Source organism: Marmota flaviventris, chromosome 9 (assembly GCF_047511675.1).
Source record: "Marmota flaviventris isolate mMarFla1 chromosome 9, mMarFla1.hap1, whole genome shotgun sequence".
NCBI lineage: Eukaryota > Metazoa > Chordata > Mammalia > Rodentia > Sciuridae > Marmota > Marmota flaviventris.
This window is the reverse complement of record NC_092506.1, coordinates 98,637,578-98,709,210: the sequence shown is the minus strand read 5'-3', so window position 1 is coordinate 98,709,210 and position 71,633 is coordinate 98,637,578. Positions and strand designations below refer to the sequence as shown.

Below are 71,633 nucleotides of genomic sequence, written 5' to 3'. Positions count from 1 at the left end.
TATACATATAGATAGAAAATAAAACCTGGCTCACATAGATGTCACACACAATATTCATGATTATTGTAGTTGCTAACATTTACTGAGTGCACACAACAGGATGATGTTTTCGACTTATATATATTGTCTAATTTAATAATCAGCTCTTCTCTTAGGAGGATTCTCTTATTTTCCCCACTTATAAATGAAACTCACTTATAAATGGGAAAAATGAGGTAGAAAGGTGTTGGTGGTAGACTGAAGAAAGTGAGCTCTGGGAATCAGATTGTAAGTCCTGTGTTATGGTCTAGATATTAGGTGTTCCCCAGAAGCTCATGTGTGAGACAATGCAGGAATATTCAGAAGTGCAATGTTTGGGTTATGAGAGCCTTAACCCAGTTGAATTAATCCCTTGATGGGATTAACTGGGTGGTGACTGAAGACAGGTAGAGTATGACTGAAGAGGTGGGCATTGGAGGTGTCCCTTTGGAGTATAGATTTTGTACCTGGTGAGTGGAATCTTTCAGTCTGCTCTCTGATCATCATGTGAGCTGCTTCCCTTCATCACACTCTTCAGCCATGATGTTCTGCTTCATCTCAAACCCCAGGAATGGAACTGGCTATCTCTGGACTAAGGCCTCTGAAACTGTGAACCCCAAAATAAACTTTTCCTCTTCTAAAATTGTTCTTGCCCGGTACTTTATCACAGCAGCAAAAAAACAAACAAACAAAAACAAAAAAGCTGACTAATAAAGCAGAAAAGCTGAAAGAATAAAGATGTATCACTGGACTGTACACACGCTGTATTTGCTTGTCTCTGCGCATGTTGGAAACGCACACACACCTTTGTGCACCTTTGCATACTGTACCTGCATAGCTCCAGGCCCTGCACCCTTCTTCTTCCTCAAAGAAAACACCACTTGGGAAAATCAAGGGGAAATGGATTCATCAACTGAAACTAGTGGGAGAAAACCAACAGGAAAGGAAGCAGGTACTCTTGGACAGAGTTTGGAAAGAGTCCTGAGGAGCTAGCTGGGTCGAATGGTGGGGAAGCCCGTCCCCACACCTTGAACTTTGAAGCAGGCTCATGAGAACAGGAACAGACTTTCCTATGGTACCATCCTTGCCAGTTTCTTTCTAGGGACTCTGGGCCCAGCAGAGGCCTGGGAATAGCTCTCCAGTGTTCCTGTGCTGCTCATCACCAGCTGGGGCTGGTGGTGAGGCAGAATGACACAGTGGGACCGTGATGGATGCAGCTGCTCACTCACGGTGGCCCGGAAGCAAAAAAGAGAAGAATGGGACAGGGTCCCCAAAACCCCTTCAAGGGCACGCCCTTGATGACCTAACTTCCTCCCACCCAGCCCCACCTTCTAAAGGATCTACCCCTCCCAATAGCACTGTGGGCTGAGGACAAAGCTCTTAACACATGAGTCTTCACAGGACTTTCCAGAGCCAAACCAGAGCAGGGATAAAAAGAAACATCAGAGCAAAGAAAAGAGGTGATCCAACAGCACCTTTCCTACACCAGCTCCTGCTGTGTGGCACTTGATTGTGCCAGCTATTGTCCTGGGCCCCAGAGAGACCAAACTGTCTAGTCTTCCAGTGACCTTTTTAATCCCCATTTTACAAATGAAGACCCTAAGTCAGAGAAAGTTATCCAGAAGAGTGAATTCTAACACTAAGGTTCAAAAGTAGGGAGTCTTGCTCTAGTGTTCATAATTTTAACTATTGCTTATGTTGCTTTCTGAAGAGGGTTTCCCTCAGGCTCAAGGGATCCTTTGAGAAAAAGTAAATCACAAAGCATCTTCTGGAACATGTGTTGGAATTCCACCCAGGCACACCCTCCGTTTCAGAGGCAGGCCATAGCCGGGAAATGAAGGGAGCCCCTCACAGCTCCAGAACCTGCTTAGTAAAAAACTAGGGCAGGGAGCCCCTCCTATTTGTTGAGTGGCCCCAATGCAAATGCCTGGCACGTCCTCAACCAGAGATAAGGAACAAGGAAATGCTTTGTCCTCTGGGGATGGCTTTCTCAGATTGGCCCTTTGAGGTGCACCTCTCATACCCTTCTGATGGTCATCTTTTCCTGCTCTGACCTTTCCCATGTCCGCCCTCCACAGTGGGTGCCCAGGCCCCGATAGAAAGTTCAACACAGGCAACATGGACACGGGTATCACTTACCAATTTCTGCTTAAAACACTAACTGAAGATGAAGCCCTGAGGTGGGATGAGCAAAGCAGGCAGCTGGGGCGAGGTGACTACTATAATGTAGATCTCAAAGCATCCCTCCAAGGTCCAAGTGTTAAAGGTTTTGTACCCAGGGTGGCACCACGGGAGGTACTAGAACCTTTGAGAGGTGGGGCCTAGTGGAAAGTCCTTAGGTCATTGGGAGGCATGTTTTCAAATAGGACTGTGAGACCTCTGTCTCTTCCTCTTTCTCTTCCTCTTTCTCTCTTTTGCTTACCGACTGGAGTGAGTGATTTTGTTCTGCTATATGCTCCCACTGTGTTGTGCTGCCTTGACATGAGCCCCAAAACAGTGAGGTCAATTGCTCCAAAACTGTAAGCCAAAATAACCCCTTTCTCTTTATAAATTGATTATCCCAGGCATTTTGTTACAGTGATAGAAAGCTGACTAACACAGTGGATAAGCTGCAATAGACTCCAAAAGCCACCCTCACCCCATCAACAGCTCATCCCAAGGCCTTCCTGGTTAGTTGGCCTCATGCCACAGAAGTAGAGAAGAGGAAAGGTGGAAGAGAAAACAACCCCAAAAAAGAGTGGGGAGGAAGATGAGTGAAAGTCCCAGCTGATGCAAATATTGACATAACCATTATGAGGGTAAATAAAACTCCCATTTATGTTATGCAAGCACGATATTCTCTGAATACTTCTGTCTTGAGGAAGTTTTTATTTCGCCATAGAAGAAAAATGTTTTCATATTCTCTCCCGCCGCTCAGACCCAGAACCCAGCAAGGCCTTGTGCCCCCGAGAGCCATAATATTATTTGTTAACATTTTTATGATGCCAAATGGTCTGTAGGAGAACGGGCGCCATTCTTTAGCTGGGAAACCATATGGCACGACGAGTAATAAATAAGGTATTGTGATAGTTAATGAACCTAATTGCCAGCAAAGGCTTTAATACAGAGACTCTGCTGCTGAGAATTTAGCACCGCATTAGGGATGCTGTGGAGCTCCCCTGACTTCTGAGGCTTAATTTAAGTTCTATATTGCAAACTCCAGAAAATAATTCCAAACCCTCCTGCTGGAAAAGCAACCTGCTGGTAGACTGTGATTATACCGAATTACTAAAATCGCAATCAATTTTATACACACAGTTAACCCTTGCCAGGAAGTGCTCCTGAAGAGGAGTGGGATCAAGATAGTAACCCATTCTACTTGTGGCTCAGAACTAAGGACGAGAGAGTCTGGAAGGGTGAGGTGCATAAACAGGAGCCAGATGGGGTCTTGTTAAGCCAAGAGGGCAAGTAGGGGGAGATGCCCACAGAAGATATGATCATGGTCACAGCCTGTGGACTTCTCTAATATCTGGCAGAGTCCCCTTTGTGGCGGGACAAGAAGACAGAGGGACTTGGAAAGAAGATCTATGCTCACTCACCACTCCTAAACATCAGGAATTCCTGGCAGGAAAAGAATGGAACCATTCCTGCTATTATTCCATAAGTCAAGGTTATTAACTAGAGAAGATCAAATCACGGCAGTCAAATAACCTTGCACTGTGTAAAATGTAAATGCCGAACAGCTGCCGCTGAACTTTCAGTGGTGTCTGGAAGGGTCCCTGGGTAAAAGGAGCTCACCGCAGCAAGGAGGAGAAGAGCCAGGGGAAAGTCGTTTCTACCCACCTCCTTTTGGGAGCTTGCAACAGGCCTTGCTCACCTTCCAGCCCTGGCCAAAATGGAGGCGGATGGTGGGCAATATAAAGGGGGGTCTCCTGGGAGCCGTCCAAGCAGATGTGGGGGGACAGTGTGTGTGGCTGCTGACCCCAGTGCAACTCTCATCCACCAACCCATGCCCGTGACAATGCCCCAGATATGTGATTGGGGAGCTCAGAAAGGTCCTCTGCAGAAAAGCATCCTGAAAGAGATGGGGGACATTCGGCAGCCCCTGAGCTAACCCTTCCTACATCCAGAGACAGGTGAGTGGGGCAGGGGTAATTTAGGAAGACAATGGAAGAAGCTAAGGCTGGGAAATCAGCAAAGCCAGAAATGTGCAGAAGAGAAGTGAGGAACATCACTGAGGCCAGGGATCAGGCAGAGGCAGGAACAGAAGAGAGGTCTGCCCATGACATAAAATCCATAAAGGGGTGACCATGTAGTCACATGGCTCTTCCCAAGACCTGGAACAAAGCCCATGCCCTGCTGTGGACTAGGGCATATTTGGCTTCATCTAGGGGTCGAGGGACAGGGATGGACAAGAGATCTTGGATAGATTCTGAGGGCCCAGCAACAGGGTTTATGGAGGAGATGCCTCAGGAGCTTTGGCATTGAGAAGCTCAGGTACACAGCAGAGTATGAGGCTTGGGAGTGAGATGGAGGGTGAAGAGCTGCTGTTGATGATGAACTTCTTGGAGGCAGGAACCCATCCCATCTCAGCAGCCAGTCTGTATACACTCAGGTACTTGAATAGATGGAAATCAGAGGAATACCTGCCACAGGTGACCAGGAGAGGAAGCACTGCCCGTCCAACTTGCCACTTGAGTAACAGCTCATCCAGGAAGCAGTGCTGCTCAGCTGCTGCTGTGGTCCTGAAGTGGGTGCTATTAGCTGCCTCGTCTTAAGTCCTCCCACCAGAGCCCAGTGACAAGAGAAACTGAAGCCCCAGAGGTCTTCAACCCCTGCCTAGGGGGTAGGAAGAGAGGAGGAAGGGCCATGGGATCCCCGAAGGCCCTCTCTAACCCTGGTGGAGCTTCAGAACCAATAGGGAGCTCTAGAAAACACATGCAAGCTGAGGCAGGAGAATCATGAGTTCAAGGCCAGCCTCAGCAACTTAGCAAGGCCCTAACCAACTTAGTGAGACCCTGTCTCTAAATAAAATATTTTTAAAAGCAGGGGTGCTGGGGATGTGGCACAGTGACTAAACACCCCCAGGTTCAATCCCTGGTACAAACGAACAAACAAAAATCAATAACAACAAAAATCAAACCAAAAAAACCCATGCCAGGACCCAATTCCCAGAGACTCCAACCCAATAGAACCAGGATGTTCCCCTGGCCTGTGCAGGGGTTTAAAGCCCACAGGTGTTCCAGATGCAGAGCAGGATGGAAAAAGGTTTCCCGGGGGAGCTCTACATCTTGCCCTCACTCCAGCCTCCCCACTCAGCTCCAGGATATGGAAGGAGAAATGCCTAAACTCTCCCCGGTAAGCAACCGAAAGAGCAGATTCTCCTTAAACCAAGAAAGATGCAGAAAAGGCTTTGAACTCCAGGTGGTTATACCTGGTCAAGGGCACAGGCAAAGTTGCTGAATTCCCACCTCTGGTGACCTTTCCAGGTAAGATGGATGCACATCTGGAGGTAGAGGGTTGAACCAAATGATCTTTAGATCATCAACTTTTCTAACTTTGTATTTTATAGGTGAGACACGAGAAGGACAGTAAGATCCTATGACTCTCAGAAGGGCAACGTGAGAACTGACCGGAGCCCGGGTATCTTGGTTCTAAGTGTGCTCTCTTTTTGCCACATTTTGCATCCTATTCCTTCAAGTTGTATCAGCTGGGTTTTTACAGAATAAAACAGGAGGGAGAAAGGTTCCAGGATTCATGTTCAGACATTGAGTGAGGGAGGCAGGGGGACTCCTGAGAAGGCTTCCCGTTCTGAATGTAAAGATGCTCCAGGAGCTTGTCATCTGATTGAAGATACTTTTACAAAGATAATGAACCCATATATTAAATATGCAACTAAATAGGAACATGCTGGACCTGGGATGAAGGACCTACTCAGACCTTACTTCCTGGAAAGGGACTCAAAGCAATCACTGTTCATTGTGAGCTGATTATCCAGCTCTGTGCCAAAGGCTTTGTGAAAAGCAAGGTAGAAGATATAGCTAGTGCCTGCCCACGGGGAGCTGTCAGTCTGGTTAGAAGCAATACAACATGAGAGGGCCTGACCATACTTGAGCAAACAGGTCATTGAGTCTAAGCCAGACATGGGTACTGTGGTCTCATAATGGATCCTCACTTTCTCTAGATTTTGGAAATGAAAGAAGTTGGGCTATATTGGAGTAACTCTCCCTGTGGCAAAGGGGACCTGGGGAAGAGCCCAGAGGTCCTGGAATAAAAGCTACTTTCTCAAGGTCAGAGTAGGTTGAATTGAAGCTGGTTAGGAGCTCCTGAGCTGGAAAATCTGTATCACTGGGTCCTAGGGTCAACCCAAGGGTCTCAAAGACCCCAGCTCTTCCTCTCCCAATGGGAGGAACTGGGAACTCCTCACAGGTCCCAAACCCTGTCAAATTGGGCAAGTGCTGAGATGAAGAGCCACCAAGTGTGATTTAACACTGTATATAAATACACTTTACAATCACAAAGAAGGCTTTCTACTCTGAGACCATTGGAATATTTTATAGTGATGCAGATCAAGTGAAAAGAAGGAGAATAAATAAAAGGGAAGATAATTATTTGATGGAGTTCTGTTAGGATACGCCACAGCAGGGAATACTTACAAAGAATACATATTACTAGAGAGATACGGCTATTCACGCATCAAACCCAACTATAAATTGTCAGAAGCGAGAATGAAAGGAAAGGAAATGGGAGAGATTTGGGTGCCCACCATGCCATTAGCACTGGGTTCCGCTCTCCACCTTGCTCGCAGCGGCTCTGTGCGCCAGCCACAGCACAGTCCCACAGAAGGGAGACGCCGCCTAATAAATGTCTCTGGAAAATTACGACTGTACCGCTACAGTAAAAAGATGGCGCCGTTTATCTCAGCGCCATCTGCACAGGCTCATTTGTTGCTCCGCTCCTGAGGCAGCCCATACACACCCAGCAAGTTTGCAAGTCTCCAACACTTGGAGTGTTTTCTTCACAAGGATGCAGTGGGACTTGAGATGCCAATTTCTCTTTTGGCTCCCTGGGATCAAGCTGGGGGAAACCTGCCATTGGTCATCCTGGTTGGAATGTGCCACCCACTGTAGCTTCAGACCTGGATTCAGGGTGAGGATCAGAAACCTGGACTCCTTCCCCTGCAGGTGAAAAGGAATAGGGGACATAATTCAGGGTTCATCCATTCATTCCTTCACTTGACAAAGATAGGGAGTAGTTGCTAAGTGTCAATCATTCTGATGGAAATGAGGGATACCTGCATAACTTCACAGCTTTCTGCAGGCTCTCAAAGTGTTATCTTCTCAAAGAGGTCTTCCCTGGGGTCCCTTTATCTAAAATTGCCACACTGCCTTTTTGTGAGGGATGCTATCCTGCTCTGCCAGTAGCCCCTTAGACCATAGGCCATGTTCATGTGTCTGGACTTTCAGCATCTGTGACTCTGTGTGGGGGAGCTGGTGGGCCCTACTTTGCTGGAAGTCCTTGGGAATGCATAAGTCAACTCCCACCCTCTCTGGGCAGAGCCCTTAGTCAGTGATTGATGCTTGCCAACCCAATGACTCATTGTGATGAGTTTGGTCTTATTGAAATATAAAGGATTGAGGAGGAGCAGCAGTTATCAGACTAGAAAAGTGTAACTGCTGTATTGCACAGGGTCTGTGGGCTTTTACGGAGTATGCATTGGACTCATTCCAATGGCGAGGACAGAGGTGGTATTGCTAAAGGTCAGTAGCAGGGAGATCCAATGTGCAGGTGTGGGGGATAAGACCACAGTCCCTGCTCTGACCTCCCCCTGGAAGACACAGCCTTTAGCATTTCATGTAGGTCCTGCACAGCAGCAAACAGGACCATAGTGGCCAGTCTTCCAGCCTAGCTTGAGACCCCTCCATTCTCTCTTCAGAAGTTTCCCCCGTAGATTCCCCCTGTAGAGATAAAACCCTCTCTGCCCTCCTTCTTGCCCTCCCTCCTCCCTCCTCTATACCCAGCCCTAGAACCTCAACTCAGCTAGCTTTGTTGCCTTCAGGAGGAGGGAACACTGTTCTCGCTGTTGTGTATAGAAGCCCGGGTTAGACATTGCTGTAGGACTAATGGGGAGGGTCGATGCTGGGGGAAACAGGGACCAGGTTGTGATGCTGCTTGCTGGGCTTTACTTGGTAAGTGATCCAGAGCCAGTGACAGTGTTCCTAGGGTCAGAGACCTCAATGGAGCTGCAGGAAGGTAGAGAATGAACCAGCTGGGCCCATGCCCGAGATGCAAGTCACAAGAGGGCAGCCCTCAGGACAATCTGGGTGATTGTAAAGTATGGGCGATGATAGAACCCAGGAGCTGTGGAAATGGCACCAGAGAGGAGGGAAGAGTTGGCGACTGTTTGTGAAGTTTAATTAACAGAACTTGGTGACTGAATTGACAAAATAATGGAGAATTCCCCCACACCACTCACCCAAATCCGGGGGGAGAGCAGAGTTTTGAAGAAAGGAGAAATGAAGGACAGAAACTTAAAAAGGGGCAAAAAAGAGGGACAAGAGATACTAAAAGGATGACAGACACAGAGAATGACAGACACCAAGAGAGATGGAGAAGAAACAGTCAGAGAGTCAATGAAACTCCCTCCCGGAGAACCTTCCTTCCTTCCTTCTTTTTTTTTTTTTGGTGGGGGGAGGGTACCAAGGATTGAACTCAGGGGCACTCACCACTGAGCCACATCCCCAGCCCCATTTTGTATTTTATTTAGAGACAGGGTCTCACTGAGTTGCTCAGTGCCTCGCTTTTGCTGAGGCTGGGTTTGAACTCGAGATCCTCCTGTCTCAGCCTCCAGACCAACTAGGATTACAGGTGTGTGCCACCGCACCCAGCCCTTCCTTCCTTCTTTCCTTTTTCTTAAAAATTCTTATTCAGAACTAATTTTAGACTTCCAGAAACATTGGCAAAATCATAGAGAATTCTCACACAACACTCACCCAGCTTCTCCTGAGGTTAACGCCTTCCATGATCACAGCACAGTTAACCCAAACAGGACGTTCATGTTGGTTATTAAACTACAGACTTTAGTAGAATGATATGAGACAAAAGTCCTCAAGTTCCTCTTCCTAGGAGAAAGTTTAGACTGTTGACATGAGGGTCTGAGGGCTCAGGAGGGCTCTCTTAGCACGGGCCATATGCCAAGTGTTAGGACAATCAAGGGAAGCAAACCTCGGATCAGCAGGATTTTCTTTATTCAGTATTTAGCAGCAGAGTCAGTTGGTAGAAGCCTGGAGTGGCTCATTTGGGGGCAGAAAACGGTGGCAGACTGAATCAAGGATCTGGGTTATATAGGGTCCGTTCAGGGTGGGACAGTAGGGCAATTCCTGGGGCCCATTGTATTGGAGTCCTGCTGACCTATTAGGGTGGGACAGGAATATGAATAGGAAATTTCCTGGGGCTTATTGTATTGACAGCAGGTGACCCATTGGGGCTGGAGGTCAGGTGCCAGACAGGTGGAGTTCCTTTGATCTGGCTGAGGTCTGGGATTTTAAATGCTAAAGCTTAGGGAAGGGCTGGGGTCCTAGCTCAGTGATAGAGCACTTGCCTAGCATGTGCACTAGGTTTTTTTGTTTGTTTGTTTGTTTTTTGTTTTGTTTTGTTTTTTTGAGACAGAGTTTGGCTAAATTGCTGAGGCTGCCTCAAACTTATGATTCTCCTGCCTTAACCTCCCGAGTCACTGGGATTACAGGTGTGCACCACCCTGTTTAGCCTTTTGCCTTTTTGAAGCTTCTGTAGCATTCAGGATCTACAGAAGATCTTGCTGAGAGAGCTTCATCCTCCCAAAGCAGGTTCCTCTGGTAAAGCCCCTTCCCTTCCATGCCTTCTTCCCGGCCCAATCAGGGCAACCAGATCTCAATTCTGTTTCCTTTGAGTTTACAATTCAGGGGCCCAGGGGGATGTTTATCACTGTTGTGCAAAAAGGAAAAGAGGCTTTTTACCCAACATCGGAGGCCTGAGCAGCCTTGTCTCTTTGATTTGGGAACCAGGCAGCCTAGAGAGGATGGACTGTCAACCACCAAAAGGTTCATTAACTTCTCTGGTCATGGGCCCATCCAGCATGGCGGGAAGCCAGCCAACAGAGAGCAGGTGTGGAAAATGGCCATCAACTGAGGCTCCCCATGTCCCCTTCTCAGCTGGACTCAAAGGCCTATAAAAGTGTCCCATGTCCCAGCCGGCCTGCTTCCGTAACAGTGACATGTGTGAAGGCTCCTTTAACAAGCTCCTTTTTATAGTTGTTTCATTAAGGGAGAAATATTTGACATTTTGTCCCCTCTTGATTTTACTTCTAGTGACTGGGCAGACCCTGGAGTCTCTTGAAGGCCAAAGGCAACCCTTAGGGGGTGGTACCAGAGGAAAGAAAATACAGAAACTTTGATTAGCAGCAGATGGCAGGGAACAGCTATGGCATGTCCCTAACATCAAAGGACCCATGATTCCAGGCCAATAGAGATGGCCTTGTTGGAACTCCTAGGCCATCTCCAAATAAGGCATGTGCATGAATGTGTGCATGCCCGTGTGTGCACTTGTGCAGAATGGGGGAAGGCTGGGGACTGGGAACACCCATTAGTTGAGGGATATTTATATTGATTTGGATAAAATTATTTCTCACACACCTCCAGGCACCAGGAATGTACACAACAGGATACCCCTCATCTGGGCTCTTGAAGACCTTCCCACGGTCCCCTGGCTATTTAGAGGTAATTGATCTTTATCTTAACTAGTGGAAAGCCAAAGAACTGCTGCAAAGAAGTAGCAACCACAGAGAGGAAACAACTTTTCTCAGGATTCTTGTGTTGTCCTATTTGATTCAATTCCCCGCCGCCATAATAGAAGAAATTGGTCAACTTTCATCTTTTCCCTAATATCAAGGATAATAAACATCTGACTTCTGCTGGAGCAGAAGAATTCAATTTAGCTGTAGTATCCAGGATTGGGCCTAGCACATAGTAGGTGCTCATATACATATGAACTTAACAATGAACAAGTAATTGATACAGAAGAAACCTTGGTAGTTGGATGATATTGTGGAAAGAGCTTTGAAATTGGACAGAACAAACTGCAAATTCTGGTCCCACTCCTTCCTGTGTGTCCTTGGGCAAGATGAATGTCCTCCCTCATTCTCTGTCTCACTTACAATAACAAAGATGACTAGATACCTTCTTCAGTGCTATCATGAGAATTAAATAGATTGTCGATGTGCTAAACTGAATAGCACAATGCCTAGCATGAGGATCGTAAAATAGTAACTATTTTCTGATCATTTTAAATAGTTGGAACCACTCATATTGGGATGGTTCTAGAGAACAATGGCAAGGAGGACAGACTTGGGGTTACTTGAGGACAGTCCTGACCAAAGGCAGAAGGATGAAGACCCCTGGCTTGGGGTCCTAGGGTTCTTGCTTCCCATTGTGGGTGGGGTGGGGTTGTTCCCTATAGCCTGGGCCAAGCCAGGTGCTGACACATAAAATAAGCAGACGTGTCACACAAGCTTCCAGGAGGTGTGGGCCTCTGCAGCCCATCAGTGTGCATGTGGCCACCCACTCCTCTTTCCCGTTTGTTCTCTTTCTCATTCTCACATATGTCTAAGATGATCCAGTCAGGCAGGAATGATAAGAATGGTCTTAGGCACTGGGACACACTTTTCTCCCCAGTTTACCAGATGGCAATACCTTAGAGGGCAGAGAATGTGTTTTACTACTGTGGGCATTGTGCATACCATAGGTGCCTAATAAACATTTGTAGGGGTGCAGATAAGCAACCATGGTGCTTCAACACAAGGGCAGGCAAGGTGGGCCGGGCCGGGTGGGGGTGGGGGGAGGTATGGCAGGTTGGGTTGGGTCCCATCATAGTTGGAAGCATTGACCTGGGTGAGGAACCTTTCTTTCTACCTGGTTCTAACTCCGTGGCCCTGAGGGTTTTTACAAGTGGGTTAACTACCTCCGTGTCTCTCTCTTGCTCTCTCACCTTCTCCCTTCTTCTTCTTCTTCTCTTCATACTGGGGATTGAACCCAGGGGTGTTTTACCACTGAGCCACATCCCAAGCCCTTTTTAATTTTTTATTTTGAGACAGGGTCTCACTAGGTTGCTAAGGTTCTTGCTAAGTTGCTGAGGCTGGTCTTGAACTTTCAATCCTCCTGCCTCAGCCTCCCAAGTCTCTGGGATTACAAGTAAGTACCATCATGCCCAATTTGGGGTCATGGTTTCTAAGGCCATAGACTGAAATGGAGGTTTCTGATCCCAAATCCGGTGATTCTTCCCCTGCACCTCAGCTGTCTCCCCTATGCAGAGTACCTGCAGAGATCCCCATCGATGCCCTGAAAACTGTCTCCTTGGAAGTCTTACAGAGGAGTTTGGGCTTTCTGTAAAGACAAGACCCTTGGGAAACAGGACACTTTGGGCTCCACCACCAGATGGGAAGGTCCAGGGATGAAGGCTGCCATCTCCAGCCCAGTTCACGGCCCGCTAGAGCTCCTTTTACAGGGTGTTTTATGATAGACTTTTCAGTGCCAGCATCAGGGTGGGGTGAGGGGCCGGCCCTGGCCCCGTCGGAGGAAGGAGGAAACGGCAGCCTGCTCAGGGGGGCCCCCACCGCAGGGTAGTTTTAAATTGCTACTGTATTTAATAGTTAACCAAGCTACCTCATTGGTTGTGGAGATGGGGAAGAGGGAGTCAGGCAAGCTCCATCCAGGAACAGAGCTGAGAGGTGTTGTATTTCTCTCCGTTTGGGGCTCCCTGGGGATTCTGTACAGAGCATCCCCTTGGGGACTCAGCAATGGAGTTTGTGTCAGCCTCTGTGCTTGATGGGTTCAAGGTTCGTGCCTCTCCGTTAGTGGGACCCAGGAGGCTGGGGAAATGAGCTGCTTCTGCATGCATCTTGCTATTCCTGCAGGCAGGGACTGACTTTGACCTTTGTGAGTCCTGAAATAGAAGAGCTAGCAGACAGCATCCTAGAGCTCAGCAGCACATGCTGTCACAGGGCTCTTCAGGGCCTCATTCTAGCAAAGTACCTTCACAAGGACTGTTGGCGGCAGGGGGTGGCCACAGAGGCCCTGCCAGCCTGAAGTCACAAGGAGCTTGTGTCTCCTTGAACCTGGATGCCTGGAGGTGAAGGCAGGTACCCTGAAGTCTGGGCATATTCCAGACCATGGGCACTTACCCACTTTTCGCCTTTTCCCTATAGGAACCCAAGACTACTCCTGTCTTAGAGCAATTTAACCCACTCCTGGGTGAGGACATGGGACTGAGGAAATTCTCTGTAGAGAGAATGATAGCAATGACAGCTGTCACTTTTCAGGGCATATAAGTGTTGGGCACTGTCCACATACTGCTTTGCTGAAGCATCTCAATGACCAATGACCTGGATAGTACTGTTCTCAGGTCCATTTTGTAGATGGGAAAACTGAGGGATTGACTAACATGGCCAACACCATGTAGCTAGATAGTGAATGACATGGGATTGGAACTCAGGGGCTTCAGCCTCCAGAGTGTGAACCTCGACCTCTCTCCCTTTCTACTGCAGCCTATCTGCTCCCCTTCTCAATTACTGCCTGGGATGGCTAAGGAGCCCCCAATCCCATGTCCTCCAATTGTGCCGCCACAATCAGCAGTGTTCATATGGCATGCAGGGGTATGTTACTTTGTAGGGAGTGAAGTGGCAGGAAGATGGCAGTGGGGACAGAGGCTTTTAAAAGAGACCAGGGGTAACCCTAGAGACTGGGACATAGCAGAAAGCTATGGAATCAGAAGACTGACTTCCTCAGCCTCCTACTAAGTGACCAGAGGCACTTACCCCGTGAGGCTTCAGTTTGCTCATGTGTAAAATGGGCACAATATCACTGGTGTAGGCTGAATTGTGACCCCCAAATTCATACGTTGAAGCTCTAACCTCCAGTATCTTTAATAGAAATAATTAAGGTAAAATGGGTTCAGATGGGCATCAGGCCCTATTCACTATGACCAGTGTCCTTATAAGAAGAGATTAGGACACAGACACAGAAGGAAGCAGGTGAGGACAGAGGGAGAAGACACCATCTGCAAGCCACAGAAAGAGGCCTCCAAAGAAACCAACCCTGCTAACACCTTGGTCTTGGACTTAAGACTCTAGAACTGTAAGAAAATAAATCTCTGTTATTTAAGCCACCCAGGCTTTGTTATGGTGGCCTTCAAAGATGACTGCAAATGTCCCTATAGTGCTGCAAGGACTTAATGACAGTTAAGTGAAGGTTCTTACCATGAGGGGTCTTGAGGGGGGTCTTTCTAGAGACAAAGGAGACATCTATTTGGACCTTTCAGACTCTTGACATATCACAGAAAAGAATTTAAAGAGACATCAGATTTTAGCAAAGAGGAAGAGCTTTATTAGAAAGCAGAATGTGGGCTATGTTGAGTGAGAAGGAAATAAAGATTAGAAATTGGAAGGGATCAGTCCAACCAGAGGAGCCACTTTTGTCCAAAGGCATCAGGAGGGGGAGATACAGGATCCTATAAGAGGAACAACCCAGAATTAGAGGTAAGAGAATTGTTTCAGATAAAACTCAGGATTCACCGGAAGCAGTGAAAAGAACTTGTTTTTCCTGGATTAGTGGGGACTGATTTGATGGTTTGGCTTCATTCATTCGTTCATTATTCATTCATTTCAGCCTATAGTGGTGGAGCATCCACTATGTGCAGGCACCCAGCCTGCACTGAGGGCATTAGGCCGACTTCCAGGAGTCAGGGACTCCTGAGCTGAAGCCTCAAGGAGTGAAAGGAGTAGGTGACAACTGTGTAGTTGCTCCCTCAAATATGTCCTTTAGCCCTCCTTAATCCTTTGACCCAAGAGAAGCCCCACCTAGATGTTATCTGCTAAACCTTTCTTCAGATTCCTAGGACCCAGGTGGCCTTTGTAACATGCTTCCTTAGTAACTAACTTCAGAAGGTCCAAGCCACTGTGATATTCTGGAGAAGAGGCTGCCCATAGGAACTATTTCCTCTCTCTTCTTCTAAGCTGTCCGATAAATTTGATTCTGCCAGTTATGGTGGCAAAGCCTGTGATCCCCAGATTCTAGGGTGGCTGAAACAGGAAGATCTCAAGTTCAAGGCCAGCTTCAGCAATTTAGGAAACCCTGTCTCAAAAATAAATATATAAAAATAAAAAGCACTGAGGGTGTTGCTCAGTGGTAAAGTCTACCTGGGTTCAATCCCCAGGACTGGGTAGTGTAGGGACCTGATTCCATTTTACTGAGATAGGCTAGAAAAGAAAGAAAGGTAGGTGGAAAGGAGGTAAAAGGGAAAAAAAGGAGACTGGCTTTAGTCTGAAAGCCAAAAGTGCCTCAGACCTTCTCTCCCTAAGCTTGTCACTCCCAAATTTCTGAGAAATCTACAAATCTTAAAATTACTGTAAATTCACTCAGAATCTTAAAGTTACTGGAAATTCACTTATGACCCCCTGTGCAATGTACTAACGTGTATTTTTAAAACAGATTAAGCAAAGGGAGATACAATATTTTAAGAAACCTGTAATATAGGGTAATTCCAAATGTTATCTATTGATCAGATAATGGAAACAACATCAAAGACTCTGTGAACAGCCAGATCACCATATGTCATCTTGCTATCACAAGACTGGTGTCACCCCCACATACCTTTCAATGCCCACCCTCACAAAATTTCCTTTAAAAGAGGAGCCCGAGACCTGAAAGGGTTGCTTCTTAATAAAGATAGCCCATATTTTGCTTTCTAATAAAGTTTTTTCTCTTTGCTAACATCTGATGTCTCCTTAAATTCTTTTCTATGACATGTCAAGTGCCTGGAAGTTCCAAATAGATGTCTCCTTTGTCTCTAGAGAGACCTCCTCAAGACCCTTCATGGTGACATTACCAACACCAGTCTTTCAAATATTGATACTTGACTCACAGTGGCCCAGACATTTGAATCTGGTAACAAGGTCAGATTAAGTTTGGATTGAGAGAAAGACCAGATGCAAACCCTCTCCAGTAAACCAAATAGTATTTCTTTATTTACAGACTAGGAAAGAAGCCAGCCATGCCAAGTTGTTAGCAGAGACACTAACAACATTCCCTGGACCGGGGGCCTGTCGTCGTGGATGAAGATCTCTGAGTGAATTCCGTATCAGATTTTATGGAAGTCTGTCTTTCTTGAGCAAGGATATATGTAGAATCCTCTTTAAGAAAAATAACATTATCAATTCACAATGAGGTGCAAAGTAAATATTTATGTAAAATGAAAAAACAAATCAGAGCAAATTACACATCTTTTTTTAAAAAGCTGGAAATTTCAGCAAATATTCATTTTTCCAAGTCCTTCAAAGGGACTTGAGCAAATGAGGGGTCATGGAATTTGGATTCCCATAACTCTGCTGCTGCTTACACAAGTAAACACATATCCACACCTAGACACAAGGCTAGAGCATGCAGTATATGAACTGCAAGCATTCTTGCCAGGGACCCCTTACCTGGGGACATCAAGTGCCTGGTCATCTTGTTGGCCATGGTGGTGCACAATATATTAAGGCATAATCAACCCCTCATCCAGAATTTCAGCACATCCTGGTTGTGCACATTCCTGAACTCTGTGCATAGAACTGGAACAAGATTTGTTCCCAGGAGGCTCTAAATCAGGCTATCAAGACCAAGTATGGGAGCTTTCCTATCCAGGCATTCCAGGCAGGAGGAATCACTTGTGCAGACTCCTGGAGGGAAGAGGTGTCCAGGCCTTCTGGAAGAACTGCTAGTAGTTCAATGAAGCCGGGGTTTATGCCCCTGTGAAGATGTAGGAAAAGGGAAGACACAGAGAAGAAGGGGAAGGGTTAGTGAAGGATTTCATGTAGATGCTGAAGAATTTTAATTTTATCCTAGGGGTAATGGGAAGGAAGCTAGATGTATAAAAGGCATATTCAGATTATGTTTTGGTAAGATCACTCTGATAGCAATGCAGAAGGTCAAGGTGGCTTAGTAAGGCGGGGAGAACATTCAGGAGGTTACTGCAGTAAGCCAAGTGTATTAGTCAGTGTTCTCCAGAGAAACAGAATCAATAAACATGTGTGTGTTTAGAGAGAGAGAAAGATTATAGGGAATTGGCTCACATAATTACAGAGGCTGAGATGTTCCAAGATCTACAGTGAGATCCGATGTAGGGAGATCCGATGGTGTAGATCCAGTCTAAGTCTGAAGGCCTGAGACGCAGGAGAACTGTTGGTATAAGTTTCAGTCTGAAGTCTGGCAGTCTTGAGATCAGGGTATAACTGAGGTTTCAGTTCAAGTTCAATAGGCAAAAAAAAAAAAACCCACAAAAAAACAGTTTGTCCCAACTCATAGCACGCAGCCAGGAGGAATTCCCTCTATTGTGAGGAAGGGTCAGGCTTTGTTCTAGTCAGGCCTTCACTGGTTGCATGAAGCCCACTCGTTCTATGGAGGGTCATCCACTCAGTCTACAGATTCAAATGCTAACCTCACCCCAAACACCCTCAAAGACACACACAGAATAATGTTGGGCTAAATATCTGGGCCCCTCATGGCCCAGTCAAGTGGAATAACAAATAAACCATTATGCAAAGGTGGTAAAGATAGTAACTTGAATGACAATAGTGGCCACAGCCAAACAATAACTATAGATTAGAAAATTATTTAAAAGTTAAACAGGAGTTGGCAATCAATTAATTTTGAAAGATGAGGGAATAAAGTATATGGTAACCCCTGCATTTGGCTTTGGAGTTCACTAAGTGATTGATGGTTACTTTACTGTGATCACATCATCTAATTGTCCCTTAGCCTCACCAGTTCATGGGAATAGATGCTATGGCATTAATAGTGAAATACTGACTTCACTGTCTCAGAGTCCCAACATTCAGATCCTTGCAAAGTGCTCCCCCCAAACCCCTGGTGTCATAGAGTCTTCACCTAGATTCATGAATCAGAGTTGTCATTGACTGATATCCCTTTGCATAAAAACAACACTGTTCAGCTGGAGATCTGCTATACCTGCCTTCTCATAGGCCTCAGCAGCCAAGAGGCACCTGGCCCAGGTGTGCAGAAGCTGCAGGCAGTTAGATATGCCAAGTGGCCACCTGCCAACAGATCAGCAGAGGAACAGTCCCTCTCCTCTGGCTATAAGGCTGTCAGCTACCATATAGCATATTCTCCCAGATCTTCAGCTCCACCTTAGTTCCTAGAGTTCACACCCACCACCCACTGAGTTCCACGGGTCCTCAAAACCAGCTGCCTCACAGAACCCAGATCACAGATGTCTTTTGACCTCCAGACACAGTTGTCAGATGTCGGTGTCACTCCAGTTTTCCCTTATGGAGAGCTCTCTGCCCGAGCACAGAAGTCTTATCACGTGGCCTTTGCCTGCTGCCCCCACGCTCCTCCCCTCCACCCAGTGCACTTGGCATGGCTTCATGTGCCTCCAGTCCTAATGGAAATACTTAGAGTCCCAGTTCCTGCTCATGAAAGATCCTCAGCCCAGGTGTATTGGTTCATGTAGATACCTGAACCCCGAGTATTGCTTAAATCCTGGTGTCTTGTTTCAGCTCTTGGTCTGGTGTTTTGCGGTTGTTTCCTTTGTTTTATTTTGCTGTGGCTCTCAAGTGCAGAGGGCTGAGCTAAACAGAGCATTCCACTCATGTTTTCTCTGAGGTGTCTGTGCATGATGTCCCTCTTATCTCTTTATTCTCCTTACTTCTATAACCTAGAGTGACAATATATTCACCACACAAACACGAAACCATTTCAGAAGAAAAGGAGACACTTTAGTAATTATTATGTTCAAAGGTGTGAACCAGGACTATCATGACCAAACAGGACACACAGTTTTACGGCCACCCAGCTTGAAAAAGCCATTCTATTTTGTTTGTGTGGTTTTGTTTACATATATTCTCATAAAATGTGTGTTTTTATTTCATGTGCATGCATTTTGAATATATAGAGATGAAATTTTGATATGGCTCTATTTCTATTTATTACCTTTCCCACTAAGCTCCATCCATGTTCATCTGTTGCTTCCAAAGGTTGCATAATGTTCCACTTTGGGTAGCCATCACAAGGATTGATTGATTACACACACACACACAAGCAATGTCCAGGTTACCCAGCCTCTCCCCATCAAGGTAATGCCAGAGTGATTCTCCTTGCTTGGGTGCTTCTAAGACTGGAGAAATGGAGTGCTGCTTCAGTATCTCAGGAGTAGAACTGGTGGCTTTCACTGGAGTAATGCCAGACTGCTCTCCAATATTTGCCTAAGTCTTGGTGACTTCTGTTTAGATCTCAGCTTCAGCCTAGTTGGGACACCCAAGAGAGAAAAGGCCAAGAGGAAGTGGGTGTGTATATGTGTATGAGTGTGTATAAGTGTATGTGTTTGAATGTGTACATAAGGGTGCATGAGTGTGTGAGTGCATATGAATGGCTATATATATGTGTGCGTAAGTGTATGTGTTTGGATGTGCATGTGAGCATGTGTGAGCATATGTGTGTAAATGTTGTGTTGGGTGTATAGGTATATGTGTGTAAATGTGTGAGTGTGCATGAGTGTTAATGGGTGTGTGTGTGAGTGTGCATGAATGTGAATGGGTGTATGTGTGTGAGTGTGCATGAGTTCATAAGTGTGTGGGAGTGTGGGAATGTATGTATGAGTGTGTACATATGTATATGTGTATGAATGTGCATACGTGTGTCTAAGAGTGTGTGTGAGTGTGAGTCTGGGTGTGTATGTATGAGTGTGGGCAAGTGTTGTGTACATGTGAAAGAGTGTGTGGGTATGTGTAAGAGTGTGGGTGGAGTGTGTATAAGTGTGCATGTGTTGGTGTGTGTAAGTATGTGTGACTGTGTGCATGTATGTGATAATAAGTCTGTATGATTGTGGGTAAGGTGTGATTGTGTAAGTGTGTCTAAGTGTGTGAGAGTGCGTGAGTGTGGGCAAGTGTCTATGTTTGTGATTTTGCAAGTGTATGTATATGAGTGTTTTTGAGTATGTGATTGTGCAACTATATATGCATGTGTGGGTTTGTGTGTGACTGAATGTAACTGTGAAGTATGTATGTGTGTGAGAATAGGTCTGGATGAGTGTGAGTGCATGTATGATTGTGTGTGTTTGAGTGTGTGAGTGTGTATGAGTGTGGGAAAGTGTGTGTCAGTGTGTTTGTAAGGGGTAAATGTGAGGTTATGTGTATGCAAGTTTGTGTATAATGTGTGTGAATGTGTAAGCATGAATGGGTGCATGCATTTGAGTTCCCAGGAAGTGCGCGTGGAGTGCCAGTGGAGTTCGGGCAAGAAAGGAGTTCCTGTTTGAACCTACAAGTGCCTCGTGGCTGCTTGGTTATTTTGTGCCCAGCCAGACTGCGGCATTCATCTATTTATAATGCACGATATAGTTGTTTTTAGTATATTCACAGAGTTGTGCAACCACAATGATCTAATTTTAGAACATTTTCATCACACTAAGAAGAAACCTCATACCTAGGAGCAATTGTCCCTTTTCCTCCTTCTAACCTTTCCAGTCCCAATCCCAGAGAACCGTAGGTCTACTTTCTGTTTATAGATTTGCCTACTGAACATTTCATATAAAGAGATTCATACAATATGTGACCTTTTATATCTGGCATCTTTCTGTCACTGAGAATAATATTCAAGAGTTCATTGGGCTGGGGATGTGGCTCAAGGGGTAGCGCGCTCGCCTGGCATGCGGGTGGCCCGGGTTTGATCCTCAGCACCACATACAAACAAAGATGTTGTGTCTGCCGAAAACTAAAAAAAAAAAAAAAGAGTTCACCCCTTTTGAGCATGCATACATTCCTTTTTATGACTGAATAATATTCCATTTTATGAATCTTCCACATTTTACTTAGCCACGTGTCAGATGATGAAAATCTGGGTTGCTTCCACTTCGGGGCCATTAATAATAATTCTGCTATGAACATTTGTCTACAAGGTTTTTTTTTTCTGGATATTTGTTTCCATTTTTCTTGAGTATATTTCTATAGAGAATTGCTAGATCATTTGAGAAATTCCCACACTAATTTCCAAAGTGGCTGCACAATTTTTACATCCCCAACAGTAATCTATGAGGTTTCCAATTTCTTCACATCCTCGCTATCACTAGCTATGGTCTGTCTTTTATTTTAGCCAGCCTGGAGGCTATGAAGTGGTATCTCGTTGTCATGTTTTGTGTGTGTGCATTTTGGGTGTTTTGAGACAGGATCTTGCCAGCTATGTTGCCCAGGCTGGTCTTGAACTCCTGGCTCAAGGGATCCTCTGGCCTACAGAAGAGTAGCTAGGACTACAGGGACACCAAGCCCAGTTCCTCATTATTTTTTTTTTTGATTTGCATTTCCCTGAAGACTGTTGATATTGATTGCTTCATGTGTGTGTTGGTCATTTATATAAGACTATAGGACAGATTCATGGAGTAATGAGTATTTAGGCCAGACTAAGTTACAGAAAGGATTGAAAGTGAGAAGGGGGAAAAGCAAAACTTAAAGATATTTTGAGAAGTTTTCGCTTGGAGCAGTTTCAAGGGAGGTTCCTGTTTGGGGTGCTTTTTTTTTTCTTTTTATGTATGGGGATTGAACCCAGGGGTGCTTAACCACTGAGCCACATCCCCAGCCTGTTTTTATATTATATTTAGAGACAGGGTCTCATTGCATTGATCAGGGCCTCACTAAGTTGCTGAGGCTGGATTTTTGAATTCACTATCCTCCTGCCTCAGCCTCCTGAGCTGCTGTGATTACAGGTGTGTGTCACTGCACCTGGCTGTTTTTGGTGCTTTTTATGTAACAGAGGACACTATCGCTTCTCAGCCTTGTGACTAAGACACTAGAATCTGTTTTTATGAGAATGATCCAGTGCTCAGGGTGGCATGATGATACAAATGGAAGGGCAGGTCTAGAGCCTGGAGATGGGTTTTCTTTTGGAAGGACCGACGCCCTTTCTCCTCTGGTCCACTTGTGGATCTGGTGGTGGAAAGAGGAAAGGGGTATTTTCCAATGGATCCTGTTTTCTCAATGAATTGAAAGATGAGATCATTAACCAAGAAGCAGAGCGGATCAAGTGGGGTGTGTTTGAAAAAGGAAAAAAGAAGAAAAATAATAAAATAATTACTTGGAGAATGTTATGGTTTGGATGTGAGGTGTCCCCAAAAGCTCGTGTGTAAGACAGTGCCAGAAGGTTCAGAGGAGAAATGGTTGGGTCCTAAGAGTCTTAACCCAATCGGTGAATTAAACCCCTGATAGGGATTAACTGAGTGGTAACTGGAGTGGTGGGGTGGGGCTGGAGGAGGTGGGAATTGGGGATGGGGCTTTGGGGTATCTATTAGTATTCAGCAAGTGCAGTGTCTCTCTGCTTCCTGAGCCTCATGTGAACTGCTTCCCTCTGCCACACTCTTCTGCCATGATGTTCAGCCTCACCTTGAGCCCTGAGGAATGGAGCCAGCCTCCTATGGATTAAGACCTCTGACAACTGTGAGCCCTCGAATAAACTTTTCCTCCTCTACAGTTGTTCTGGTCAGGTCTTTAAGTCACAGCAGCAAAAAAAGCTGACTAAAACAGTAAGAAATCAAACTTCAAAGAGAACTGTAGGTTTGCCAGGGGATGCTGAATGTGCTTCGTGGTTCGCGGCTGTGAATTTGTAGTGAACCCGGTCCGTTCCACTCGATTTCCTCAAAGACATTCACCTACTCAGAGGTGGGAGCAGAGAATGAGGATAACTAGACTCAGCTGGGGTGTGGCTTTACCAGGTGAGTATGTTACCAATTTTTGACCCCCAAAGCTGGCTCCTTTTCTCTCTCAGAATTGTGGAACTGAAATAGGAACTTGGGGACATAGAGGGGAAAAAAAGAGTCTTAGAAGAGACACTGGAATGCAGGAAAAACCTATAAACAACTGAAATGCAAAACAAGCACCTGCATCCAGGAGCCCAGCTCCTTGCCCCCAGGAAATAGTAAGTGCAAGAAAAAAAAAAAAAGCTGTTGTGAAATTGTATAACCCCGCCCTGACTCAACCTCCAGTTCAGCCCCTAGCTATTAACCCTCTGTAAATATTAAAATCCCAGAGCAAGGCATGGCTTCTCACTCGACAAAGCCCACATTCTCCCCCGAATGTGACTCCTTGTTTTCTTAAATAAATTTGTGCCTCAATATCTAATGTGTGCCAAAATTCTTTTCCATCTGGAAAAGGACCCAGTTATCATACCGGATTGAAGTCCCCCTCTCTGAGACCTCCAAGAACCCTCTTCCGTGGCAGAACCAACAGCAAGTTGGAGCACTGACTGAGCAATGGAGACTTTCTTGGCAAATCAACTTCTCGCCTTTGGGAGTTAGGAGGTTATAGATGTAGGACAAAAGAAATAAGGGATAAGGAGAGGAAGGCGAACAAAAGAGAGATGTGCATGTCTTATTATAATGAAGTTAGAGGTTAGGAACCTCTGGAAGTCCAGGCGTCGGGGGCCATTCCTTATCAGTCATTGCCAAACTTCTGGTCACATTTCCCAGACCTCTAAATCCTTTCGTCTCTCCTCTGGAATTTCTGCACTACAACCAGCCAATTCTGGAACGCGTACCCTCATTTCTGTCTTCTGAAGGCCCAGTTTCCGACAGTTCTGGATGGGGTCCTCTGAGAGTCACTTCTGGCAGGTGTCTTAGATTCAACCAGTATTAGCCAGCCCATCTGAAGAGGAACTTCAGGACTCCTGTCCTCCAGGACAAGCAAGCTTAGGGTGTGGTAGAAATTCAGCGAGGCCACCCAGGCAGAACAGGATCACAGGTCCAACAGAAAAGGAGCTGGATGGGGAGGGCGGAGTAATAACCCCAAGGACCAAGGCCATGGCTCTCAGCCAGCAGCATAACCTAGAAACTTGTTGGACATGTCATTTGGCAGCCCCTCCTAAAACAAAGATGTGGGTTTGATGGGATTTACTATAAAGAACTTTGGTAACATTTTAACATAACATTTATCATGTTCTGGTTTGGATATGAGGTGTCCTCCAAAGCTCCTGTGTTAATACAGGAATGTTCAGTGGTGAAATGATTAGATCATGAGATTTGTAACCTAATCAGTGGATTAATCCATTTGCTGGATTAAGATTTGGGATTACTGAGCGGTAACTGTAGGCAAGTGGAGCGTAGCTGGAGGAGGTGGGTCCCCGAGTGCTATCTTCTCTGTCCTGCTTCCCGGCTGTAATGAGCTGAGCTGTTTTTCTCTTAGACACCCTTCCACCACAATGTTCTACTCCATGTTAAGCCCAGCTGATGAAATTGGCTGACAAATGTACTGAGATCGCTGAAATCATGAGCCAAAATAAACTTTTCCTCTAAGTTGTTCTTGTCAGGTATTTAGGTCAAGGCTATGAAAAGCTATCACAGAGCTCTAGAGGAAAGTGGGTAAGAGTTGCCTCTAGGGTCCTAAACCCTCTCCACTGAGCACTGATAACAGCGCCTCCTATAGCTGGGAACTGGCATGACGTCACTTCTCCCACATTCCACTGAGGGGAGTCACAAACCCAGCCCAGATCCAAGGGAAAGGAACTACTGAAAATGTGAATGCAATCAACATTATATACCATTGTGTAGTTAACACTTTTTCTGTACAGCTACAAAATAGACTTCTATATTTTCTTTTAAAAGCTGTTTATTTTGCTTTTCACATTTTTAGCCATTCATCTAGAATTGATGTTTGTGACTGATATGGAGTAGGAGTCAATATTGACTTTTTCCCATGAGGATTCCCAGTGAGTTAATAAGATCACCTTTTACCGTCAAAATACAGTACCACCCTTGTCATAAACAAAATACCTATACATAGTTTTTTAATTTATTTCTGGATTTTTAATTCTGTTCTATTGGCATATTTGCCTGTGCTTGCTTATATTTATGTAATAAGCCTTGATAACCAATAATATAAATCTTTCAATTGTGTTATTTTTCTCATAAGATTTTATTGGCTTTTTAAAAACATGAAGACATTAAAATATAAAAGGTAATAAAGGAATAGTAAGATTGGCAGGGAAGGAAAAAAGATTGAATAAAGTTCTAATCCCCGTTATCTCAGAATGTGACCTTATTTAGAAATAGGTTCTGCAGATGTAACTGAGCACCCTGTTCCAATATAAGAAGAGAAGGAGACAAAGACAGGGGACCACCGTGTGACAAAGGGGCAGAGACTGGAGTGATGCAGCTATAAGCCAAGGAATGCCAAAGACTGACACTGCTATCAGAAGCTGGGAGAAGCCAGGACAGGTTCCCCTCTCCAGGCTTCAGAGGGAGCTGGGCCCTGTTGACACTTGACTTCAGATCTCCAGCCTCCAGAACTGAGAGGTAATGATTCTATTGTTTTCAGTCACTGGGTTTGTGGAATCTTGTTATAGTAGTCCAGAAAACTAACAGAAAGATGTTATAACAATTTTACTTCAAAAACAAAATGAGAATTTCAACGAAATGGCCAGATTTCTAGTACTACACAACTTACAAAATCAACATAAAACAAAATTGAAAATTTGGAAGATCCTTTATCTATTAAAGAAATTGAATCAGTAATTACAAAAAAAAAAAAAAAACTACAAAGAAGACTAGACTTAGATGATTTCACCAATGAATTTTACCAAATTGTAAGAGATCTTCCGTCGTAAATTGTAAGTAATGAGGAGAACCGTTCAAGGCTAGGGTTAGGTGTTACAATATCCCATGCGAAAATGATGAGGATTTACATTCTTTTAGGGGAAACAAAGATGGTAAAGAGATGATAGATACAGCAAATAATAGAAAAGGAAGAATTAATAGGACTTGCAGATGTTTTAGACATGAGAGAAAAGACGGCATGATTCCTGAATTGTAACATTCACTAAAACAGGACCCACAGAAAGTACACCTTGAAGGAGGGGTTGATAGTGGATTAAAACTGGACATGCTGAGTTTGAGGGGGACCTTCCAGGGGGCTGTTAGGCAGGCACTGAATATGTGATTCAGGAGTTCAGTCTAGATTTGGGATAAACATTTCACAGTTAGGACCCACCGAGTAGTCTTTGAAGCTTAGAATAGACGAGATTACCCTCCCGTCCAAAATCAAAGAGGAGAGAATCAAGGATAGACCCTAAGGAATATGAAAACCTAAGGGTTATCTACCAGGAAGCTATTGTAAATAGGAAACTAAAAAATAAAACAAACAAAAAATAAACAAACTCTATCCACCTAACTTAAATGATGAAGGAAGTTGATTTCACATACACCAGTGGTCTCAAGGTAGGGGGGTTTTAGGGTTGATTTACAGACCACAAGGACCCTGTATTAGTTTCCTACGGCTTCCATAGCAAAGTCCCACAAACTGGATGACTTAAAACAACAGAACTTATGATATTTCTGCCTTGACCTACTGATTAGCTGGGACTACAGGTGTGCACCTGGCATTTGATATCTCCTTTAGATTCAGAGAAACCTTCCCAAGAACCTCTTATAAAGCAGACTTTCTCTCATTTATCATTAGCAAAAATTTACCACATATCCATGCCTGATCACAGGGAAAGGGAAGAAGGTCACTCATCCTGATTGGCTTAAATCAGAGATTCTCAAATCTGAACAGGCTCCAGAGTCACTCAGAGGCTCATCGAGACACGGGTCAGGCTGGGGTGTAGTTCAGTCGTAGAGTGCTTGCCTAGCTGGCTCAACTCCAGCACCATACAAAGCAAAACAAATCCACAAAACAAAATAAAATTCCATTTATTGCAGGGCTCCATCCCCAAAATTTCCAATTCAGTAGCTCTGGAGTGAGGCCTGAGAATTTGAATTTCTTCTTTTTTCTTCAAGTTTTATTTTATTTTTAATTGATACATAATGATTTCATGTGTTTATGGAGCATAATGTTTGTGTTTTCTTGATACATGTATACATTGTGTTACAATCAAATCAACATAATTAGTATGTCTGTCACCTGAAACACTTTTCAGATCCTTACAAAGAACCTTCAAAATCCTCTCTTCTAGCTCTTTAGAAATATACAGTACAACTGGGCACAGTGGCACATGCCTGTAATCCCAGCAACTCGGGAAGCTGAGATAGGAAAATTTCAAGTTCAAAGCCAGCCTCAGCAATTTAGTGAGACCCTGTCTTTAAATAAAAACTTAAAAAAGCAGGGCTGAGAATTTGGCTCAGTGGTTAAGCACTCCTGGGTTCAATCCCTAGTACAAAAAAAAAAAAAAAACAAGAAATATACACCACATTACTGTTAACTATAGTCACCTATTGTGCAATAGAATACCTGAACTTTTCCCTCCTAACTGCCACTTTGCACCTGTTAACCAACCTCTCCCCATTCTCCCTTGCCCTCCCTTCCCAACCTCTGGTAACCACGATTCTACTCTCTACTTCTGTGAGATCAACAATTTTATCTTCCACACCTGAGTAAGATCATGAGCTATTTGTCTTTCTGTGTCTGGCTTGTTTTACCTAACATAATGTCCCCTAGGCTGGTCTAGAATTTGAATTTTTAACAAGTTTCCAAATGAGGAGAATGTTGTGGATCTTGGACCACACTCTGAGAACCAGTGGTTTAACCAACCAAGATTCATCTCAGAGCACTGGGCTGGACTCTTGGGAAATGCATTGCTATCAAAAAGAGGATGCTGGACCAAAATCAGAATTCCATCAGAAAGAAGAAAGGGGAGAAAACTGTTGGGTAGGCACTAGTAGAGTCCACTCTGCTATAGAGTAGACGAAGAATGGCCAAGAGGAGAGAGAGGGAGGTGTCCACAAGTCAAGAAGAAAGTCAGAATGTAGTGGTGTAGGGGAGTCCTGCAGAGGAGATTGATATCACAGAGCCAGGAAGGTGACCCTGGAAGAGTGCCCATTGGATTGGACAACTAGAAGGGCTTTACTGATCTTAGCAAGGGCAGTCTTACTTTAAAAATAAGATATGAGGACAATTTTACAAAAATACAAAGTTATTCATCACTATCTGCTACTGACGCCAAGTGCTAGAACTAATTCTCAGAGCTGGAACTGGCTTTCCTGGAATCCAGGTGACAAGATGAATAGGAGAAGCAATGGGGCTTTTATCTACTGGTGAACTCAAATGAGTTTGCTTAGACAGAACTTGGCTTCAAACAAAACCACCTCCTGAGTTCTGAGTCACCGACAAGAGGTCACAAGGGTGAGGAAAGGTTTGTACATCCTCATCTATTTGCAGGTCCACATACCCATCCCCACATCTGTTCAGTCATGTCCACTTACCCATCTGTCCCATTGCCTCCTCTCTGTTTGTTGTCTGACTGCACAAATATACACAGATATCCACGGACAACTCAGGGTTCTGCCTCTTGCTACTGGAACACCTCTCTTGGCCTCCATTTTCACATCAGTGAATTAGAGATTGTAATGGTACTTCACAGAGTTGTGAGTATTAAGTGAAACCACAAATATAAATAACAATGTGTATGTAAGATAATTTATTATGGCTACACACTCATTGCACTTTTTTTCACCACTAATTACAGATTGATTTCCAAATGTTGGATGAGTATAATTTTAAAACTATATTTAGAGATATTGACGTATATCCTTCAAAATATGCCTACACCTAGAAATATATGCCTTTGCTTCCAGCATTGCTTAGAAACATTTACACATCTAGTCTTCCGTCTTTCCTTCCTTTAACCCCACCCCTCTCTCTTTTGCACGTGGTAACTGGGGATTGAACCCAGGGGCACTCTACCACTAAGCTTCATCCCAGCCCTTTAAAAAAAAAAAAAATTGAGACAGGGTTTTACTAAGTTGCCCAGGCTGGCCTCCTATGTCAGCCTCCTGAGTGGCTAGGATTGCAGGCATGTGCCCCCACACGGGCCCAGCTTGCACCATGTGTCTTTCTAGTAGCTATCTCCATAAACAATATTTAAACACAGCAACTCCATCAGTGATATTCATGCAAACAACTTCCCTTCCGAATGTAAATAAGAGGCTCACTATTCCAGGTCCTCTGAGAATCAGATGCCAAGAGGAGATTAAATATACAAGGATTTCATTAGGGGACATGCCTAATTAAAGGGAAATGAAACTGGACGCAGCAGTGCATGCTTGTAATCCCAGCAGCTCGGAAGGCGGAGGCAGGAGGATCTCAAGTTCAAAGCCAGCCTCAGCAACTTAGTGAGGCCCTGTCTCAAAATAAAAAAGACAAAAAGGGCTGGGGATGGGGCTCAGTGGTTCAGCACCCCTGGGTTCAATCCCCAGCATCAATCAATCAATCAATAAATAAATAAATAGGGAAAGAGTTTTGGAGAGCTAAATGAGCAGTTTGACCGCAATTAAAGGCTGATGTGAGTGAAGGGGGTCAGGAAGGAAGGTGTGTGTGTGGCGGGGGGACTTCCTAGACTGCTGTGCAGCTTAAGGAAGGTTTGGTAAGGTTATTGGAATCCTCCAGCTGATCAGCCATCAAAGGAGTCCCCGTCTCCCAGTAAGGGGCCTTTCTTAGCACCCTCGCCCTCTCGCTACTCAGTTGGCGCAAAGGCTGCCATGGATTTCAGAAGAGCTCTGCAATCCTTGGTCAGTTAGGCTGGTTGAAGTTGGGGGTCCAGGGAAGGCACATTCCTCCTGGCCAGCATAGGAGGTATCCTCTATTTTTGCATTTTATCCAAACACTACAGATTAAATAATAAAAAATCAGTTCAATCTCAGAGAATTTACTTGAGGACCAGATTGTCTGTGTGGTCCTCTCTGCCATTGTGACTGTTTCAGATGCTGAGATTGTCCCTGAGACTGGTATCTTAGCCAGGACAGTGGCTGCCCCTGAGCTTAGCAGGCAGCCCAGGTTAAGCCTATTTCTGCTGCTCACTGGCTACTTTCAGGGAAGACTCCCTTACTTGGTCTGCCAGGACCCAAGTTCAGGCACAGGGTGAAGGGGAAGCACCTGCTCTGGGATTTCCCACCATGTCTCCCTCTCCCAGGGTCCATGACCTCCTTCATGACAGGGCTGCTGGTTCAGCCCTGATTAGAGGACAAGGGATTGACAACGGTCAACCAGATCCGTGGCTTTGGTGAATCACCCTGTGCTCCAAAATTGAGTTGCACTGAAGGAATCATAGGGAGCCACAGTGGTCTAAGCCCAGTACTGTACAGATGAAAGTCTTATTTATGTGAAAGATATATCTGCAGAGGGAGCCATAAACTGCAAAGCAAAGTATGAAGGTTTGCAGCAAATGCTGTAAAGTTTTATATTCCCGAAAACTAGGGATAAAAGATATAATCATTTAAAGCAAAGTGGATAAAAGGGGCTTCCTCATGATTGTAAAACAGCCTTATAATAGTTAATTGCTAGTTTCTTATTACAACAGAGAGAGTCAAAATAGCCTTTAAAATACCCAACTTTGGAAAGTAAGAGGAGAAACGAGGCCGGGTGGGAGTGACCTGTTAGAAAGATTTGAATCATGTTTCCAAGCATTCTCAGAAGAGGGATTGCTGTCATTCCTATGACCTGTCATTAGCTGGTTTTGGCTGGCTGCCGCCCAAGTCTGTCCCACATGTTTCTACCCAACCCACCACCGGGATGAGTAGATGAGACGCTTTAGCTCCCTGGTCTGTAGCATCTGCACGGTGAAAGCATGCAAGATCATCCTCAGCCCATATATTCCAATTCTCTGTCACCATGATTCCCTGGGTGTCCATATTCCAAGCACTGTGCTAGAAGGGTGGATAGGAAGAAGATGAGAAGATTAGGTGCTATGGTTTAGATATGAGGTGTCCCCCAAAATCTCATAAGTGACACAATGCAAGAATTTCAGAGGTAAAATGTTTGGGTTATAAGAGTCTTAACCTAATCAGTGGATTAATCCACCAATATGGATTAAGTGGGTGGCAACTGTAGGCAGGTAGGTGTGGCTGGTGGAGGTAGGTCACTGGGGGCATATCTTTGGGATTTATATTTTGTCGCTAGTGAGCAAGCCCTCTCTCTCTGCTTCTTGGTGCCATGTCCTGAGCTCCTTTCCTCTGCCGCACGATTCTGCCATGATGTTCTGCCTCACCTTGCCCAGAACAATGGACTCAGCCACCTATGGACTGAGTTCTATGAAACTGTGAGCCCCAAATCAACTTTTCCTCCTTTAAGTTGTTCTTGTCAGGTCTTTTGGTCATGGTAACAAAAAAAAGTTGACTAAGACAGTAGGGAATCCATGGAGTAGGTCATAGAGCAGAAGATGTGTGACTATGATGGGTACCTAAAGAAGGAGACCCTAAGGCTTCACAGAGGAGACGAAATCTGAATTGGATCTTGTAGGCTGAATAGCACAACTCCAGGGGAGTCATTGACATCAAAGTCCCTGTGAACAGTGCCCCCAGGACTGTGCAGTACAGTAGCCCTGTAAAGCTGGGGTCCCAGATGCATGCTGGGGATGGTGAGCCTGACCCACACCCCTGCGTACATCACAGGAGGTCTTCAGGAGAGGAATTCTTAACTCACCCTCATTTGTCATCATCTTTGACATCAGGTCCTTGGGGGGCTGCCACTTAGACATGGCCTCACCCTAGGGAGATTTCTATTCTGCTCTCAAATTCTTGGAAACCCCCAAAAGCTTTCAGGAAGCTCAGGAGAAACAAAAATCCATTTTCCCCTTTAGGAAAAAAATCCATTTTCTCTTTACTCTGCAAGGGGGGGGGTCATGAATTTCTTCTCTATAAAAAGGAATATTAATGGAAAATGGTCAAAGGAAGAAAGAGAATGGCTTATCTAGAGATTCCTTGTCAACTATCAGCCCATGGGGCATGTCCCCTCTGCTTGCAGCATCCCCTCCACACTGGTCTCCCCCCACCATCCCACATGTAAGGTCATCTCCTGAGTGTGAAGGGAGGTGCCAGAACCTCTTCCTTCTGCTGATGGCGGTGGGGTGACCCCTCAGCCACCTAGCGCTGCTACTTCCTGCTCCAGAATCAGTCCATCCTTCTTCCTTGAGGAGGAGAAGGAGAGGCCAAGCCAGGTCTCCTCATAGCTCTGCTGAGACACATGGCCTTTGACCTGCGACCTCACAGGAAATTCTCCTGACCTCTGAGGTGAACCTCAGGAGGAAGACCTGACCCCACCCTGGACAAAGGGCTGGACTGAGGCCTCCCTTCCCCCAGTCTGAGCTCTCTTGCCGGGTCGGAAAATCTGGAGCCTGGGCTTGTGTCACAGATCTCAGCCGCCAAAGGAGCCAGAGGGACCCTGGGGAGGTAGGGTAACCATATACCCTGTTTGCTGGGACAGCCCCACTTTATGGCCGCTCATCTGTGTGCAATTATTACTAGCACCTCTATTCCCAGGACAGAAATGCTCCAGGTCGGATGATAAGTTTTATGGTCATCATAACAGAAAAGGGACTCCAGGGAGCCCACACTATCATCCCTTCATGAATTCAGCTGGTCTAGAGCCTCGCCCTGTGCCAGGCACAATGTCCAGCTCTTTTGCAGTACGGGGAATCCAATGAGGTCCCTGCTGAGGGAGCTCACGCTCTGGACAGACACAACCCCAGACTGTCTACAGTATGATGTGGAAGTTCCAGGAAAAAGAGATTTGTTCTCTTAAAAATTCAGAGAAGGTTCACAGAGGAAGTGATTTTGGGCCTCCTCAAGGCCACCTGGCCTCCTCAAGGTGACCCTACCCCATGCCCTTTGGGCTGCCCAAATCTCTTTCCTGCCTCTATTCTCTGCTCCCCACCCTGACTCTCAGTGGTGGGGAGGATTTCAGATATCTTCTCCCCTCTGCCTGGTCCTCAATCTCTTTTCTCTATCACAGGTCACTCGACTGGTTTACTAAATGCAAAGCATGATCCAGGTGTTAGAACTGTGCAAGTGGTGGATAGGATGAGAAATACCTGCCTTCAGCCATTTACAGGCTGGGAGCCAGGATAAAGTGCTAAATGAATCACAGGAAATGCATGGATCACAATTATTATTAGGGTAAGGGAGTCAAGGAGGGCATCAAAGGAGTGTGTACCTGGTGAGCCTGCACCAGGAAATGTTCTACCACCTTAGAAAACTTCTTAGAGTGACCTATCATGGGAACTGTAAGCCCAATGACAAAGATACAAAGCAGATAAATTTGAGGTTCATTTGTAAGGACCAGAAAAATGGATCCTGGGGTGGAAAGGGCAGGGAGTGGATATGTCGACCAAGAGGATAGATTGGAGCACAGAGCAGGAGCTTGGTCCCCTGATGGAGTGTCACATAGGTAGAAAGGTGGGATTCCTTGGATCTGGAGCTGGGAAGGTCCTGTCAAGGATACCTCCCATCTCCTACTTCCATGTACAGCCCTGCACTAGGAAGATGGATCTGAAGGGGCTGTGTGGTGTCTAAGATTTCTAGGGAAATGACTCTACACCCCATTCTAACACCTTTTACCTCAAGAAGCCCTTACCAATGTCTAAACACTTCTTCCCCCAGGAGGATAAGTGATCCTGGGAGACGGAGGAGGCAATGGAAAGACAGGCTGCCTTGAGCCTGGTCCCCTGCCTCCTATCAGGCTGGGGTCCTAGACTGATTGCTTCATGATTCTACTTTCGTGTTCCACATAGCTCAATATTCATCAGCATAAGCTGTTGCACATATTAGTATTGCCTAATAGAAAGTATTATTTATTTACAGGATTAGTTCAGTGGGTCTGTGATGGACCACACCACAACTTGCTGTGTTGGATACATTTAAGTGTATGCATAAGAGCAATAATGGAAACACAGTTAAAATTTATCAGTGATTTACTTTGTGCCTGACTCTTTACTTGCATTGACTCTCTCAATCCTCAAAACAATCCTAAAAGGCAGGTGTTGTTATTATGTTGATTTTACAGATGAGGAAACTGAGGCACACAGAAGCTAAGCAACTTGCTCAAGATCTCTCACATTAGTGGACAGAATAATGCCTCTGTCAAAGATGCCCACCTCTTGGCCTCCAGAAGTTGTGAATATGTCATGCTACAAGGTAAAAGAGACTTGGCAGATGTGATGAACTGAAGGATCAGGAGAGGAGGTGATGAGCTGAGATGATCCAGGTTATTATCACAGAGATCTGTATAAAGGAAAGAGGGGCCAGGAGAGCCAGAGAATATGTGAAGGCAGAGGAAAGAGCTGAAGATATCTCACTCCTGACTTTGAAGACAGGAAGGGTCCATGAGCCAAGGAAAGAAGGTGACCTCTAGAATCTGCAAAAGACAGGGGGAAGGATTCTCTACTAGAGCTTCCTGAAAGAGCACAGTCTTGCTTGTCCATTGCGGACTTCTGACCTCCAGAACTATACCATAGCAAACTTGTGTTTTATATTGGTGATTTTTTGTAGCTGGAGTAGGAAATCCACAGATGGCACATTGACAGCAGCAAGTTTACAGACATTTTCCCAGATGGGTAAAGAAATCATGTCATTAAAACTATCTGGGACCAGCACCATACCTTCAGTCCTTGCCCTGAGCTCCTGATAAGTGTGGTTCTCCCAGACACCTGCCTTTCCTCTCCAACCACTGACCCCACCCTCCCTTGCTCCTACTCTCAGCACCTCCCTCTGACCTTACTTTTCTTAGGAACACAGAGAAGCCTCTCAGGGCCTTAGAGACATGATCAGAAGAGACAGACAGAACCCCCGATGGGCTTGTTACACATGTGAGCATGGGGTTAAACAGCCTTCGTCACCATCATCAGCAGTATCTTCATCACACAAACAGAAAGAGAAAAAGCTAGAACAACCAGTGTATGGCCACTGTGCTGTCCAGGCCTGAGCATGTATGCAGCAGGCTCAGGTGCCAGCGATCAGAGTGGACACGGGCATGTGACAGAGAGGAGGTAGCAGGGCCACCTTTGCCAGAGCTTAAGAGAAGGATACAAAGCAATCTGGAACATCATTATTAGTGCTGGCCCGAAGGAAAAGTCTGTCTTAAAGGAAAGAGATTCCAGAGGCTGCTGGAGAGGGATGCAGGCCTTTATTTGGGAAGGGTAACAGGGAAGAGGGCAATAAAATGTTTGGTACAGGCTCTTCCATAGAACTTCTGGACTTTGCTGCCACCTTGTGGACATAATCTAGAAGGCGGGGCTGCCCTTGGTGGAAGAGTGACATTTTGCTGGAGGGCTTTAGCACGGATACTTTTTTATGAGTCTTGAGTCAGGAGTTCTCCCAGGCACATGCAAGCAAATTCCTGGGATCCTATGATCCTGTTATATTCATGATGTGTCTTTCTGCCAAGTTCTCTTTGCAGACCCAGGGACACACTGGGTGGCACTGCATAGGGCAGACAACCAGAATCAGGATGGGCCCTCACAGTATCTCACACATTTTCCCCAGAGCAGGGACTCAAAACTGGGGCTTTATAGGGAACTCTGTGCAAAGCAGTTCTGAATGTGCAGCGATGAGGGAGACAGGTAGCAATGGGAGAGAAAGGAGCAACAAGGTACAGGACACAGAAGTCTGAATTCAGCCTGGTGGGGACAGGAGCCTTAACCCCTAAAATGGGGAGAAGGAGAAAGGCCTCTGGTCCTCTGTCTCCTAGGAGCAGTTCTCACCCACTCAGAACATGATATGAGGGTTCAGGAAGGACTCACAGGTCACTAGACTGTACCCCACCTGTGATCTCCCCAGGCTTCTCTAACTAGAGCAAGGTGCCCCCCGCCCAACACACACCTGTGAGTCAAGCACAGGCATGATCCCCATTCTACAGATGAGAAGTTGAAGCACAGGAGGAAACATGCCAGTCAGAGGCTGACAGCTGACCTGTAATGGGCCAAGTTCACACTTGGGGTCTCCCGCTCTACACCGCACTCCTATACTCCTATATTGTCCCCAATATGTATGTTTCAGAAAGGAATGGGAGTGGGCAGGCCTCAGGGGCCCTAGCTCTGGGCTCCTCCCTCAGAGCTCTGAGGCAGACTTTCTCTTCTCTCTGGTCTGCCCTTCCCAAGCTAGAGAAATAAAGGTCTCTCTTCAAAGGCTTCTAGGGAACGAGATTCCATCCTTCCCTTTCAAGTTCCCAATCTGGTTTGTGTCTGGAATGGCATTACCAGAAAGTTCCATAGTCTAACCTCCACTCCTCCAGATAGAAGAGAGAGAGGATGTGGAACAGGCTTCTATTTCAGGGAGGGATGTTCTTGCTCCCTAAAACCAGGGTTTAATTCTCTAACCATGACAGTCAGGACTGGCCAATCAGAGGCCTCAATGGGATAGCTTAAATTATAGAGAACCAAGTTGGTGGTGGGGGGGACCCACCACCAACAAAACAACTCCCAACACTAAAACTCCCAACACTGCAGCTGATCACTAATTATCTGCTGTTTGTGTGCATTGGTGGGGCTCCCTCGACCTCTTACTGGTCAGGGTGCGCAGTGTGGCCCAGCCAACGAGATGGTGTCAAGTCAGGGCATGGACTAGACCCTTCCCGACTTCGTCCTCCCCCCTCCCTTCCACCCCTCCACTCCCCTCCAATCAAGGGAGGAGCTGCCCTCTCTTGCCCACCACCCCTCCCCAAGCACTCAGGAGGGGGAGAGAGGGAGCGATTAGCATGGGGCATTGTCCCCGGATAATGGGCCCCAGCTGCCTCATGAAAGAGGAGACAAAGAGCCTGGCGGCTCCACACGCATTATCCCCTCGTTAAATCTCTGTTATTAGATTAGATTCAAAATGTATTGATTCAGAGGCTGGGGGGGCGGTGGGGGAAGGAGGAGAATCTGGCTTCTGAATGCTGAACCACATTCCCCCTCCTTCACCCAGCCAGGAAACTTTTTCTCCTCCATGTTCTCTCCAAGAAATCTTCCCTAATAAGCCGCTATCCACCCTCCCCCTGCCCTAGCTCAGCCATGCTGCTGGTCTCTCCTGAACGTCCTTGCAGTGCCCACTCCTGGGAGGGGACCCTTGAGACCCTTGGGCCTAGGTTGCCAGCTTTCGGGAGCAAGGCTACTTTCCTGCTTCCAGGGTGGTGGCAGCAGGCTCCAGGGCTGTCAGCAGCACCAGGCAGGAGCTCACAGAGGGCTGGAGGGTTCCTGCTGGACACACTGGTCTCTGGGGGAATCTTTTTAGTATACATGAGGGTTTTGGAAAGCAGGGTGGATGAGAAAAGGAGATGAAAACTGGGAGTATTTTGGAAGTGAATGGAGCGGCACAGAGAAGTGGAGATGAGAGAGAACTACACTTATAAAGATGTGAGTGCTTCAGATTTTCTCTCTCCACCTAGGACAGAATGAGAGGCAACTAGCCCAAGTGATCAGAGGTGGGAGGAAGCAGGTTTCAGGAGGTACACCAAGCAGAAGGGAAATTCCTAGTGTTTCATTCAGCTAACAAAGCCAAGGTCTCCTTGGGAGAAGACCAAGATCCGTATTGATGGGCAGGAATCAGTTCACGGGGGCTCTTCTGGCCCTGGGCCTCAGTTTCCCATCCCTGGGCAGCACTGCCCAGATGCCAGATCGATGAGTTGATTGGATGTGGCTAGTGGAGCAGAAGATGTTACAGGAGGCAGCTCGTTCTCCAAGTGGTTAATTGGTTGCCTCCATGCTGGGCTCTGTCGCCCCATTGATTGTGGGTGAAGGGTGAGGAGGGGGAGATGGAGAATCGATAGGTTGATTAGTGTCTCACTAGCTCTCTGGTTGGACACTTTGTCAATAGCCACACACTTACTGGCCAGTGGTGCATTGACAGTACCAGACTGTCCGCCTCTCTATCCCTGTGGCCTGAGACATGAGGATCACCAAACAGCATAACTGGCCCAAGCAAGTCCTGGTGGAGTGGGGCAGCTTTTGATTCTAAGACCAGGCTTCCCTGGATGGGCTTCAGAGCCATCCTGAGTGGGGAGAGATGAACAGTCCCCATCAGTAGCCCAGTCTTGCTCAGTCAGAGGTAACAGGGTTGAGTGAGGACCAGTTCCCAGTGCCACAATCTCCTGCTCTATGCTGAAAGACCCCGAGTTCTACCCATCCACAAAACAAAAATAAATCTAAACTCTGAGTAATCTCAAAAGCAGATATGTTGGGTGAGGGTAGCAGATGAGACCTCCCACATTGCCAGTTCATCTTAGGATCAAATCGCCAGTCAGTATTTAATGAGTTCTTTCTGAATGCTGGGGGCTGGGGTGAGAAGAAGCGGAGGGAAGCTAAACCAGATAACCCCCTCCCTCAGCCTCTAGGCTGTTTTAGACATGGAGAACTCAGGCGTCCACAGTTATGTCCTCTACTTAGCCTCTAGTATGATTTATCACCTACTTGCAAAGTTTGGGGTTAGGGGGATGTATTACTTCAGGTGTCCCACCCTGAGCCTTTTATAAGGCTGGCCTGGAACAATGGAGAAGACAGTGGAAATGTCAGAATTCATCCCAGGTATTTCTTTTGGGTCCTTTCCTTTTAACTCCTCTCCATCATAGTTTCTCTGACAGAGAGCTCAGGACAGACGAGAGGGTAAATTTACAGTATTTCTGAGCCCTGGGAGAGGCAGAGAAAGTATTCTCCATACACTGCATACACTAAGACAGGTCACTGTTGGTAGAGTCTAGCATTCCTCTTCTCTGAAAGCTTGTTAGGTGGATGGAGTTATGGAGATAGGGTACTTCTTGGCATGTTTTAAACCCTGATGTCTGGAAGAGGGGGCCAGGATATGAGGAGTCAGACCAAAGACCATTGTTACCAACTCTGCTTCCCTCATGGTCCTGTGTTCTGCTGGACGTGCCAGGGGAGGCCACTGAGAGTTCCCAAAGGAGATAGGTAAACCCAGGCCTTGGCTTTCTTGCTGTTTTCTAAGTACAAAAACCAATTGGTGCTGACCATGGTGCTGAAGTTCTTGTCGCCATTGCAGGATCCTCTTTCTGAGAGAGAGCTTGCTCCCAGCTTCACTGAGAGACCATGGGCCAAAATAATAAGAAGAACGTGTGGTCTCTTTCAGCACCTCACAGCCACAAAACTGATCTTCCCTTCTTCCCTCTCCATTGCTAAGTGTTCACAGTCCTGACCTTCACACCATCAATCCCACCCCCTATTGTTTCATATTCATAGTAGCTACCATTTCACCCTCCAGTACCCTCATCCAGAAAGCATCAAACAACTAAAACTACAACTAATTCCAGAACCCCATTCCTACTAGTAACTTTAAACCTCTTCTTCCACTCATCCAATCTTTCCCCAAAGCTGTTAACAATGGTCAAGAAGAGAGTTTAAGGGTTTACAGCATTTTATTCCACCACCCCCCCCACTAGCTGCTGGAGCATGAATATTAGGGAAGTGGCCACAGGTGACAACGAAGAAGGAGACATTAGAGCAGGATTATCAGGCCCCGGTAGCAGAGAGTTAATTTTGCCTTCAAACTAAAAACAAGGTTGGTGAAAATAAGCAGAATTCTAGGGAAGTGCCAAAGGGAAACTGAGACTTGAGGCCTAGATAAGGAGAGTGAAGTTATGGAATGCGTGGGTCTCTCCTAATCTAAGATAGCAGGATGTAAAGCCATAACAGGCAGCTGTGGATAGGGGTTCGCTGTAAGGATCTTAAACACTAAATTTTGGGGCAAAGAGTTCAGACCATAGTTCAGGATAGCTTAGATGAACTGGCATTGGAAATGGGGTATGAGACTGCATCTGTGTCTTGGGAATGTCCCTGACATCCTCTGGGCCCTGAAGGAACTAAGTGGAAATCCTATGTCCCCATCTTAATCAGCCCTGTACCCCTTACCCTGCTGGGCTGTGCCCACTCAAGAATAATGCCAGATGGACCAGAGTGTGACCAGGGTGATGCTATAGGCCAGCACTGCCAGAAGGTAGATGCGGAAGAGCAGCTTGTCCAGCACAGAGCCCACCCGCAGCCAGTCCCGGGCCACCTCGCGGATCTCATCCCTCTTCTCCAGGTAGTGTCGGATGGAGGACAGCTCTTGCAGCAGCCCACGCACTGCCAGTGAGGCTTCCCGTGGTGGTGGGGGAGGGCCGCCTCTGCCCCTCAGGGTCTTCTCCAAGTCCTGGGGTCCTCCCAAATGGCTACAGTGGTTTCCCATGGCTGAAAGAAGGACAAAGAATTGGCGGAAGAGGACTGTTGGATGGTCCAAATACTGTCCCTTATCTTTCTACAGCCTGTGGAAATTTTTCTATGAACAATTTTCGATACAAAAAGTATTGAGAATAACTTACACATCTGCATACTCACCATCCAACTTAAACAAATTTTTAAAAACCAACATGATGGAGGATTCCTGTACTTCCTCCTCAGTCACATTCTGTACCCCTTTCTCAAGTCACCAGTTTCATGGAATCAGTGTTTATCCTTCCTGTGCATTTTTTTAAAGCATCCTGTGGGTTTTCCTCAGCGATCTGACATCCATTATTTCATTTGAACCTCACAGCATCCCCATGAGAGAGGCAGAGTAAGAGTGATTACTATCCCTGCTTTTCTATGACAATGCCGAGCTCAGAGAAGTTAAGTGATTAATGCAACTGGAGCATCATTTAATGGTGAGACCACTAAGGCCAGGTGCCTGGACTCCCAATCCACTGCTCTCTCTCTGCTTCATTATATTACCTAAGAAGGGAGTGGCTAGCAGGAGTCCCTGTCCTCCTCTCCATGACTCCATGTCCTTCTGGACTAGCAAATGCAAACTTAACAGATAACTACCTTAACCAAGGGAAGTTGAGCATTAGGCTGGTGGGCTAGTTCACCAGCTCATGATGAAATGGTGTTTGATACACTACAAGTCTCACATAGAAGGCTTGAACACAGGAAGAAGGATGAATAGGAGCTGAGCAGAGAGAGCCCGGGCTCTGTGATAGAGAAGGAACTATTTAGCCTCTCCATGCCTCTGTTAACTCACTCAATCCTACTGGGTCATCCTGAGTATTACTCGGGATAATGTGCACAGAGTGCTTCATATATTCTTGGCACAGAGTGCTCAGCAAGTCAACCAACCAAACACTACAATCACCAACAACAAACAGCAGCTACAACAGGTCCTCAGGAGGTGTGAGCTCCATGTTTAGTGTCTTTCTACTTCATAGATGATGGAAATTCTGAGGACCTGGCCTTTGAGCTATTTAGAATGAGAAAGTTTAGGAAGTACCAGCTTCACTATTTGACCATATGAGGCAAGGAGGCCAATAACTACCTGCAGGACATCCATCTGACCTTTCCTCTAGGCCCATCTTAGAGGCCATTTGCTCAGCTTCTGACATGCTCAGACTCCAGGCCTCCTACCCTCTTTATGCACACCTGAGCCAATGAGAAGTGCAAAAGTGAAGCACAAGTCTGCACTGACATCTTTGCTGGCATGGTGCAGGAATGCACCTAATTCCCAGGCCTTGCCCAGGATCCTCCAGAGACTCCCTACCATGTTCCTACACCCAGTCCAGAAAAGGCCCCTCTCCTCCTTCCCTCTCACCTGAGCAGTTGTTGGTCTTGGTGGCCTGGGTGGTGGCTGGGGGCCTACAGGAGGTTGACTGCTCCCTTAGGCAAAGTAGCCAGGTGATCCTTTCCAGAACTAAGTGCTGCAGCCAGGCGGGCACAGGCTGCTGCAGGTCTTGCTTGTGCACCAGCCGCACAATGAGGATGGTCTCGGCCAAGCTTATCACCAGCAGAGCCATGCACACCACGAAGTAGACACCTATGTGCCCCAGGGCAGAGAGAAGAGACATACAGAGGAGGTGGGAGGGGGCCAGGTTCACCAGGCTGAGCTCCTCTCCCAGGAGGGACCTTACCAATGAGGGGAGTGCCGATGGCAGTGGCAGGCAGCGTGTCAGACACAATGATCAGGAAAACCGAGTAGCCCAAGAGGAGTGTGATCTTGAAGGAGACCCTCTCGCCACTGTCTGGGGGCAGGTAGAAGCCCACGATGTCCATGACCATTAGAAAGATACTGGGAAGCAGCAGGCTGACTGCATAGAAGAGGGGCCGCCGGCGGATGACCACCTGGGACCAGGAGAGAAGCTTGGGAGAAGCCTGAGGCGGATGGGCTCTGCACGCAGGAGCTACCACCTCTAGCCCACACCCCCTGGCTTCCTGGAACTTCCAGCCTGGATTGCTCAATGGAGGAAATGGACAGTGTCCACATCCTGCCTGTCAATCTAGGCTTGCAACTGTTCAGGTGTGTAAGGGACAATTAGTTGAGTTTCCCTCTCTACTTCATTGAAGCTCCGGACCTTGGAGCTGGGAAAAAGGCTAGGAAAGTTTTTTCCAATATGCCTCCATAAGCCCCCCTGGTATGAAGGTCTAGTAGTTTCTGTCACCATTTTACCCACATCTGCTCCCACTCACGTAGAACTTCATTTCTGCGTAACAGTCACTGCTTTCCAAAGTGAACTTCCGGAACTGAGGCAACACCCCCAGCAACTCCCACTCGCCCTGATTCATGAAGATGCTCTTGTCAGACTTCACTTTTTCTGGCAAGCGCCACAGGGAGATGTTGATGTCATTGACTGAGAGAGAAGAAATGAGGCTAGTTATGGAATTTAGTGCTTGGAGCCTGCCAGACCCTTAGAAAGTGGCGCATGGGGCTGGCAGTAACCAGGGAACGCTGATGTCAGGTGAGTGGGACCTCATGCCTTGCTCTAACCTCCAGCCTCAGTTTTCTAAGCTGTAAAATGTGCCTTTCTCAGGCCTGCAGTGTGGGTAGAGAAAGCCTTGAGTGAAAACACAGCACAGCACGAAGAGCCATATAAGCCATTCATCAGAAAGCCCAGACAGAGCCAGTCAGAATGGCAGTCATCAAGAATAGAAACAACAATAAACGCTGGAGAGGATGTGGGGAAAAGAAACACATTTATACTGTTGTGGGATTGTAAATTAGCGCCACTTCTATGTAAATCCATATGGATGTTCTTGAAAAGACAAGGCATGGCATAAAGAAAAATAAAATTAAGTCATTTGGAAGGAAATGAATGGAATTAGAGACCACCACATTGAGCAAAATAAGTCAAACTCAGAAAGTCAAAGGTCATATGTTTTAAAGGAAAAGAAAGGTGGAGGCAGATCCTATGAAAATCAAAGGGAGATCAGTACAGGAAAGGGACCAGGGGTGGGAAGTGAGGAGAGAGGGGAGAAGTGCTGGGAGTGATATTGGCCAAATTATATCTTTATATTTTGTGCATTAATGGACAAAAAAAAATGTGGTGTGTATATAAACAATGGAGTTTAATTCAGCCATAAAGAAAAACGAAATTGTCATTTGTAGGAAAATGAATGGAACTTGAAAACATTGTTAAGCGAAATAAGTCAAACTCAAAAGGTCAAAGATCGTATGTTTTCTCTCATATGTAGAAGCTAGAGAGAAGAAAGGAAAAGAAAGGTGGGGTAGATCTTAAGAAAATCAGAGGGAAATCAGTAGACTCGAGCAAAGAAACCAGGGAAGGGAGGTCTGGAGGGAAAGAGGAAATACTGGGGAATGATATTGGCCAAATACAACAATTTAAAAAATGTGGAAAAGAAAAAGAAAGTTCACACATAGGCCAGGTGTGGTGGTGCATGCCTGTTAACCCAGCAACTCAGGAGGCAGAGGCAGGAGATGGCAAGTTCAAGGCCAGCCTCAGCAACATAGCAAAATAAAAATTTTAAAAAAGGACTGGGAGTGTAGTTCAGTGGTAGAGCACTTGCCAAACACAAGGCCCTGAGTTCGATCTATAGCACCACAATACATGCATACATAAAATTATCCATTTATGAAATGAAATATAATACAGGTTTATCATCTTTGCCTTCAGAGCAACCTGTCTTTAAAGTTGAACTAGAAAAATGAGAAAACTCCTCACTTCTGGCATAGTAGTTCTACTTCTCTATATCTATACTAAAGAAAAGATATGCATATGTGCATTAGAAAGGACCAGAGTATCCACTGCAGCAAAATACAGAAAAGATCTAAATGTCCATCAATAAGAAAATGCTTAATAAATTATGATAGATCCAAATCATTCTATGGCAGTTAAAATTCATGAGGATCATCTTGAACTTGCCATCTTGCAATAACATGTAAAAACATCCAGAAGCTATCACTGAGTAAAAAGAATCAAGTACTAGTATATGGTAGTATATGCAGTATTTCTGTATATATGTATGTGTGAGTATAAACACATAGAGAAGAACCTGAAAGAATATACTTTATGAAGTTTATACTGATAAAAAATAGTTAACCTTTTAAAATACTTTTTTTAGTTGCAGGTGGACACAATACCTTTATTTTGTTTATTTGTGTGTGCTGCTGAGGATCGAACCCGGTGCCTCATATATGCAAGGAGAGTGCTCTACCACTGAGCCACAACCCCAGCCCAACAGTTAACTCTTATTGCATGGAATTTGGGGGGAAGTGTTTGAGATTGAGGGTAGAGGGCAAAGGAGATTTTGGCTTTCTCTGTAGTTTTGGGGTTTTTTTCAAGGATGTTATTTCACTGCCATAATTTAATATAATGAATAAATCGAAATAGAAACAAAGGCTGCCTTTTTGCAGTCAGTTGGATAAGGTTCATTCCCTAGCCCTCTTGGAGGCACCTGACACTCATACATTTAATAATTTGCCAGATGTCTTCCTGTGTGCCAGGCCCTGTGCTAGAAATCTAAAGGTGGGGCACAAATCATGTCCCTGCCTTCTCTACATTTGTATCTATTTCAGAAGTGGACACCAAATAAGTACTGACAGGGTCATACAGGTGGTGAGAAAAACAGGGTGTTTTACACTTGCAGGACAATGATGGGCTCCTCTGGGAGTTGCGGGGGGGAGGGTCTCCCAGGTTGCTAATACTTAGGTGGTGTTCAGAAAGTTGAGCAGAGGGGGCTGGGGATGTGGCTCAAATGGTAGCGCGCTTGCCTAGCATGAGGAAGCACTGGGTTCGATTCTTGGCTCCACATAAAAATAAAATAAAGGTATTGTGTCCACCTAAAACTAAAAAATAAATATATTTTTTTAAAAAAGTTGAGCAGAGAGGTTGGCCAGCCTGGGTATGGATTTAGGGCAGGAGGGGGAGCAGTGGGGGAAGTAGCCTAGGAGGGGAAAGAGCATGGGTGAAATGGAAGAACAGGGGCTGTGGGCCCAAAGAGGAAGGCAGCTGGGCTGGAGCAGAGCTCCGAGAGTATGCACCAGATGAAGCTGGAGAGGTGGACTGTGGGCAGGACTAGGTCAAGGATTTGGAATGTGTTCCAGGACTGCTGGGAAGCCATCAGGGTTTTAAGTGACACAATCAGATTTGCATTTTAATAAGAGTTCACTGGCTGCTGTGAGGAGCATGAATTGGAGGGGGACAAGAACAAATGGTGAAATCTGGGCAGGAGATGAGGGTGGCTTGGCTGGGGGTGAAGAGAAGTGAGTGGGTCTGAGAGACCTTAGTGCCAGATCCTATTTGTGATATTTGGAAAAGAGCTGTCCCTTAATAAGCATGTGAAGTTGGTTCACGCTGTCTCATGAAATCCTTTCCACTACTGGGGGAGGCAGTGAGGATAGTGATATTGACCCCATTTGGAGGATGAGGAAATAGAGCCTCAATGACATTAAGAAGATTAGCAGTTGAGACTCAGGATGTAGCTCAGTGGTAAAGCTTAGTACGTGTGAGGCACTGGATTCAATCCCCAGGACCCCCACCAAAAAACAAAAAAGAAAGAGAGGAAGGAAGGAAGAAAGGAAGGAAGGAAGGAAGGAAGGAAAAGAAAAGTAAAGAAAAGAGATAAGTTAAGTAAAGTGGGTGATAAGGGAGAATGCTTCCTCAGTGCTCCTTGCCCAGGTGTCCTTGCTCCCACCTCTGCCCCCACCTCCCAAGGCCCACATACTCACTGGTGTGAAGCCAGCTGGTGAAGGTCAGCGAGCAGTTCTGCACATCGAAGGGGAAATTATAGATGTCGAGGCTGCAGGCAGTCACCACCTGGAGGGGCTTGTAGTTCTGGACCTCACCCTGATGCTGAATATACACGTATGGGATATTTGGAGACTTCCCCACGTCCACACTGGTCAGGGAAGAGAGATCAGTGTGGAGGCTCAAGAGGCAGATCCAGCCCTGGGAGTATGAAGATCTCTGAGCCCAGGAGGGAAAGAAACTCAGGGAGGGTACAGGCAGCAGGACAATCCAGAGGGTTTTGTCTGGCCACAGCTTTCCAATGTTCTTATCTATCTTAGGCTTCCTAACCCACCATTGTCAGGTTACCTTCCAAGTAGGAAAGGGCACTTCTCCTTTACTCCTCTGGAAACTTAGCCACAAAAGGCAGGGAAGCAACCCAGGAACCCCAAAGCTTCGGGCTGTAGAAAGCCTGTCCAGTTGCCCCCATGCACACACACACACACACACATACACACACACACAAGTGCATGCACATGTACACCCAAGCTGGGTAGAGCTTGGCTCCCAGAACCTCTAGGACTGAGATTACAGGCAAGAATGGAAGCTTATGTTCTATTTGACTCTGATTTCTCTTTACTTCCCATTTTTAGAAGTCCTTGAAAATGAATATACTCTCCAGCAGAAAAAGAACTAGAGAAATCATGGATAAGAATTCGGGGAACCCAGAAAAATCCAACAAGATTTCATCTCACTCTTTTGGCTGATGCTGGACCCTAAGGCTCTCCCAAGTGACCATAGTGGCAGGAAGTGGGCTGAGCCCAGGGTCTGAGCCTTCAATCTTCTGTGGGGAAGGCTAAGAGATAAGAAGTTAAGAGGAAACCTATTTCACTATTGAAAGTGAATATTCAACCGGAAGCAGATTTCCCAGAAAGCCTCCAGCCTGAGCTCGCATTGAGTGGTGGGTCCATGGTCAAGCGCCTCCCTTGAGAAAATATCAAATGCCCTGTGGAGCTGGGCAATGCAGTGGGTACTGGGTGGACCTCCTTGCCACCTTCCCCTTTCTGTCCATCCCTCCCCCACACATTTTCCCTGCTGTGCAATTCAGAAGTTCAGTTGGTGAACCCTAAATGAACCTGCAGGAGGGGGAGAAGTTCTGTTGGCTGAAGCCAAGTGAGACTGTTTGGCTGCTAGAAATAAAGACGGATGGGACCCGCTTCAAGCTGAAGGCACAGACGTGGCCTGGGAGGTCTGAGCGTGATCCTTAGCTCCAAATCCCCTCTGTGGCCAGGCACGGTGGCTGCCATCAGTGCTCCATTCCTTTCAGAAACATAACTGTCCTCTTTAAAAATGCAGCTGTCCCCATTAGGCTATTATAACTCAGTGTGAATTCATTCACTGGCTTCTTTTCCTGAGATGAGGGCCCTTGGACTAATGAAGTACAGAGTTTCAACATCAGGCACAAAAAAAGATGAATTTTAAAAAGAAAAGGAAAGAAAGAAAAGAGAACTTGAGCTCTAGCTAACTTTATGTACAGTGGGTGAGTCTGGCTGGAATATCTCGAAGGCACTGGCAGCCATCTTGTCCCTCAGCCACCCCACAGCCCGGACTTGGGTGACAGTACTCACAACTCGTTGATGAGAATGTCTGGGACCCAAACGCTGTCTGTGGGGACGGACAACTTGGTGATGTTGTCAAAGTCCTCAGGGTTCCACTGGAGAAACTCATCCGTCCAGAACTAGGGGAGGAGGAACGATGGTCACCAGAGCCTCCTCCATCTCCAGGGAGGGTTGCTGAAAACCACGCTGGCTTCCCTCCTCAGGCCCAGACAACAGATGGGCATCGGCTCAGGAAAATCTGGGTGTCAGTGGCACCCAAAGCACTCAGCAGTAATGGAGAACCCCTCACCTCTGTCCTCACACTCTCCCTACATGCATAATATCACGGACTGAGGCAGCCTCTCCCTGGGAAGGCCTACAACCATTTCCAATGTTAAAGGACTCCTAACCACCAACCTCAAACTTCAGAATCTTTTTTTTGTTTGTTTGTTTGTTTGTTTTTTCAACTTCAGGATCTTGAACAAATAACTTCTTGGGTCTTGGTTTACATACGTAAGAATGGGAAGCCAGGCATGGTGGCACGTGCCTATAATCCCAGTGACGCCAGAGGCTGAGGCAGGAAGACCTCAAGTTCAAAGTCAGCCTCAGCAACAGCAAGGGACTAAACAACTCAGTGAGATCCTGTCTCTAAATAAATATAAAAAAGGAATGAGGATGTGGCTCATTGGTTGAGTGCCCCTGAGTTCAATCCCTGGTATTAAAAAAAAAAAAAAAAGGAATGGAAATAAAAACATCCACCGCAAAGCAGAGGTGGATATTGTTAGGTTTGTTTGTTTGTTGTTTGGGGAAGGGTACCAGGGATTGAACTCAGGAGCACTCGGGCACTGAGCCACATCTCCAGCCCTATTTTGTATTTTATTTAGAGACAGGGTCTTGCTGGGTTGCTTAGTGCCTCACTTTTTCTGTGGCTGGCTTTGAACTTGCAATCCTCCTATCTCAGCCTCCCAAGCCACTGGGATTACAGGCGTGCACCACCGTGCCCAACTATTGTTAAGTCTTGGTCAATGTGTTCTCCACTCTTCCTATGCCAGAATGGCCAGTCTAGTCTGATCATAGCACTCTTTTGCCCCATTTCTCTTAGGGTAAAGTTAAATCTCAAGAACGATGTGAATTCTACACTCCTTCCACATGGAATTAAACTGTTGAAACTTCCACATCTCTGCATCCCATATACCTTCTCCCATGCTCCTTGTCTTCTTTGCAAAGGTACCTTGTACTCATTCTTCCAGACTTAGCCAAGGTATCTATGCCCCCTTCTCTAGGAGCCCTGTTGTGTTAGGTGTACTCCCTCTGTGCTCTCACATTCTGGCCATGATGAGCAGCTGTTGTGTTGCATGCCAGGGGTCTGTCCACTTGTCTGTGGCAGATCTGGCTTCCACTAGTCTTTGAGCTCATCATGCATAGGGCCTGAGTCTAGACTGCATTTCCAACTCCAGTCCCTTAGCATTGTTGCTGGTACATAGCAGACTGACCTTCCCTCACTGCAGACTGCAATCAACTGGAGCAGACAAGTGACCCTAGAGGTAAAGAGGAGGGACCGAGGCTGATGTTCCAGGGAAAGGAGGTCCAGGATGCCTAGCCATGTTCAGGGTCCTTCCTTTGAGGAAAAGTGTTCTATATCAAAGAATCCTTCTAAGAGGCAGTAATGGAGCAGTATCTCAGAGATCAACTTTCTAACTTCTTCCTCAACCCTACTCCCTGCCCCATGAGCTGCTGATGCTGCTGGTGGAACATGTCCATGAGAGTGGACAAGGATTTCACAGAGACCCATGTATACCAGCTGTGTCTGCAGAGCCTCTCTGCTTGACCTCTGAATAGTCCTCATCCTCCTGCCCTTCTCTTCAGCCATTTTAGTTTCCCCTTCTGCTCTGACTTCCCCACATCCCTAGCATCCACCAGAGCAAGCCCTGCCTATAGGCAGCCACCTCTCCTGTTTCCAGCTCAGAGCTAGGGCTTAGTCAAGACCTCAGAGATATCCACCTACCAGTGCTGGGTCCACGCCCATCAGAAACTGGATAAGAGGGGACAGCCAAGACTGCGAGGGCTAAATGGATAAATTGTTTCAGTCACCCAATTAACTAAATTGAAGGCAGAACTTTCTAGTAATTAGAGCTGCTTGAAAGTGAAGGGGCTGCCTCATGAGTTCCCAGGTGCTGGAGGTCCTTCAACAGGGGTTGGACAAACGCTTGTCTGGGATGCTGTGAAGAACTTCAGAAACCAGAGGGCTCTGAGGGATTTCCTCTCCATTTAATTTTTCGTGTGTGTGGTTGGGGGGGTAGTTGGGGATTGAACCAAGGGGTGCTCAACTACTGAACCATATCCCCTGCCTTTTTTTTTTATTTTTTTTTTGAGACAAGATCCTGCTAAGTTGCTGAAGGCATTGTTAAGTGGCTAATGCTGGCTTTGAACTTGCAATCCTCCTGCCTCAGCCTCCCAAGTCTCTGGGATTGGTGTGCACCACAGTGTCCGGCCTCCACTGATCATTAAGTTTCCTTCTACTCCCTGTCCTGAGAGAGGAAGACTCAAGACTCCTGAATCTCATGCTGAGCATGCCTTTGAAACTCTCCCCGCACCTTTCCTCACCAAGACCACTGAGATCCCTGACTCTTTCGAACAGAGAAAGCCTTCCTAGAAGTCCCTGTCCTAGCAAGTGGGCGTGGGCAAGGGACGGCTCTGCTCACCTGCCGGTACCAGATGTAGGTTGTCAGTACCTGGTTCTTCTCATCCTGGGAAAAGGAAAGGGAGCTTAGACTGGTGGCCCTGCATGCACCAACCCAAAAAAGAGCTGCTTCCTTGTTCCCCTATTCCCCTGGGAAGGAGAGTGAGCAAAAGGGGCCCAAGCTGGAGATGCTTGGCCAGTCAGGACAAGTTGGCATTTTATTAGGGCACGCTACAAGGAAATATGACTTCCTTTCAACTTCAAAGATGTGTATGTATATATGTGTGTGTGTGTATTCACACACACTTATAGTATATATGTTATATATGCTATATGTTATACAAAGGGCACAAATACACTACATAATAATAGAGACTATACAATAGGTATAAATATACTTTCTGTTATCTTCTATTATATTACATGTAACATAATAGATGATAATAATAGAAGGTATACAAAGTATATATGCACAAAACCACATGAAATGAAAAGTCTATCACTCTCCTTCCCTTCACCTAATCCCAGTTTTCCTTCCTGAAGCACTTGGTAAGCAGTTTTCTGTGCTTCTTTCCAGAGATGTTCTGAGGGCCATGACTGCATCCTGCATCAAGGGGCCAGGGTGACTGTAGTAGACTGTGTAGTCGGGTTCTGCCTCCCCCACCTCAAAACAGACACCACATGTCTACAGTTGCCTTCTCGTTTATAACTCTGCACAATGTCTGACCTCTGCTGGGCAGGACACCCCACCCTGCTATAGTAATTGATGAAGAAACTCATTACTCAATTGATTTGTTGGTTGACAATAGATCTATTATCAACATTTAGTGACACCTGCCACTTACCAGGACCTGTGTAAGGCACTAAGGGCATAGAGATGAATAAGAAAGTCTTCACCCCCCACATGGCTGACATAGGGAGGTGATGACCAGGTTACTGCATGGACAACCATAGGCAAGAAGTGACCACTGGCTGTAGATGGCCCAGGCTCATGGTTTGGGCAGCTGTGCAGATTCTGCTGCAGTCCATCCTCAGCTGTGGTGCCAGACCTCAGGTTCTAGGGCTCTATCCTGCTCAGCAGGTGACTTGGCCTCAACTTTAAGGATCCATCTCTGCATTGAGGGGAGGATTTGAAGTCTGGGGCCACACTCACCACGTTGAGGATGGCGTAGACGATGACATCAATGGAGATGGTGGTGGGCCTCCTCCAGTCCCGCACTGGCCGCACGCCCTTCCTGTAGTTGGCCAGGAGGTGGTCGGACAGCCTCAGCAGGGCAGGCCTGGTGGAGTTCTGGGCCTGGGAGATCCCCCTGTGCCTGGCTGGAAAGGAGAACAGTTCAAAGTGGAAACCAGAGCCCTGAAACGTTCCCTGGTTCTCTTGCTCTGGTTTGTAAGCTCTTGGAAGGAGTGTGTCCCCGCCTCATGATATTCCCAGATCCCCACAACAGACTGAAATTCCCATCTTTAGAGCATTTTGTTTGTAGAGATTCTTGCCAAAATCACAATGGGCAGTCTCCTAGGACAGCCTGAGCACTCATTTACAGGAGGGCGGGGAGCTGGCTTGCTAGGGAAGGTGAGGAGGAGGTTGGAGCAGCTAAAGGGAAGTGGGCTGTGGGTGCACGTGCTATGAACAGGCAAGAGGACCACAAGAAAGGGTCTCAGGACCCACTGGTCTGCCGCAGGGTTTCCTCAGCCAAGTTCAGATAGCAGCATGCACACAGCTCACTGTCCTTCTTGATCCTGGGCTGCAACTGTCGAAGAAGGAAAGGTGGGCATCCCATGAAAGGTCCCCTCTCCCTCCTGCCAAAAGCCACACACATGATCCAAGATAGCCACTCATGATGCCAGGTCCTTTTCCTAATGTGGCCTGGTGGGCAAAGTGGATGAGGTTAGGAAGGAGGTGAGGGTGAGGTATGGAGATACCCAGGAGAAACCAAATTGCTCCCAGAGCAGGAGGTGGCAGGGGGGCTGGGGGGATGGGAAAGCCCAGTGCCTCGGACCTGGCCTTATTCCATGGGATTTCATGTGTACCCCAGCTTCCTTCTGGGAAATAGTAGGAACAGTTCCTAAGGAGAGACGTGAAATACGGGGTGGGGAGGACACAGCCTAGAGTAGGGTACATATAGCAAGGAAGAGATGGAACTGCAGGGTCCACAGGGCTCTTTCCAGACCAGGTGCAGCAAACCTGGCTTCTAATACACAGCAGAGCCTCCTCTCATCCTGTCTCTCCCTGCAGGTCTGCAGCATATCCGTCCTGTGGTCCCCTCCTGGGTCTCACCCACCTACCCGATAAGCTTTCAGCCTCCCTCAGAAGGACAGAGACAAGCAGAGAGAGAGGGAAAGCAAGAGACTGTTGTGTTTGTTGTTGTTGTTGTTTTGAGAATCTCCTTTGCAATAATATCCAATAATACAGTCTTCATTTCAATCTCTGAATGGCAGCCCATTTCACAGACAAGAACACCTGAAGCTCAGAATGGTGAGAGCTGTGCCCTGAATGTGGAGGAACTGAGTCTCACACCCAGACCACTGTGTCTCTTCAGGACACCTGTGTCAGTCCAGATCCCATCTACTGGGACTCTTGTTGTGTGGAGAGCCCCCAGACTCATCCCAGGGGCCCTTGGAGGAAAGGGCCGTTGCGGGAAGGAGGTTATGTAACCCAGTCTAGGAAGCCCTGGACCAGTCATCACCTATGGATTACATTTGCTTCATCCTCTGAGCTTCCCCCAATGACAGCTCACGGCAGAAAATCATCTTGCCCACAGCCCTTTATACCTGTCCAGCCCCCGGGTGGCATCCACACACACCATGCCCCAGTGAGGCTGGTCCAACCCACTTCTGTAGGAGGAGAAAATTTCCTGGTCTGCAGCAGAAGGAAACAGTTCCTTTTGTGACTAAAATGCCCAGTTTTCAAGGGAGTTAGAAGGGAATGGAGAGAAGTTTGTTATCACTGGAAGTTAGCCCTGAAAGGGAACTGTAGGAAAGAGACCCAGAAAACCCACGCAACAAAATCCAGAGAAGATGAAGGAAGATTTCTAGATTAGCTCTGGTTCCCACTCTGCTGCTGACAAGCTGTGTGACCTTGAGTGAATTACTCCTGTTCTCTGGACCTCACTTTCAACAGGAAAAAGTGAACCAAATAAGCTATAAGTTCCTTTGCAGCTGCCACTTGATGAGTTTAGGGGCAGGGCAAAGAGGAGAGGAGCCTCTCTCCTGGCGCCTGTCTGCATATTTCTGCTAAACAAGCTACTGCTCTGCTCCCCTCTCAGAAGCCCTGCTGTCACCAAGCTCAACTTCCCCAACTCTAGCTTGACCATGATGCCTCAAAATGCTCTCATGCTCACATGTGGTGAGACACCTGACTTTCCTGCTCCAGACTCTCCTTCCCTCAACCCTTCAAGGCCTCCCCTACTCCAGGGCTATAGATGGCCAGTCCAGTCTTGCATGTGTCCCCGGAGCCCCTTACCTTCTCCCTGTGCCAGGAGCGTGGGCAGCAGCCAGGCAAGCAGCGCCTGCAGGATCCACTGCTTCATGGTGAGCTTCCCACACATGGGAGGGCCTCAGAGTGGACACTCAAGGCGAGTCCTACCAGAGGCCAGCCTGTTAACTCCCTGCCAAACTTGTGTCCCAGCCGGCCTGCTTCGCAGCAGCTGCCTGCACCTTCTCAGGCTGCAGCTAGCCACCAGAGTTGGGGAGATGCCAAGTTTTCCTGCAATCAGTCCTTCAGCTGGATCAGGTTTCTGGGCGGGAGGGAAGGGGGCGGGACCACCAAAGGGGAGCCCGCCCTGGCTGATGTCATGTGGCAGGAGCTCAGGCACCCATTCAGCCAGGTGGCTTGGCCATGTTTCGCTAAGAAGTAACTTGGGGACAGGGACTGACAGAACCCATGGAGAAAGGGTACAGCCTGACAGCTGAGGGGTGCACTGGGCTGCTGTTTCATTTATGTCCCTTGCCAAGTATGCTTCAGTGGCACTGAACTAGGTCTGTGGGGTGACTCAGACCAGAGCAGGAGAGCCATTCTCTTGATCCCCAGAGGGACATAATTCACTTAGCCAAGCAGGTGACAGGCACCTCTGCAGACAGACAAAGGATCTGGAGTCACCACAGTTCTGCCCTTTTTTTCTCATCTAAATATTCATATCTAAATAGTAAAGAGTATGCATTTTTATAGCTTACATATTTATTTTTACACACTTTACTAGAAGTAGTAAATATATGTAGAGAAAAATGTAATAGTAATACATGCTCATTATAGAAAATTAGGAAGTGCAATTAAAATCATCCACAGGCTTCCCACCCAGAGACAGTCACTGATAATATTTTGGTCTATATTCTTCTAAAATTTCCTTCCATGAAATGTGTACAATTAAGTAAATGTGCAATGTCTATAATTTAGTCTCCCTCCCCCTTTCTCATTTCCTATCATTTCATAGGCATTCTCAGTACCTTCCTCTAAATGTGGTTTTCTTGAAAGAAGTATTACTTTTCTCTCTGTAAGTTAAATATGTGAGTAGCTACCCCTCAGATACACAACTGTGTGTTCTAAAATTTGTCTCAAAAAGAATTGCTGTGAATTTCTATTTGGAGGAGTCCCATACCAATTCACCATATAGGCTAGTTGGACTTTCCACCTCACTTTTGTGGAAAGCAAGATACACTTGTATTAATCACAGCAAGCTTCAACAACAAAACATTTTCTTTTCTTTTTTTTAAGATTTGTTTCTTTTTAGATATACATGACAGTAGAACATATTTTGACATATTATACATACATGGATTATAACTTATTAGGACTCTACCCTTGTGGTTGTACATGATGTGGAGGTTCATGTGGTATATTCATATATGAACATAGGAAAGTTATGTCAGGTTTTTTTTTTGTGTGTGTGGTGCTGGAGATTGAACCCAGGGCCTTGTGCATGGGAGGCAAGCACTCTACCAACTGAGCTATATCCCTAGCCCTAGATTTGTTCTACTGTCTTTCTTATTTATATCCTTCGCCCTTCCCTTCATTCCCCTTTCTCTAGTCTAATGAACTCCTATTCTTCCCTTCCCCCCGCCACAACACACACTTCTTTTGTATTGGCATCTGTGTATCAGAGAAGATTCTACCTTTGGTTTTGGGGGGTTGGCTTATTTCACTTAGCATGATAGTCTCCAGATCCACCCATTTACCAGCAAAAATCATAAAGTCATTCTTTAAAAGCAAAACATTTTCATTCTTTTTAATTCCATTTCCAGCTGAATATAAGTATAAAATAGGCCGAGGTCACTGTAGGAATGATTTTATATGCACTATGAAGTCTGTAGTATAATCATTTCTTCCTTTTTCTTTCCTTCTCTCCTTTCCTTCCCGCCTGCCTTTTCTTTAAGATGGGGTCTTAGTCGGTTGTCAAGGTTGACCTTGAACTTGTGATCCTCCTGCCTCTGCCTTCCGAGCTGCTGGAATTACAGGCATGTACCACTGCACCAGGTTACCTTTCTTAATAGGGTCCCTTCATAGAGCCATTAGCCAGGGTTTGGTTCTAGAAGATTTAATCAAGCTCAGGGGGCTCAGGCTACCCTTCTCTTAAGTCGTGCCCTTCAAAGCTGTAAAAATTTTGACGACAGGGCATAGACTAGGAGGAGTGGTAAAATCAGGGACTTTAGACTATAGACAATGTATACAGTCAGGTGTTCCCAGAATGAATGTGTTCAGACTATATTTTGTGGTACTAAGGATGAAACCAGGGGCTTCATGCATGCCAGGCGAGCACCCTGCCACTAGGCCACCTCCCCAGTCCAGACTTTGCACTTGACAGAAGGAAAGGCAAGCCAAGGAGAAGCAGGCTGCCTCCAGGCAGCTGAGGGCTTGAGTCCAGCAGAGCACTGTGGATTCCTCAATGCATCCTTGAGCCCAACAAAGACTCTTAGGCCCCTGCTCACTTCTAATTAGGACCACTGGCAGAAAGCTGCTGCTGATTGCTACAGAATTTCTCCTCTTCTTCTTGTGGCATTATGAAATACGTGTATAGTATTTTACCATTTGTTGATGGTATTCCTTCACAGGGCCATAAACCAGGGTTTGGTCTTTGGTGGTAGCACACTCCCTTAGGGTTATCATTGTAGTCCCTTTGTCATTAACAGTCCCCCCACATCCTAATCACGACTTTGTACCTTTGTGCATTTCCACGAGGCCCTCCCTACCTCCTGCTCCAAGCTAAGGCCACTGTATTCTAGGGCCCACTCCTTCCACAGAACTGAGCCATCTGGAGACAGAGAACCAGGAAGAAGTGATAGGAATCAGACTTGTTCTGAAGAGGGTCCCACCATAGCTGGGGATTGGGGTGGGGGATGAGGAGAAACAGAAGGTAAAACAATATAAAAGAAGTTGGGGTCCTGGGAAAGTAGAAAGGGGAGAAGCAAAAAATATAAGAAGCAAGAAGAAAAGACAGACAGGAGGAAAAAGAAGATAGGAAGACAAGACAAGGAGAGAAGGGAGACAGAGAAAAGGGAAGAAAAGGAAACCAAGGAGGAAAGCTGAGGTAGAATTTGACTGAACAGGAGCCCAAAGGGTCAGGATGTGGCTAGCCCCTCCTACCACGCCACTCTGGAGAGTGAGCACCCCACACTGTGGAATCTGGTGCCTGCCACGTGCGTGTTAGGACCCATCAAGAGGCAGCGCGAGAGCCTGGAGACTGTCCCATGGGCCCCAACCCTTTATTTCTGCATTAGCTCCTGGAATCCTCTGGGGCAGACCAATTGGGTTAGGAGGAAAGACGATGGCTTCTATGCAGTGTGTGCATTAGAGAATTAGCTCCTTAGGTAACAGGATTAGAGGGAGCCGAACAGGCCACAGCCTTGGATGGAGACGTATTGCCTGTGTGGCTCTCTGATGGAGCAGCAATCAAGTTTCCCCTGAAGAAATTTTGTATTAATGGATTTGATGGCACAACAGACTGGGGGAGTTGGAGCCGTGGCCAGTGGCGGGGTGTAAATTGCCTCAGATGAAACTGTGGAGTCACTTTTGCCCCTTTTAAACAAGATAAGAATTAGTTCGAGGCCTTGATGAACTTGCCGTGGCCCGTGGGGACAAGGAACAGCAGAGGCCTGGCTAATTTGATTCCTGAGCTCTGCCTGCAGACGGCCAGGCTCCTCCCCGGGAGTGGAGGCAGACACACAACATGGCAGTGATCCAGCCTGGGTAATGAAAAGCTCCAAGACTGCAGGACCCACAGGCTGGGCCTTCTCCTGTGTCCAGCGCTCCCAGTGCCCCTGGGAGGACCGTGCTAGTGCACACACCTGGAGCTTGCTACCTACCCGTCAGCGGGTACTGTTGCACAGGGTTCTACCTCTCATCCCTGTTCTTGCTTCCATCTTCCAGGTTAAAACACAGAGCCAGAAGAACCTCCCCGACTTACCTCAATTCCAGGAGCCAGTTACGGGTAGAGCAAGATCCTCCAGGCCCCCGGCTCCCACCATTACAGCTGTGTTTCCCATCTTCTGCTGTAAATTTTTACTGGTCTGTAAAACTTTTATCACCAAAGAGCCTGACCTTTTAAAACCTATAAACTTAACAAAAACTCTGTGACCCGCAGTAACATCTGGCCCCACTAGAAGCCCACCTGCCCGGAAAAAACTGGAAGAAGCTTCCAGTTTGTCAACACAGGGCTATATAGAAGTCACATCTTCTTCCTCCCCGTCACCCCAAGAAGAGGGATCCCCAAAGCCTTTGGGTGCACATTCAGGCTTGCTCACACTGTGTCTTATGAGACCCACCTCAGACTGTGCTGGGAGTCAGACAGGGACTTTAGACAGGTGTACCCTGTCCTTCATCTACTTGCAGGGACCTGATATATCTAGCACAGAGGTTGGAAAATTTAGGGTCTGTCTATTGTGAGTTGCTTAGAAACCACCCGGATGGGAAATGCCTGACAAATGACCTATTTCCCCTCTCCAAAGAGGCAGCAATGGCCTTTATAAGGAGGAGAGAAGCACAACAGTGTCCTCAAAATACAGGAGGGACACTTCCTTCCTGGTCTTGGTTTCTTTGATGTCTGATCATGTGTGACTCTGACCTTTGTGCCACCAAAGCCCTGGATCCTTGGAATGGCTGGTTCTGCAGTACCCCACCAATGGTTGTTGGCATTCACTGAGCATATACTGTGTCAGGCACTGCATTCAGCTCTTGATCTTATTTATTCTTTGCTCCCTACAAAGAAGATGATATTATTATTCCCATAGTATAGATGATAAAATCAAAGCAGAGATGTTAAGCCAACCATGTAGAGTAAAATAGCTAATAAGAGGAGGATACAGTACTGAGACTCCAAGCTTGGGCTTTGACCAGTCTGATTACCAGAGTGCCAGAGCATTCTCTTGGATGTAGACCAAGGCTGATGGGACCCTGGCTCCTAACCCCTGCCTCCTTCATGCTGACAATGTCTGGGGCACCCATTTCCACCTGGATTGCTCTAGATAAAGGCCAGGCTCATTTGGACTGGCTCTATACCAGCCTGCTAATTAAAGATATTTTATTGAAGGATATCATAAAAATTTATTATAAGTTAATGGACATAAAGTTTAGTATTTTTCCAAGTACAAAGTGAGTTTAGAAATACTTTCCTCTGCCACCTGGTTCTAACAAAACCTGTTTGGGCAAAGATCAGATATGACGCTTCACGGTAAATTCGGTCTAGAGGCTTAATGTGCATTGAAATTAGTACTTTCTGAAAAATTTTCAAAGACAAGAGACCTCAAAACCCACTTTGGGATTGCAAACAAAGTTTCTTCTAATATCTAATTTTAATTGCACTTGGTACAATTTGAATAATTTCCTTTCATCCTGTAGAAATGAGCCCCGTATCACTTCCCCATGGTGTGGAAGTGATGCCAGATTTTGGACAGTGTATTATTCTGTTGGGTCTATGTGCAAGGGCTGGGACTTCATCTTAAAGGATGAGGTTATGTTTTGTCTCCTCTTGCCTGAGAAAGAGGTCTTTTCTAGACCTCACATCAGATAGCTTGTAGATCCCGACATAGTGGTAATGTGGGACTTGACCCTAAAATGTCAACATGGCTGAAAGGTTGTTCCTCAGAGGTGGGTGTTTGGGTTGCTACCTTTCACAGGCTAAAAATAGGAACTGCAAAACCTGCCTATGAAATTGTGCTATCCCTCTGGGACTCTACGAGGCCATTTCAGAGCTCTGGGAAGAGCTGGACAGGTCTAGAAGAACCGAGAGCACTGGGTTTCACAAGTCCTGTTTCAGTCCTTACGTACCCTTTTTGCTTACTGCCCTTGTCTCTTCACTTACTATGTGTTCACATTGAGATGCTTAACCTATGTCCTCTATGCTAAGAGGAAGAGAAGGAAGGGAACTGTGTTCCTGGTTAGGTCAATGTGGTGGTAGTGGCCATGTCAGATCTGAAAGAGAGGCTCCAGGGGAGGTAAAACCCAAAGAACCACTTGGAGTGCTAGAAACTGCCCTGCCTGCCTAGACAGTCTCTGATTCTAAAATTTGGAGATTTGGAGATTTATTTTCATAAAGGAGGTAATAATCCTTCATGTAAGCCATAAAGGATTCAGGGACATGGGTATGAAAAATTCAGAGCAGGCAACTTCTGTCCTTCCTTGTTCCCCTTCTTCTTCTTTCTGACATAGAAGGATCGAGGTCTCATTCTGGTTCTTACAGGTGTCCAAAAAGGGGATATCCCAGCCTCTGGATGTCCCAGAAGGTACATCTCCTTCCTGTAAAATGAAGCTTTCCCTCACCCCTTTCCATAAATCTCCATCAAATTCTAACTTTTTCATCTCCTTGGGGATGGAAGTTTTCTTCTGTGCCCCCTTCCCCCAAGCACAGCCAATCCTAGGGTGCTCTCCAAGGTAGAAGATCATTCTGGAAAGTAAGTCTAAAATTAGCAAGTAAGTAGAAAAGGCCATGCTTTAATAGGTGATGGGTCATTAGCCCATATGGTCGCCCTGGAGCTGGAGCTAGGGGCAGAAGGTCATTCAGCTTAAATTTCTCTCTAATTCAAGAGAATTAATGGATTCCAGGAAGGAAGGGACCATGAAGGCTACCTTATTCCTGGGAGTGACTCTTCATCCATCTGGCCAGCCCAGAACTGGAGCTGGGGGGCAAAAGGTGGTTCAACTTAAATTTCTCTCCTACTTGAATTCTAATTTCTAGAGAGGAAGGGACTGGGGAAGTCATCTTATCCATCCCCTCACTTCTGGGAAGAATAGAGGCTTAATGTATTGTAATTAGTATTTTCTGAGAATTTTTCAAAGACAGAGACCTCAAAACCCCCTTTGGGATTCCAAAACAAAGTTTCTTCTAAAATCTAACTTTAATTGCACTTGGTACGATTTGAATAATTTCCTGTCATCATGTAGAAATGAGTCCAACATCCGATCCGTCCTTCCCACAGTCTCTGAGAGGCAGTAAAAGCATAGTGGTGGTTTGTGGGCTCCTCCAGAGAGAGAAAAACGGGCCAAAAATAATGTTGACCTTCAAACACCACTGCATGATGTGCATAGATGTGCTTTTGTGAACGTTCTTTCTGAATTATAACACTCTGAGGCAGGAGATGTGATTCTCATAGATGAAGAACTACAACTCTGGGATGTTTAGTGACCCAGCCGATGGGTGATCCAGCTTTGTTTCTATCCCTAAATCAAGCCAGGCAGCACTCCTGAAGCTCTGAGCCTGTCTTCTGTCTTTCCCATTTGGGATAAATGCAAAGAAGAAAACTCAATTGTTGTACAGGTCATTGTCTCTGGAGATGGGATGTGTGTTTGGGGACAGGGAGGGGAGAAAGACTGACTTTTCCACGTTCCACCTTGTTATGCCCTTAACTTATAAGTATAGCTATCTATTCGGAAAATTAAATGAGATTTTTAAGAAGGAACATGGGAAGAAAAGAATGCAGCCCAATCCCCATAATAAACTACCTGTGTACTTTAGGCAAATCAGCAAAATGGTCTTATGCCTCGATTTCATGCCTATCAAATGGGAATAGAGAGATAATTGTCCTGCCTACTAAATTCATCTAGCTATCAAATTCACCAGACTTTTTGAGAGTAATATAGTTCAATAACTATTAATTTGGAATTAGAAAAGCAATACAGCATGACCTGATTCAAATTTCACAGGTTCTCTCTCCCATTCCTTCTTTCCCATAATAGAAATTATGAAAACCATAATTCACAGATCTCTGGATCCTGTTTTATAAGAGCATTAATCATGACCTAATCAAAGATTTCACCTCCTGTAATACAGTCATACTTGGAATTAAGTTCATCAGAATGAGAATGTTGGGGGAATACAAATGATCAGCCTGCAATAAGACCTAAAGCATCTAACCTTAGTTATCGCATGTGTGAGTTAGACATAAGCATATTTATCCTCATAGGTTGCAGTAAGGATTAAATGTGTTGTTGTATACAAAACAGAGAGCATAGTGCCTGGAACACAGTTATATTCAACATATAAAAGGAATTGGTAGGATTAATAAATAAATGAAGAATTAAGTTATGAGCATGCTAAAAGAATTAAATATGGCAATACAACCCCAAATGATTGTTCCTGAGACCCCTGCCACAGTAGTACAAGTGTGGGGCCTGAGAAAAGGTGCAGAGAGAACTGGAAAGCAGTGCTTATGTGTGGCCCAAGTGCCCATTATCTTCTTCAAAGTTCACCTTCTCAGTGAGACCTTCTCTGACCCACTACTAGATTACACACTTAATACTCTCTATGTTCCTTCTGCACAACACTTGTCACCATCAAATATACTATATATTTTGCTTTTTCCTCCGCTAGAATATAAGCTCCACAAAGTAGGGATTTTAATCCATGTTTTTGGTTGTTGAAGTCTCAGAACTTCGAAGAGGACTCATTTACTTATTAGTTGCTCAATAAATATTCATTGGGTGAATGAATCAATCAATCAATGTCATTAGCAAAAGGGAAAGTGGGAGGAGCCAACCAAATCCACCTGTGCTATGTATGCTCTGGGTAGGCCTGTCAACAGAAGCAGGGAGGATACTGACAGTCTTGGAACTGGGACCCTTGCTTGTTCCTCTGGGGCTGGAAACACACTGAGCAGACAGTCATGGCCTCAACTGCTCTTTGACTGCTCTGCTGTTCTCTTGGGCAGTGACATGAAGGGATTCAGTGACCACTAGGTGTCCTATGCATTAATGCATTTCTTGGACTGAGGAACACTTGGTCCCCCAAATTGTCTCACTCACTGTCTCATTTACCTCCACATTTATGGGAGAACAGTCTGACCCTCAGCCTAAAGCAAGACCCTCAGAACATCCCAACAGACACCAACCTGCCTTTGTACCAAAGTTGTCCAGAAATAGAGATTTCAGAGAAAACCCTGGGCCTTAAAAGCCATCCAGTCCAGCCTCCACCCAGCACTCAAATCTCAGTGATGTATCAACAAAGGACCTTTCAGCCTTTGCATGCAGACCTCCAGTGGTGAGCAGACCTCTCATGACAGCCCATTTTATTTTTGGAGAACACTTTCTTGACACTGATCCCCAAAGTGTTTCTCTGAAACATCTACCCTTCCAGTTCCACCCTTTGAGGCTAACTCCATTTCTACCTTAAAATCCTTACCCCATCATTTCTTCTCTTCCTGATTCCTAACACCTCAATATTTTCAGCTCAGAGTGCTACCGCTGGAAGGACTCAGAGATCTCTTTGTGTCCATTGCGCTGTATCATATGCCGTGAACCCATTGAGCGGGTGACTGCATGGAAGAATGCAGTGCCAGCTTCTCCACTGATAAGCTGGGAAAGTTTACCCTGCAAGGATAAGTGACTGGAGCAAGTCACACAGATCCCAACACAGGAAATAGCTCCCTGTTCAGAGGAGTTGTCAGGCCCAGGCCAGATGGTGTGGAGCACTTGTTTTGCTTTTCTTCTCTTCTCTTTTTGGGTTTGGCTTAAATAGTGCAGAGAGGCCTTCAAAGCTCACCTGGCTCCTGCTACCTCCTGTCCTTACCTGCTGTGACTTTTCCCATTACTCTGTCTACTCCCATATCACTGGCCTTTTTTCTGTTCCTCAGACATACTGGGCATGCTCCACCTTGCAGCCTTTGCTCCAGCTATGAAGACCCCCTTCCCCAGATGTCCACACCTCCAAGGCTGCCTACATCTCACCTGCTCAATGAGACCTACCCAGAACACACCGTTTAGTACCATCACCTTCTCCACCTCACCTGGCACACTCCATCTCCCATCCCTGCTCTACTTTTCCTTTTTGCATAGCCCCATCGCCTCCTAATGTTCCACCTGACTAATTTCTTATGACTTGATTCTTTATCACCATCTCCCCGTAGAACATTAGCTCTGTGCAGATGGGGACTTCATTATGCTGTGTTCCCTGCTGCATCCCAAGTGCTTAGGACAGTGCCAGACACATTAGGGCTCAATAAATACTTGTAGAAAGAATAGCTTACTCAGAAAACCCAGCAGGGACCCAGGTGTGACCACCACCCACAGGAAAATAAATGCTGAAGACATATGTATCAAATGGTTTATCATATGACATGTGTGTGGCCCAGGCTACATAGCAAAAGGGGAACGTGTGTGCCCAAGCTCACTGCAGAAGTCCCAGCTGTGGCCATGGCAGGGAGGAAGTCCCCTACCCCAGGCGCCAGGGGGAGCTCTATAGATGCAGATGGATTCATGGCTGTCTCTCTTGTTATTCAACCCATCTCTGAGGTTCCAAGAGGCATCCTGAATAATGGCTCCAAAGATACTCAGGTCCTAGTCCCTGGAACATATGGACGTTACCTTTTATGGCAAAAGGACTTTGTATATGTGATTAAATTAAGGATTTTGAGATGAAGAGATCATCCTAGACTATCAGGATGATCAGAGTCAATCCTAAATGTAATCATAAATGTTCCTATAACAGGGAGATTTGACGACGGAAGAGGAGAAGGTCATGTGGTGATACCAGAAATTGGAATGTTGACCCTTGAAGATGGAGGAAGGAGCCACCAACCAAGAAAGACTATAGTTTTAATACGAGGTATCCCCCGCAAAAGCTCAGGTGTGAGACAATGCAAGAATTTACAGAGGTGAGGAATGTGCTGGGTGTCACTGAGTATACTGTTGGAAACAGTTGAATAAATAAGTTTGGAAGTCCAAGAGTAAGGGATGGACTGGAAATACATACCAGGGAGCCACCAGAATATGTACAGAATTAAAACTGAGTATGGATCACAGTAAATAGAGGGATAATAATAAAAGAATACCAAGACTGGTTTGCAAGATGCTCAAATATTACATAACTAGGAGGTTCAAGAGGTTGAGGATAAAAAAAAAAAAAACAATTAACAAAGGAGGATAAAAAGAGAACAGTGACCTGGAGGGAAACAAAGGATCTATGGGAACTGAATGCCAAATAAAGAAAATTTTTCAAAGAAAAACTTAATAATTGTATCAAATTCTGCACATAGTTTTAGTAAGACGAGGAATGAAAACTAAACATTGAACTTAGCATCATGGAGGTGTTTGTCTTGACATCAGTGAAATTGTAACTGAGAAAAGCTGAATTCTAGGCCTTCATATTTACATTCTCATCATTAATTTTGCTTATATTTATCTTCAGTTTGTGGGGCTTAGGAAGAAAGAGTTCATACCTTCTGTATCTTGCTATTCTTCAGACCTAATTTAATAGTTTCATATAAATATAAAATCTTCAATTACTTTCTCTTTTGTTCAATGAATGAATAAAAATAGCTATGGAGGGGCTGGAGATGTGGCTCAGAGGTAGAGCACTCACCTAGCATGCCTGAGGCACTGGGTTCCATCCTCAGCACCACATAAAAATAAAATAAAGATATTGTGTCCACCTATAACTAAAAAAATAAATATTAAAAAAGAATAGCTACGGGGCTAGGACTGTAGCTCAGTTGGTAGAGTGTTTGCCTTGCATGTGTGAGGCATTGGGTTCGATTCTCAGCACTGCATAAAAAAGATAAATAAATAAATAAATGTATTTTGTCTGTCTACAACTAAAAAAATTTTTTTTGAAATAGCTATGTGCTAAAAAAAATCTTTTTCCAGAGGTGAAATGATTGGGTTATGAAAGCCTTAACCTAATCAGTGGATTAATCCTATAATATGAATTAACTGGGCAGTAACTGTAGGTAGGACATGGCTAAAGAAGGTAGGTCCCTCGGAGAGTGGCTTTTGGATTCATATTTTGTCCCTGGTGAGCAGAACTCTCTCTCTGCTTCCGGGTTGCTGTGTCCTAAGCAACTTTTCTTCACTAGCCTTCTGCCATGATGTTCTGCCTCACCTTGGGCCCAGAATCATGGAGTCAGCTAATCATGGACCAAACTTCTGAAATCAAGAACCAAAATAAACTCTACGCTGTCCTTGTCAGTTCTTTGAGTCACGGCAATGCAAAACTGACAAAAACACACTAGAAGCTAAAAAAAAAAAAGAAAAGAAAGAAAAAAGAAAAAGTAAGGAAATGGAGTGTCCTTCAGAGCCTCCTGAAGAAATTAGTTCTGCCCACATCTTTACTTTAGTGAAACTGACTTGGGACTGCCAATCTCCAGAGCTATTCAATAGAACACATTAGTGTTGTTTTAAGCCACTAAATTTGTGGTAATCTGTCACAGCAGCAATAGAAAAAATAATATATTCCATTCTTTCTGCAACACCCATTTCACAACCACCAGCACAAATCCCAGTTGTGTATTCTTTCACCACACAAAACCTCAGACCCCTGGGACCAAGGTTGGAGCTATAGGACCCCACAATAGCCCAGGTGATTTTCAGCCCTTAAAGCCTTGAGTTCTGCTTCCGGTGTGTTCTAAGCTGAGCTGTCCTCTTCCTCTCCTCCTCTGGAGTTTTCCACTCTTGTAAATAGACCCTGAAGTGTCTTGCTGACCTGAAGTAGCTTCCCTGAGAGGACCCTCTCAGTCTTCCTGATTCCAAGCATTTAATTAGTCCTAAATGAAGAGCCTTCCAAAAGTGCACAGCACTTAGCATATTTGCTGACATAATCACATTTGCACATTGGCCGTTGCCGCTGATTGTTGTCCTGGAAACTTTCCTTCCCCTCTAGTTTCTCTGAAGGTGGTTTCAGGCCCACAGGAGAGATGCAGCACTTTTCAAAGAACGTCCTATTGTTTCACAAGGAATCTTCTGAATTCTCTATCCTGCCTTGTCATTTCACTGAACAAAGGTCGAACAGACCAGCCCAGAGGACTCCTGACCTTCACGCCTGAATACAGATTGCTACAATTCAGTCTTCCTAGGCTTGGGATTTTTTAAATATTATGTCACCACAACAGTCCCACAAGGTAGATTTATTATTCCCACCTTCTGGATGAGAAAACTGAGGCTCAGTATATAGAGGGAATCGGTCAAACATGGTGATTGGAAACTGCATGTGATAATCACAAGTGCTATCTTCAAATATGTCAGTTCTCCCCTTTCCTAGGCATTTGTAAGGATTGTGTTTTCTGGCATGACAAGGACAATGAATTGTGAGAAGGCAAGTCTTTCAGTCCAGGAGTGACCACTCCAAGCTCTCTTTTCCTGCTATGGTGACGGATGATGTTCTAAATGGAGGCTGCCCCGTTGGCCTGGACCTCAGATGGGGGACATGGACCAGAGCGGGGCTGACCTGCAGTAACCTGCAGCACACAGCAGGCTGTCATAAGTTACTAGGATTTGGAGGTCATTGTTACAAAGGATAACCTCTCCTATGCTGCCTAACCTCATTCAGTGTTGGCTCCACCTCTTTCCAGATAGGTGGCCTTGGACAAGCCAGTCTAACTGTCTTGGGGCTTGGGAGGAAGGAGGCATGGCATCTACTATAGAGTCTTGGGTAGGATTACTGAGATCATAAGGTAAAATTCTTAGTGCTGCACTTGCACATCAGATGGAGCACTAATCTCTAGGGTATATAAAGATCTCAAAAAGCTAAACACAAAAAAAAAAAAAAAAAAACCCAAATAACTCAATCAATAAATGGGCCAAGGAACTGAACAGACACTTCTCAGAAGAGGAAACACAATCAATCAACAAATATATGAAAAAAATGTTCAATATCTCTAGCAATTAGAGAAATGCAAATTAAAACTACTCTAAGTTTTTATCTCACTCCAGTCAGAATGGCAGCTATTAAGAATACAAACAATAATAAGTGTTGGCAAAGATGTGGGGGAAAAGGCATACTCATACATTGCTGGTGGGACTTGCAATATGGTGCAGCCAATATGGAAAGCAGTATGGAGATTCCTTAGAAAACTGGGAATGGAAAAACCTTTTGACCCAGCTATCCCACTCATCCGTGTATACCCAAAGGACTTAAACAGCATACTATAGGGGCTGGGACTGTAGCTCAGTGGTAAAGTGCTTGCCTCGAATGTGTGAGGCACTGGGTTCAATCCTCAGCACCACATAAAAATAAATACAGATACTGTATGTTCATTTACAACTAAGTAAATATTTTAAAAAACAGCATACTACAGTGGCACAGCCACATCAATGTTTATAGCAGCACAATTCACAATAGCTAAACTGTGGAACCAACCTAGATGCCCTTCAGTAGATGAATGGATGAAGAAAATGTGGTACATATTCACAATGGAATATTACTCAGCAATAAAAGACAATAAAATCATGGCATTTGTGGATAAATGGATGGAGTTGGAGAATATAATGCTAAGTGAAGTTAGCCAATCCCAAGAAAACAAATGCCAAATGTTTTCTCTGATATAAGGAGTCTGATTCATAGTGTGGTTGGGAGGGAGAGCATGGGAGGATTAGAGGAACTCTAGATAGGGCAGAGGGGTGGGAGGGGAAGGGAGGGGGATGGGGGTAGAAAAGATGGTGGAATGAGATGGACAGTATTACCCTAAGTGCATGTATGAAAACACAAATTGTGTGAATATACTTTATATACAACCAGAGATACGACAATTGTGTCTATATGTGTAATATGGATTGTAATGCATTCTGCTGTCATATGTAACAAATTAGAATAAAAATTTTTTTTAAATCTTATTGCTATAATATCACAATAAAAATGCACAGTAAGTGGAATTCGTAATCACTATTATCATTATTACTATAGGTATTATAAAGGAAATTCAGTAATTTCCTAGAATTCTCTAGTTAGAAGTGATTGGCAGAGACCAGGAAGGGGAAGGAGATTGAATGTTTGAGCAACGATTATACATCTTACACTATCTACTCAGAATCTTCATTCTAGGTGTTAGGTATCATTATCCCTGGTGACCTAGAAAAAGTCAACTTAGAACAAATAAAAGTACATTTATTTGGGGTTAATTAGGATTGCAATCTGGGAAAATAATTTCAAACGATCTTGAAAATATGTTCTGAGGTTTTACAAAATGGGAGCTTGGTGTACAGTTCAAAACCACAAGGGGGTTGAAGATTACATCACTCATTAGTTAGGAATTATAATTGGTATTGGTAAAAGTTAAGAGGTCTTGAAAGGGATTGGGTGTGGCCTCAGTCTCTGGATAGTTTGGAGGAAGGGTCCATGATATAGAAGGTCAGCAGAGGTTAACAATATTTCCCAGGTCAGCTCCTGTGGGGAGGGGTGTTGTGTCTGAAGCTGGTTCAAGGTTCAGAAGTTCAGCACTGGATGCTTGTGTCTGAGATCTGATTAGCAATGGCCTCTAAACTCCATTTTAAATACTTCAGTCCAATGCTATCCTATTTTAATTTTTTTCCCTTGACATCCCTGTTTTAAAGATGAGTAAACTGAGACTCAGGGAAGTTATTTAACTTGTCATTAAATAGTGGAACCAGTATTTGAATTTAGACCTAGATGACTCTCTCCCCATCCTTTTCTTTATCTCCCTTGAAGGAGAATTGCCCCAGCCTTGGGGGGGGGGGGGTGGACTCACATCATCCCCTCCCAAACCTCTACCTCCTCCTCTCCGCCCTCCAATCAGAAGCACTTCTTTCTCAGGTCAGCTCCTCTTGGCAAGGGCTCCAACATGCCAGCCTGCTCCATGCAGCTTGTCCGCTGCTGTTCCCTCTGCTTTCTTCAGCCTGGACAGTGAGCACTTGGGGTCCTCAGAACTATAGCCTAAGGCAGTGTCTGCATCTTCAAACTGGAACAGGAGCCTCTTTCCCAGCAGGGTACAGCCCTGAAGGAAGCACTGCTTGGGAATGATAACCCCTTACATTTGTAGCATCCACCCTGACAGGAGCTCCTGGGATGTCTCCACAGCTCCCTGGGACAAGAAGGGAATCAACCCTGCTCTTTTCAGGTAAAGACTCTAAAGCTAGTAGATGTTAAAGCAAATAATCCTGAGATCAAACTTTTCTCTTCTACTCACTCACTGTGTAATGGTAGGCTAGGATCTTTTTTTTAAATTTTTTTTTTAGTTGTAGTTGGACACAGTACCTTTATTTTATTTATTTTTACGTGGTGCTGAGGATCGAACCCAGTGTCTCGCATGTGCTAGGCGAGTGCTCTACCGCTGAGCCACAACCCCAGCCCCCCCCCCCCCCCCCAGGTAGACAAGGTTCTTGTCTGGGGCTCAGTCTCCATAGTTGTAAATTTTCCCTACTTTGTATGGTTATCATGTATCAATTTAATACAATATGGAAAGTTCTCATACAGTGCATGACATTCAGTAGGTGTCCCGCAAGTAATAGCACGCTATAGTCAAAATAATTATCATCATGTGCATCATTATCTTATTATAGTATCTTCTCCCAACCTCATCTGCAAATTACAGCTCTCATTCCTCCCCAACTTTGGGTTCCTGAATCAAACACACACACACACACACACACACACACACATACACACATACACACACACACACACACTGATGCCCAAACCAGCTGATCATTGGACCCGAGGCCTATTGAGAAAGCACGGGGTGACAGGGTGAGTGGCCAAAGGGCAAGGGATGAGTGCAGGCCAAGCATCCAGAAGGATCAGAAGGATCTCTAAGGCTGTAGGGAGACTTAAGGTCTGGAGCCATCTCCTCATCTCCTGTAATCCTTGAAGTGATGCCCCATAAAACCTAATGGGTGTTTGAAATATCACCATAAGGGAAGTCTGGGAGATGGAGAGAGCTTTCATCCCTCCCAGGGACCAAGGCTGAGACACCGTGGCGGGGAGTATAGGCCACTTGGAAGCCTTGGGGACCAGGGTAGGAAGAGTGTTGGCGCCTCCTTTTAGCACCGGCACATCTGGGAGGCAGGGGCAGGAGCTCTGATGGCAGCACAGCCTGCCCTGTTGCCTGGGATTGTTCCCTTTTTGCTTACCCAGTGCTTGCATGACAGCCAGGAGCTTCACCCACAGCAACCTGGTTGGCTTTCAGGGAAACTGGAATTGGTGTTTCTTCAGCCAGAATCCTCTGTGCCCTGCTCCGTGCCAGCCATTCTACCAGATGCTGGACACATGGGAAGGATGACTACGATGTGGTCCTCAAGTCTCAGGTCTGCCTCCACCTAATGTGCTGATGTTTTAAGCTCTGAGGAGAGGGTCGGTGTCCAGAGGCAGTCAGTGATAGGAAGTTCTTGGTGTGAGGAGAGGGACTCATGACTGACAAGCCCAGGTGAGGGTTTCTTAATACACTATGGCCATGACTCTGTGGCCAGGAAGGCCCAGGGGTTTGCCCAGGGCAGCTAGTGGGCTCTGGGGAAAGAGGGTGCCTGATGCCATGTCCTGGCAGTCTCATTCTCTGGGAAAGAGGGTGTTTGCTGTCAGGGGAAGGGGGCCAGTGGAGGGGCTTCTTTACTCTGGTTGGCTCTCTCCTTGGACAGCACACAGAGCCATCTCCGCCATCTGCCCACAGCCTATAATTGAGCCACCCAGCTGCACTGGGTGCTTGACTGCTCTGATTGTGAGGAGGGGAGATTACTGAGGGGAGTACAGTGATTGGCAGGTGCCTGTGGGACCAGCTGCCCTGATAGGGGCGGGTTCATGTAACGCTGTGCTGCCCCTGAATCCCCAACTCCTCTGGCCTCCCAGAGCCCCCACTATCACCCTTTACCTTCATTGTCCCTTAGATCCCCTTCAATGGCAATGTGCAAATGAATATGCAAATTCAATGTGCAACTCAATTCCCCAGAGATGTGGTTAGTTGTCTATTTGGAATCAGTAGGTCTGGGAAGGCCTTAGCATCTGCATTTCTAGCACATTCCCAGGGGATGCTGATGCTGGAAATCCAGGCACACACTTTGAGTAGCAAACCTTTAGGGTTTACAAAGATTTCTCACATACATGATCTCCCTGGCTCTCATAAGAGCCCTAGGGTAAGGTGGCAAAGAAGCATTGCTATCATGTTCAATGCCTCTAATGCTAGACCCATTAAGTCTTATCTCATTCAGTTCTCTTGATGCCAAAGCAAAAAAAGCTCTTTCTAGAAATTCAAAATGGAAATAAACTGAGGTTCTGAGATAGTTGAGTAACTTGGCCAGAATAAAAACCCAAAGAGGTAGAGTTGAAAATCAAAGTCACATATTCTAACACTAGCCACTTCCTCTATTCACATGTAGAGCTAGCAAATATGAAACATTTGTAAGAAGTAAAGCTCAAGGGTGAAGCTCTGAAGTCCGAGTGTACCTGAGTGTGGCAGACTGTCTAAGAGAGTGCATTCTGGACTCTGAATGCTTAGATTTGTA

The 71,633-nt window shown here is 45.8% G+C and overlaps 1 protein-coding gene and 1 long non-coding RNA gene across 2 annotated transcripts in view; both read right to left on the bottom strand.

The window, feature by feature from the left end:
* Window positions 1-2,270, bottom strand: part of LOC114089044 (uncharacterized) — a 4,682-nt gene extending 2,412 nt beyond the window's left edge. The window contains exon 1 of the long non-coding RNA XR_003582106.2: window positions 2,158-2,270. This is a non-coding gene — a long non-coding RNA (uncharacterized lncRNA). The remainder of the gene's footprint in view (window positions 1-2,157) is intronic.
* Window positions 2,271-39,678: 37,408 nt separating this feature from the next.
* On the bottom strand, window positions 39,679-53,523 carry Htr3a (5-hydroxytryptamine receptor 3A). The gene is made up of 9 exons (XM_027930631.2): window positions 53,457-53,523; window positions 51,147-51,313; window positions 50,016-50,060; window positions 47,344-47,453; window positions 45,718-45,887; window positions 42,222-42,382; window positions 41,666-41,876; window positions 41,350-41,571; window positions 39,679-39,977 (listed from the first exon to the last, which is right to left on the bottom strand). The coding sequence occupies exons 1-9, from the start codon at window positions 53,521-53,523 to the stop codon at window positions 39,679-39,681; spliced, it is 1,452 nt and encodes a 483-aa protein (XP_027786432.2).
* Between the last annotated feature and the right edge of the window lie 18,110 nt (window positions 53,524-71,633).

Bases quoted from the DNA above. Each gene is read 5' to 3' on its own strand.
- Htr3a (XM_027930631.2), bottom strand. From the start codon at position 53,523: ATGAAGCAGTGGATCCTGCAGGCGCTGCTTGCCTGGCTGCTGCCCACG. The intron at 50,061-51,146 runs GTGAGTGTGGCC...TCCTTTTCCCAG, and splicing joins TCTACGCCATCCTCAACGTG to GATGAGAAGAACCAGGTACT. The intron at 47,454-50,015 runs GTGAGCAGAGCC...CTCCTCCCCTAG, and splicing joins CCTACATCTGGTACCGGCAG to TTCTGGACGGATGAGTTTCT.